The following is a 72,089-nucleotide window of genomic DNA, read 5'->3' as shown; positions in this document are numbered from 1 at the left end:
CATCAATTTTCCTCCTCAAGGCACCAACTTAATTCTCATGCAATTCCCTCATTTTTGCCATTTCAATATGCATAGTGTTCTTTTCGGTCTTCATACATTCCAACTGCTCCTACAAGGATTGCAGCACTTCTAACTTGACTGCACCACCTGCATGTAACCCAGTGATAAACCGATGCAAACTTGTAGCATAAGAGCAAGCCTCATCATGGTTTTGAGGAACACATCCATCATAAACCACTTTCCTATTAGAAGACATATCACCACTATGCTGCATAGAATCACTGATCTTGGGCATAGGCATAGTCTCCATTTTGATTTTGCAAAAACGAACCTTCTTCTTGACCCCTATAACCACTACATCCTTATGAACATCAAAATTCTTAACATAATCATTTAGCCATTCAAAAATATCTAACGGCATAGAAGCTCCCAAAGGACTAGCATGAGAGATGTCATGAGAAGAAAGTTGCATAAATAAAGGATCCACAAAATCCTTTCCTTTGTCATTATCCACATGAACCAAAGCATCAACATGATAAATCTTTGTCATAAATGTAAAAAGTATCCCATCCACCAATTTTTGCTTCTTAAAGGTAGTGACCTTATCCATCTTTGAAGAATCCCAAATAGACGGATGCAATGTCAGACATACACCCTGCAAATGTGCATATAACCCAGCAAGCATAGGATCAACCCTGCTTTTCTGCTGCTGCTTTCGAATAGTCGAAACATGAACTTCCTGCATCAATTTGTCATAAAGAGTCCCACGCCAATTTGGCATTCCAACATTTTTTGCATACCACAAAATACCAAAAGTGTCTTTGGTGATTACATCTGCCTTGATAAACAATAAAAACCATTGCATAAACCACTTGATAAAAATCCTTCTCTTCGGGTATGCATAACGAAGAACATACTGATTCCGAACAATTATAGGAGGCAAAAATTCTTGTTGCATAGCCTCATCAGTAGATCGCAAATGTTTAAGTCGATCATTCAAGTCAAGAGAGAAGACTTGAGCTATAAGAGAAGGAGTAAGCTCTAACTTACCACCAATCTTTCCACTTTCTCGAATCAATAACAATTGTTGTTGAGCATGAATATTATTTGTCCAAACATCCCACGACAACTCAACAAAACCAAGAAGACCAATTTGCTTTAACCAACCCCTGGCATTAGGCTCATGGGTATCCAAAACAATACCACAATCCAACATAGGCGTTAGCATTTCACATACATCCTCGCTTGACATAGTAGAGGATGCCTTAGTTGTAGAGTCCTTGACCTTCGATGGAGTCGACTCAAGTGGACTTTCACTCCAACTTTCGTCTTGCTCTTGGATAGCCTTCAGCTATTGTCACCCACACTTCATAGGAAGCTTTGCACTCTTCCTTTGCCTTGTCTTAACCATGGCAAAAATAGCCACGACCTGCTGATTCGGGATGAAGAGAGAAGAAGAATTTGATGAAGGATGATGGCATGAGATTGGGGGAAGGCACTATTGTATGGGTGCATGCAACAACACACGAACCTTCCTTCCCATACTTTGGCCTTTTTGCACTTGTCTTACTTGATGATGAGTTGAACTCCTTGAAAAAAGAGAGATGATACCACATTGATAACTAGTTGTACTCTTAGTGAATGTGACATAAGTCTCTTGTCTCCTCAAAAAGACCTCATGCAATAGAAATTTTGTGACTTCACACACTCGAAGTACCAAAGGAAGTGGAATTAAAGTCAGTTGACCCTCTAAATCATGATACACAATCTGAAATAAAAATATAAAAGTTGCTTCAAGATACACTCTCCCATAACCATGATATCACTTTGCCAAGGCATAATACCTTGAGAACTAGATATGAAAATAGAATCTCCACAAGGAAAACTGCATAAACCAAATTTGAATATCATATAGTGCCACCACTTCATGAAGTTGCTTTGTACTTCTATCATCACCAAAAACAAGTCCAAAAGACCCTCCACTTCATGAAGCACTATGGAAATTTACATATTTGTCTTTAGGAACCCCACAAGTCATGTATAAGATAACATCATCTCCCAATATATGGCAAGAAAATAATGGTTCTTTGTGTAAAGAATGAAACCAAGAAACCCTAAAAACAATCATGAGATTCAAAGAATCAAAAACTGCTCCATGGGGTAAAATCCCATTACTTGCTCCATAAGGTACCATTGCTGGAACTTGAATCAAATTCACTACAACTGTGGATATATTCTGATCTTCATGCAATGATTCATCATAAACTGGTTGGACTAATCTTCTTAACCAAAACCTATTCACTACCGTCTTAATTACTTCACCCTGTAAAGTAGCCAATAGAAAAGTACCTTGCCCAACATCTTTTATAACATCATAAGGTCCAGTGTACCTTAACTTGAGTTTCCTCGGATGCTTTCCAACCCATGAATTATACACCATAACCAAATCTCCTTCTTTAATTATCTTCTTTTTAATGTGCCTATTAATCCATGCATGTCTTCTTGAATGAGCCACTCCATGAATGTAATGTGCCATGATCCGATCTTCCTCCAACTGCATCAACTGCTGCAACCTATTATGAATGTAATGTGCCATGATCCGATCTTCCTCCAATTGCATCAACTACTACAACCTATTATGAACCAATTCCTCAGGGCACAACTTATAAGTAACTGCTATTCTCAAACTAGACACCAATAATTCCATAGGAGCAACTGCCTCAAGACCATAAACCAACTTAAAAGGAGTCAAACCTGTTGAAACTTTATATGATGTATGAAAGGACCATAATATGAAATCCAATTTTGTGTCCCAATCCTTATGGTTATCAGCAACAATTTTCTTAAGAATTCGAAGTAGAATTTTATTAGAACTTTCCGTTTGCCCATTTTCTTGAGGGTGGTAAGGTGTAGACTTCTTATGTAGAATCAGGTGCTTAGAAGTCAACTCCTTAATGATTTCATTAAGAAAATTTTTACCCCGGTCACTTACCAAATCTATGGGGAAACCAAAACGGGTCATTATGTCAAGGCACAAAAATTGAGCCACACTTGCTGCTTTGTTATCCCGCAAAGATTTGGCTTCAACCCACTTAGTACAATAGTCCATGAGAACCAAAATATATTGATTATTACTCTGATGAGCAATTGGCTTAATGGGGCCAAAAAAGTCAATCCCCCACTTTTGAAATGGTTCCAAAGGTAAAATTGGATGATCTTGCATTCTATCTATAGATTGAGGTTGACCCTCCCTAATACAAGTAATGCATTCCTTGGCATAATAATGAGCATCTTTAAGAATAGTTGGCCACAATAATCCTTCTTGAAGAACCTTCCTAGTTGTAATCTCACATGAGAAATGCCCCCCTAGCATGTGCCTCATACAGAACAATAGGCTGCTCTTGAATAGTCACACATCTTCTTAACACATTATCAATGCTTCTCCTATAGAGAACTCCCAAAATCACTTGATAATTCTTTCTTTGCAAAGCCAACCTCCTATAATGACCTCTAAACAAATCAGTAGGCATCACTCCATGAAGCAAAAAATGTAACATTTGATCATAGAAGGAATTGAATTGGCTTGCTTGAACATTGAAAAGCTCTCCATCAGGCAATTGATCATTTACGCCCAATGTAGGGTCCACTGTCTCAAGTCTACTAAGAAAATCAACTATTGCATGCTCTTTTCCCGATGTATGAACTACTTTGTAATCAGACTCTTGCAAAAGTAGCATCCACCTTGCCAATCTACCTGTAAGTTGTGGCTTATTAATAAGATACAATAAAGCATGATGATCTACAATAACTTGATTCCCTAACAAATAAAGTTTGAACTTCTGCAATGCAAATATCATTACGAGAGCTTCCCGTTTAGTGATAGTACAATTCTTCGCCATTGTTGTAAGCCTCTTGCTTGCATAGTCGGTCTCAACCAACCTGCAATTCTCTCCTGCATCAAAATTGCCCCCACTGCAATATCAGATGCATCAACAAATACATGAAATGGAAGATCCCATTGTGGTGGTTGCAAAATTGGTGCTACTACCAACATCTTCTTCAAGATAGCAAAAGCTTTATCCTAATCGTGCCTCTAGAAAAACTGAACTCCCTTCTTAGTAAGCAATGTAAGTGGAGCACAAATATGAGCTAGATACCTCAAATATCTAATGTGCCATTTAGCCTACCCCACAAAGCGCATCACTTTGGGGATTGTTTTAGGTAAAACGGCCTTTTGAACAACTTGAATTTTCCTTAAATCAATAGCCATACCTTCCTTTGAAATGATATGACTCAAAAGAACTCCTCTTTTGGCAGCAAAAACAGATTTGAAGGATTAAGGGACATTCCAAATTGACAGCATCTTTCAAAACAAAGTTTAAGATGCTGTAAATGATCCACTTTCTTGCCAAATACACAAAAATTATCTATGAAAACCCTCATAAAATATGTAAGATAGGGATCAAAAGTTTTATGAGCTGCTCCTTGAAACTCTAGAGGTCCATTCTTTAATCCAAAATTCATGACAGTACTTACACAAGCTTCCCATTCTGTTATGAATGTTGTCTTATCCATATCATCCGGATGCATGCAAATCTGATTATATTATCCTGAGAAACCATCCAAAAAACTGTAGATCTCATGACCTACCACATCATCCAATAAAGAATCTGTGAATGGAAGAGGAAATGGATCTGTGATTGTTGCCGCATTCAACTTTCTATAATCCACACAAACCCGTATCTTGCCATTCCTTTTAGGCATCACCACAATTGGTGACAACCAAGTCGCTTCATTGACAAGTTTGAACCAAATTACTTTCTTGATGTAGAAAATTACTATTTTGCTCCATGAAGTCAGTGTTTTGCTTCATAGAGCAGCAGTAGGATTATTGCTAGAAATAGCTTATACTAAGACAAAATCTTTTCAATATCCACTTCAAAAACAGGTACAACTGTAGGATTAGCTTGTAGAAAAAGATCCTCCTCATCATCTTCAATCTCAGGTGGAATATTAATTGTCTGAGCAACTAACAGATGGTACTTGGGCTTCAAAACCACTTGATTAATTGTAGACAGCTTGAATTCTTTACTTCCATGAGAAATAATTGTTGTATTTGAACCCCAATCCTGCTTCAACTTAGCAAGTCTAAACCAAGGTCTTCCCAATAGCATATTATAGGAATCTCCTAAACCTTCCATACGGAGAACAACAAAATTGACCTTGAACTTCAACCTGGCAACTCGAATAAGATGATTCTTTAATATTCCCAATGATGACACCCCCAATAGTAGTTCTTTTTGAGTTACCTGCAGAAGTCATGGAGAGCCAAGCAGTAAGCCATCAACTGAACTAGCGAGTTCAAGGAGCTTTACAGAAAGAGGTGCTAGGTAAGGGTGTCTCAAATGTATTTAAGCATGTTTTAGATCCTCTGGTGGGCTGTGATTGCTCAAATTGCATAGTTATGGAAGATTGTCCAGATGAGATAGCAGTTTTGGCTATTACCAGGGCAAAATCTAAGCAAAAGATTAATTGGGAAGATTAGGAAAAGACTAGGAAAGTAGTCTCCAAAGAAGTTTTGAAGTTATAGAAGAAGCAGCATATGAAGTAGCCTAAAGATGCTAAATTGCCTCATGAAGTTCAAGAGAGTTAATTGCTTCATGAGGAAAATCAGCAAGATATGCTCATGACAGGAATGTAGTCCATTATGTAGCCTCAAAGTTTGGATTCCTATGAGGCATTGCATGGTTCTCATGAGTTGTTTATTGCACTAACTAAGTTGGCATTACAGTTAACTTTGGAGCAAATCCTTGATTTAATTCCAAGATTCAAGGAAAAGCTTCTAACTAAGATTAAGTCAAATCATGATAAAGTGTTGAAACATTATGCTATGGATAGGGAACAGATATTAGAATGTCAAGCAGTAACTTTGGAGAAAATCCTTGATTTAATTCCAGGATTCAAAGAAAAGATTCTAACTAAGATTAAGTCAAATCATGATAAAGTGTTGAAACATTATGCTATGGATAGGGAACATATATTAGAATGTCAAGCAATGATTCCCGCACAGATGGAGGTGGTGGATTACAAGGTTTCGACTATTCAAGTTGAGTACTTGGGTAGTAAGTTTGATGATGTTCTTTTGGATGGAGGTTCAGGAGTTAACATTTTTCCTGAAGAGATGTAATTAGCACATAAATTGCAAGGACTTTTTGCAGCACCATTTCAGGTTAAAATGGCAGATCAAAGTACCCATAATTCACAGCTAGGTCCTAACATGTGTCCCTGCCTGCCACAATAATAACAAGGTCCTCTCTGCCTCTGCTAAACATTATTCCACTGTCGTAGCTGGTCATTACCCCATTGCTTAAGTGGTTGACCTTTTTTTCCAAAACCTCTAAATCCTCTCTAATGTACCATGCCTAGCACAATTTGATTTACTAATGCCACTGGGGGTGCTATATATTGCCTTGCATTCCTCACTACTGGGTTATACCAACATTCTCTAGCTTCATGGCTAACTTTTTGGCAGATTGAGCATAACTTCCCCTTTCTTGAAGAGGTCACTACTCCCATATCCAAGAGTTGTTTCTTTATCTTCTTTTCTTGTTGGGGTAAAAGGCCTCTAGGCCTGCCCGTGTACACAGTGACTTCCCATTCTTTATTCATATATAATATGATAGTGCAATAAGGTTGTCTGTTCACTTGGATAGCACCTACATTGTGTGTGCTCTTCTCTCCCGCATCTTGTTGAGATATTTGCAATCACACCTACTTTAGTCCCTTTGTGAGAAGCAGTGAGGGCTCAGGACCAGAATCCCATATGCACAGTAGGAGAAAGTACCACCACTCAATTCCTATAAAGCATTGTACTTGCACTCTTTGTCTATAGTACTCTTTTCTTTCCAGTAAAGTGTCATGTCACTGTCAATACACAAGATTGTGTTTATGAGTCCAAGTCTCAATCTTGGAACCTAATTCACTTGTGTAACAATTTGTCCTAGCCAGGGTCAATGTCTTCATGAGTTTCTTTTTCCTCTTTCAACCTCCATAGCTTCCGCATCTGCCATGCTCTAGGTCTCGTTTGAGTACAGGACCCTATCTCCAACTTCATTTGCATTCCTACCTTCAATGAAGCTTCCATGGCAGCAATAGATAGCAGCACCCTATCAGTTTGAAGCTTTTATATCTCTCTCCACAGGCCAAATCTTTCTAAACTTCCTTCTAGAGATCTACTTCCAAGGCTCCTTCTTGGCACCTCAATCATTGAGATTGGGCAACTATAGCTTCAGCATTGCCTCTTTTCAAAGTTACTGCCATAACTGTGTCTGTGGACAGCACCTACCTACCTCTGTTGGAGCAGCCATATCTCATCAACCAGGCCATATCTCTTCGAGCTTTCTTCTCAAGAGTTATTTTTCAGGTCAAGGCGCAACTTCTTGGCATAAAAATCAAGGAGATTGATGCATATCATGCCCGGCATTTGCATTTTACCAAATCTGGGTGCAGTTTTGACAGCGACCACTTTGAAGGCTTACATCTCTCAACTCGAGCATAATGAGTAAAAACCCTCTTAGGAGGAGTTAGAACCATTAGTGAGGGTCCTCGATCTCAAAGGGTTTGAGCAGATTCAACCTGTGGAGCGTGTGGGAGCTCATTTACCAGTTTGCTGGTCCCTGTTTTAACAGGACAGCCATAGCCACTTTCCTTTAAGCTCATTTTTCCTTCATTTTCTCTCTCCTGCCACTTAAACCAAGCCAAGGCCACTCTAATCTGAAGTTTTCAGCAAGTATTCAACCATCAAATTAGCAAGGAGGGAAAGTTATGAAGAGTTTTTGAAGATCATCAAGTTAAACTCAAGCAACAAACATTAAATTTCAAACTAGTATCTTTTGATACTTCACTGCCATTGCTTGTGTCTTTTGACACATACAAAGATCAACTCATTCCTGGTTATTCTCAGTCATTTGAAGCTAATTTGTTGCTGGTCTCTCAAGTCGAACATGGGCAAAGATTCTCCAACTGCCCATTTCAAAGGAGTCGGGTTTCATACATGGCAGACCCGCATCAAATTGATCCTGATGAAAGGGCCTCTGGGCCATTACCACTAGAAAAGAAAAGAAGCCTCGTGATGCGGATCTTGCTGTCACTTGGCAAAAGAACAATGATAAGGCTCAGGCCATTATCAAACTAGAGCTAGATGACAGCTATATCCACCATGTGGATAATTGTGAGACCTCACAGGATACATGGAAGAGACTTGACATCTTGTTCGATGCACAGTCTAAATCATCAAAGTATGGTCTCCTAATTGAGTTTTTCAGGCTTGAAATGAAGTCCAGCACATCACTTGCCACACATCTAAATTTGGAAGGACTTCTAGCCCAACTGGCAGGAATCAACATTAAAATGGAAGAAGACATTTGCATCGGTGTTCTACTTAAGAGTTTGCCTCCTGAATATAATAATGTGTCAACAAATTTAGTCAACATGCCAAATCCTGAACTTGTTGATATCCAGGCATCACTGTTAAAGGAGGAAAAGAAGCTAAAAACTAAGGAAGAACCAAGTACCTCTAGAGATGAGCATGCATTATATGTTGGCAACAGTACAAATGCAAGAAGGATTAGCTCTTCTGTCACTTCTGCAAAAGGATCGGACACGCCGAGAAGTTCTGCCATGCCAGAAAGAGGTCCCAAAAGGCCTATCTAGTTGCAGTCAAAGAAGAAGAAGAAAATGGAGCAAAGGAAGAAGAAGAAGAAGAAGAAGAAGACCACCAGGAGAAGGACAAACCTCATTAGTCCTTCTATTCAAATAGACTTTTTTAGTTTTGTATTTCCTAGCCCTAATGCCTCAAACATAAACTTGTAAACTCCTCAGTTATCCTTGTACTACAGCCTCTGTACACTTTGTGAGGTCCCTGCTATAGCCTCTAGATGTCCATCATGTTTGTGGTACCCACACTTAGCCTTTTTCTGCAACAGCCTCTGGTGTTTTGCCATGTTTATGGTGTGCCCACACTTTGTAGGTGTTGCTTTCACTAAAGCCTCTACACACTTTATACTTTTGGTTGTGTTTGAGGAGGGGTGTTGAGATATTTGCAATCACATCTACTTTAGTCCCTTTGTGAGAAGCAGTGAGGGCTCAGGACCAGAATCCCATATGCACAGTAGGAGAAAGTACCACCACTCAATTTCTATAAAGCATTGTACTTGCACTCTTTTTCTAATGCAATGATAGTACTCTTTTCTTTCCAGTAAAGTGTCATATCACTGTCAATACACAAGATTGCGCTTATAAGTCCAAGTCTCAATCTTGGAATCTAATTCACTTGTGTAACAATTTTTCCTAGTCAGGGTCAATGTCTTCATGAGTTTCTTTTTCCTCTTTCAACCTCCATAGCTTCCGCATCTGCCATGGGGAAGAAGGTCGTGACGATCTGGAAGGGAAAGGAAAGGGATAATGTAGTGAGGAGGATGACAATGACGACGAAGGTGGAAGGAGGAAGCTGAGGACATGGCGAAACTGCAAATGGAAACAATGAGCATTATCTCCTATATGACATAATCTATGAGCTCAATCTCGTAGATGACGTGAACAACGATGGGAGAGAGGGCACATGTGTGCCACCTCTCTCTCCCTCCCACTATCTCTTCAAGTTCCTCAGATGCATGGTGGAAGTCTAAATTGGCTGCCTAGTTATGTGGTAAGAGAAGGGGCCCCATGTCATGTCCCCCCAATAATAGCCCCCTGTAAAATATTACACGGCGTAGCGAACAGAATCTGAGAAAGAGATAGAGAGTACACAACAGATAAGAGGAGAATCAGTAAATTCTTTAACTCCAAACAACTGATACAAAGATGGCTCTGTCCACCCGTGTGCTTCCACTGTGTGAAGCTTAGATGGCGATCTAGACAGAAGATAGGTGAAGAGTTTAAGGCTAGCTGGAACAACAACTCTGACTGGGTGAAAGATGAGTGTAAGATGGCTGCGAAGGGGTTTAGCTTTTATAGCCCGCGAAGGTCATTAGGTCGGCCTGCTGACCGACCTACCATATGAGCCTCCACTAGTCGGCCAGGGAATATTCCAGGGAATATTCCCTTTACCATCGGGCCGGGGGCGCTGCCCCCGGACCCCCGCCAGGGGGGCCGTTGGCCCCCCTGGGACCCCCCAGCCAGGGGCCGCTTCCGCGGCCCCCGGACCCCACAATAGGGGCCCCTTTTAACTCCCTTACCACGCAACTCAATGCAATGTGCCTCGAGTTGCTACCAGCTTAACCACTCCGTCTAACCCAAAGATTAGACCCACAACAATCACCTTTTTGCCATCCGGTCACATAGACCTCATCTGATATACAAGTCAGGACTCAACCAATGTCCGGGCTCACATTTGGCTTCTCCTCATAATGGGGGCCTTACAACTTTGAGCACCATGGATCATTGGTAGCACCTAATGAGGGTGGGGCATTGATCATATCTAACACCCCCCTCCTATTATAAAGCCCCCCCATCATAAAGGGGTAGAGGGATACCACCTATTGCCCCCCTTTTTGCTGCTGAGTGCTCTAGATCCCGCGTATTTCACACATCTTCCTCTTCTCCTTCTCCACTACCATTGCATCCCCTTCAACTGGTATCAGAGCTTTGGATCAAAGCTTGATCGTGGAGCCTGGCTTGGCATTACTTCAGCCCGGATTGAAGACATAAAGCTTGGAGCTTCAATGCCAGGCATGGCTTCTTTCCCCCGAGGTAAGATTTCATCTCCCGCCTCTCCATGGCCCTCATAGGCTCTTTGCAGGTGTTCCTTTGCTTCATTGGGCACCTTGTATGCCCCCATTTTCCCCCTTATCCTCAGCATAACCAGCAGGCCCCACAGTAGCAGCTCACATTTTTTTGCACATGTTTCAAAAATCTGGCTCAAAAATCCTCCTATGTCACTTACAGATCTTGATGCTTGCCCTGATTGTACTCTTGGTCCTTGCATAACCCCCTTGGCTTATGGCAATCGTACGAGGCATGCTCCTCTAGATCTTGTCCATTGTGCAATATATGGACCTATGCCTTTCCAATCACTTGGTGGAGCATTGTACTTTGTAACCTTTGTTGATCATGCTACCCACCATGTTTGGGCTTTTCCCTTGGTGCAGATTGAGGATGCTACAGTTATGCTTGACAGGTTTATGGATTCTATTGGTAGCAGGCCTAGGTGCTTGCAAATGGATTATGAGAGTCATGCTCTCTCTCCCAGCTTTCGGACCTCTTGTTAGCAGTATGGCATTGATTTCTTGTGCCACGGTATTATGGGATTGCTCATGGCATGTGCTTGACCTTATAGGCAAAGGTTGCTTCTATGCTTACCATAGTTGGGTTGTCTTATGGATTTTGGACTGAGGCCCTTGACAGTCTATTTGGTTAACAAGAAGTTGTGCTTGACCTTGGATGGTATTACACCCCGTGAGGCATGGAGTGGCATGTAGCTCTCCTATGATTACTTGAGGATTTTGGCTACCAGGCATCTGTACATATGCCACATGAGCCTATGTCACGTAGATGTATCCTCCTTGGTTATGGAGATGGTGACTTTAAGGCCTATAGATTATGGGATTTGGATGCCCAGCAGGTCATACATAGCTGTCATGCTATCTTCTATGAGACGCAAACACCTCTCAGGCCTCTTGATGAGTGTTCAGTATGCTTTATGGTTGATTTTACAGCAACTATAGTGCCATTACAACTAGTTGTTTATGCTAAAAATGAGGCACTTATTGGCCCAAATGACATAGCTATGCATAGTAGTCAGGGTCAGGATGTTGATGGTCAGTTGCTAGACCTCTTGTAGGCTATGAGAGCCATTTTCTTATAGTTTTGCAGGCTGGACAGCCATCCATATGCCAGTCCTCCGCTTCGCTGAGGCCATATGTAGTCTTGAGACCCCGTTGGATGAGTGTTCGGGATGTTGGCTCTCTTTCAGTGATTAACTCTAGAGAGTTTGACTGCTCTCCACTGTCTTGTATGCGCCACGCTGATGCTATGCATGACTTTGATGCTTTATAGTTGTGCATTGATGAGTTGTGCTTGCTTCATGAGAAGCATTCTTGGATTGCTCCATTGTATGGAGCTACTGGATCTCTTATCTCTTGGATGTCATGGACTTGGGGATGCTTGACTCTTCTTCTGTAGAGGTTCCTGATACTTCTTGCACATATTGCTTTCCAATTGGGCGTTGGGTGAGATGTCATGATTCCTCACCTTGTCTTTTTTTTCACTCCCCAGCCAAATTGGCCTTTTAGCGGGAGGTTGTTGGGGTAAAAGGCCTCTAGGCCTTCCCGTGTACTTTGTGACCACCCATTCTTTATTCATATATAATATGATAGTGCAATAAGGCTGTCAGTTTAGTTGGATAGCACCTACATTATGTGTGCCCTTCTCTCCCGCATCTTCCTCTTCTCCTTCTCTGTTGCCATTGCATCCCCTTCATTTCCATCTTATTCTCCAAAGTTGTCTTATCTCCTTTGTCCTTCCCCTTCTTCTTATCTTTAGAAGAAATTTTATCCTTCTTAGATTTCTTTTTGTGGCGTCTTTGTCTCCTTTTTTTGTTTTCATCATCTAAATCACTTGATTCAGAATATGTCTCAGAGCTTGATGAGGTATCCTCATCATCCACACTATCATCCAAATCAAAATCATTAGTCTTAGAACCTGAAGAATCTCAATTACTCTTCTTCTTGGATCTGCTCATGCCAAGCCTTTTTTCAACTCTTTGTACCACTTCAGCCAATGCATCAATGGTATTATTGTTCCCCACCTTTGCATTAGCAATAGCACCTGTAATACCCTTATCCAACCCCTTAACAAAGTATAAATATTGTAAATCCAATGAAGGCCTATACTGTTGATTCAACCTATTCACTAGGTTTTTAAATTTTTGGGCATTATCCTGCACTAACATGTTCATCTGCTTGATTTTCTTTAACTTTTTAAGCACATCTTGAGCAGTCTTATATTTTCTAAACCTACTTAGAAAAGCAGTTTTAAGATTATCATATGTTGTAAAATGTCTAGCATCATAAGTATTGTACCAATCCATGGCTTTAACCTTAAAGGTTGCTGCAAACTGCTCTAATTTAACTTGGTCCCCAAACATATTGTTGAAGCCACTTGCCACCCACCTTGTCTCAAACTGTGCAACATGACAATCTGGATCCTCCTTCTTTTGCCCCGAAAACTTTGATGCCCCAACTTTAGGGTTGAGTGGTGGGTTGGGATTCATGGATTTAGGATTTCTCTTCTTTAGTGAAGGCAAGGGATTAAAAGTAAGAGACTTTTTTGCTGTGATAACCCTACTCCTCAATAGAACAGTACTCCCCAACACCAAATGCTGCAATCTCTTTGTTGCTCTATTAGGAGGAGTTGCAAAAACTCCAATTTAGGTATTCCATTATCATCTCCAATGGGACTTGGAGGAGATTCATTTGATGTAGCCGGAGAATGATATGCTATAATGGTACCCGCAGAGATACCAATATCCTGAACCTCATCCCTAAACAAGGAGAGCACCTCTTCATCGAGGATGTGATTTCTTCCTATAACTTCACTATCTTCATTTTGCCATGACCCCCATTGTTGTCCTGCCAATACTTCTCTGAATTCCTTGGATTTTCTTCGGGTTAAATTAACATTTGATGGACATGGGTAATTCTTTGACATAAATGCAAAGATACCAAAGTAAATCTTTAATCTACATCATGCTTCTTCAAGCAATTTGCTAATGCTCCAAGAAGCAACTAGATTATCCAATACATATCATCAGAGATAAGTATCATGCATGTGCTTTAACATCAGAAAACAACATAACAAGACTTTAATAAGATTGTCTCTAGGTTTTCACTGCTACTCCCAACCAAATTTTGCTTCATACAGAGAATTGTTTCATGCAAGCAACTGCCCCTTCATGCAACAAATTCGATTTTTTGGCCTCAAACTGAGTCATTTTCAATTGTACCTTCCACCACATGATCAGAGAAATGAATGACACAATCTATATGCAAAAAGCCCTTTGAATTGTATACAAAAAATTAGGCTTTCTTGCCAAGAACAATGTCATTTTTAAAAAAACTTTCCACCAGAGGTTTGGATCGACAATGGTAGGATCACCAAAGTGTTTGCTGCCCTTTCTATGCAGAATGCATAAAAGAACAAAGAATACTTCATGAAGTAAATACTTCATATTATGCCCAGAAATCACAGAATCTCAGAAATAATCATATGACAACATAGATCTACTCTACTTAGCACTACAAATGAGAGAATATGAACCATAATGCATAAAGCATGTCGCTGTAAATAGAACAGATACACTAGAAATGATGGTGCCAACTGCTAAATCCTTCATATTTTGAAGTAAATCCATCATACATCAGAAGTACGCATCAAAGATAATCAGATAGATAAGAAGGATACATGAAAATGCCTAGTCACGTTTTTGCAACTACCCAAAACTGCAGAGGCTAGGGGGTTAGGTACAAATCCGATCGATTGGGGCCAACGGACGCTCCTAACTTGAGAACCCCTAGATGTAGTGATTGTGATCGATGTGCAACTTGCGGTGGCTACGTGTGATATCTTTTTTTTTCTTTTCTTTTCTTTATTTCTTTCCTTTTCTTTATTTCTTTCTTCTTCTTCTTCTTCTTCTTCTTCTTCTTCTTTTTGAATAAACAATTTCTTGAATTTGGTGAAGTAGTACAATATAATGGGTTCATTTATTGGGTGTGTGGGCATGGGATGGGGAGGTTGGGGGCTTTAATGATTTACTAAGGAAGTGCCTACTTAGTATATATCCTTTTTGGCCTATTCTAATGTGGAGAGATGTGGTGGACAAGAATGGATGGCTACATTTGGTGAATTGGTTATCGTTCATGTCTTGAGGGGGAGGGCCATGCAAAAGGATGGGATAAAGCAGCACATAGCATTAGCCGATTCATGGTGCAGCCATCTATTCCCGCATTAATATAAAAAAAGAGGAGCAAAAGATGGTACTCTACTGGTGCAGGGGGTTGCTTGAGGAGAGTCCTAAATAATCTAATATAATTACATGTTGTTACGAAGGCAAGGTCTGGGGGCAAGAGGAGAATTCCATTAGGAAATGGGCCATGGAGTCCCATAGATCTTGTTCTGAGAAGGCGAGCACCTCCTCTGATTTTGTGGTGTTGACATTGTAGATCTTTGGAAAGTTGTATCGGCCATGGATGTCGGGATCAAAATCTACTCCCACCCTCCGAGGGTATAGTAGATAGGTCGGGTCATTCTATTCAAAGGGTAGGGAACCACAAAATGACATCCATGCGTCCATGTTGCCGTTCCAGACTCTTCTCCTCCCCTTAGGTTGGGATTCGTAGCCTTTCACCATGTGGGGTACCTCCTCAACCTTGTTTTCCCAGTAATTTGGGGATTTTGTCCCCCAAACCATTGGATTTTTCTCTCTTTCAGCAAGTCATCTTTCACCAAGCCTTCTTCCCATGGCAGCGATTTTCCCACTACTCCCACACCAATAGCTTTGTATTCCAATTCATGGATAAGCAGTCCCTTTCTAGTGGGATGGGTGGATGTGGAACTACAAGTGGTTGTGTTTGAGCTATTTTGTGTGCTTGATCTAGCATTCTGGCCCTCTTCTTTTTCACTTTTGCCTTCCTTTCTGCTATGGCATCTTGTTCTTGAGGGGGTTATGGTTGTGGTGAGGGGGGTTGTGGGATCCACTCCTCATCTTGTTGTATTCCTTCATGGCTTGACCCTACCCCTGCCTCCTAGGGTTGTCATTCTTGAAGTTCCAAGGTGTCAATCTCCTCTGGTGTCAATCCTGCTCCCAACCAATTCTCTTGTTAATCTTGATCGATCGAGTTGAGGATTGGGTCTTGGACATGGGAGCATAGTCCTTTTTTGATTGCCTTGTAGGATATTTCTAGCTTCCTTTTAACCACATCAACTGCCTCTTGCTCCTCCTCAGAGAGTGTGATGTCTAAGATCATTGAGGAAGGCACATTGTTGGACTTCAAGACTAGCTTGAGTGGCACCTGCTCTCCCTTCTGCTAATATTCGGCCTCCCTCTACAAGGGCCAAGCAGCTTGCAAGATCCTTCACTTGATTCTCGCTCTTGGTTTCCCATTCCCTTACCTTCTTTTTCATTTCTTCTAGGCCCTTGCTTTGCCTTTGTGATAGGGCCACTATCGTCGGCTCCTACCTTTTCCATTTTTGTATAAGGTCCTCTTTTTCTTCAGTTAGGCGCCTGATCTCCTTCTCTAGTGTTGCTCGTTCTTCCCTTTATCGTTGCATTCCATGTTCTAGTTCTTCTCTCTCTTTTTCCCATTCTTCCTGCTCTTGTGCTCTCTCTGCTTCCAGCGCGGCAAGCTCTTTCATGCCCTCTTAGAGTTTTCTCTCCTATGCTTCAAGCTCCGCCGCCTGCTGTAGAACCAAGAGTTTGTATTCCCTTTGCATTGCGACCAACTTCTGGTTCTCTTTCTCCAGTCTTTTTCACCACTATTCTTCATCGTCTTCCTTGGCCCTTAGCTTTGCTTTCAGCACATGGATTTCTTTTTGTTGTAAGGCCACTTGGTGGGTCTTTTCCAGCTAGGAGGCATTTGCCATTTCCCTTTCCGTTTTTAGATTTTCCACTGCCGCTCTCTTCTCCTCCTTTGTCCTTTCCAACTGAGCATAGAGCTCCCTTCTTTGTCCTTTCAGATTTTTCGTTTCCCTTTTCCTTTTCAGATTTTATACTGCCACTCTATTCTCCTCCTTTGTCCTTTTCAGATTTTCCACTGCCGCTCTCTTCTCCTCCTTTGTCATTTTCAGATTTTCCACTGCCATTTCCCTTTTCGTTTTCAGATTTTCCACTGCCACTCTCTTCTCCTCCTTTGTCCTTTCCAACTGAGCATAGAGCTCCCTTCTTTGTCCTTTCAGACTTTTCATTTCCCTTTTCATTTTCAGATTTTCTACTGCCGCTCTCTTCTCCTCCTTTGTCCTTTTCAGATTTTCCACTGCCGCTCTCTTCTCCTCCTTTGTCCTTTTCAGATTTTCCACTGCCATTTCCCTTTTCGTTTTCAGATTTTCCACTGCCGCTCTCTTCTCCTCTATCCTTTTCAAAATTTCCACTGCCGCTCTCTTCTCCTCCTTTGTCCTTTCCAACTAAGCATAGAGCTCCCTAACATGCTCATCCTAGTCAGTGTGCTGTGGCTCCAGAGTGGTAGTATCTATTCTTGGTCACTTGGGCCCCTGTTGAGATTCGGCGTTTGTAGCTACTGATCTTTTCACTCCTGTCATTAGGGTTCCCACACTGGAGGTGGGCATTGGGGTATGTGCCTTATCGACCAAGAACTACATCCATGCCATGAGGTTGTTGGTGTCCACTGTGGTTGGGGTGCTTGGCGTTGCTGTGGTGGTTGAGGTATTGGCCAAGAGGATAGATGGGGTCAGGTGGAGTGCGGCCTTGCCCTTTTCTTCTAGGACAAGTGGAGGTAAGTCTTTTGACTCTTGGGCACTGGTTCTTGTCCTTCCTAGGTGGGCTCATTGCTACTAATTCCTCTTGCCTGCACTGCTGTTCTATGGACATGTGCACAGCTTGTGCCAAGTCCTCCTCTTCTTTCCTTCTCAACTCCTCCTCCTATTCAGCGGCTTTTCTCATCCTCTCTTCCTTGACTCTTTTTGACTTAGCCTTGGCTTTTAGTAGGTCTGCTTCCTCTTTTTTCTTCCTCTCTTCCTCCTGTTTCTTCTTTGTCACCTTCTTTTTAGGCGTCTTCGCCTTCCTCTTTGCTGGATTGAGCTTCTTGCTCTCCATCTTCTTCACCAACCATCTTCTCACTTGATTGTTCTTTGTCATGATGAGGAGGTGATCTCTCAAGCATTTCATTTTATCCCTCTTCTCTGTCTTGTGCCTCTTTTATCGCCTCTTAAATAAGGGTGGTCAATACTACTCCATACCCTATGAATGAGGCCTTGGCTGAGGGCTTCTTCCTATCATTTCCCGTTGATATTGGGGATTCTCCACCCGTCGGGTCTACTTCCAAGGTCTAGTATCTTGGTTGATTGGTCTATGGTTTTCCTGACATAGCCATTCCAATCCACTTCATGCAACAAATGAGCCACCACGCTCTCCATCATGGGCATGCTGATCCTATGCATGAGGGAGTTGTATCTTAGGCTAGAGAAGAGGGCATGGATCACCTTGGCTTGCAACCTGACCTCTGCGTTGGGAATGTCTTGGATACTTATGCCATCATTCATTGAGACACTTTCCTTCTTCATTCTTAGCATGGCATAGACATCTCTTTTATGCCTCTTCTCCACCTTCAGTTTCAACCCCAATGCCTTCTACACTAAAGCCTTGCTAAGCCGGACCTGCACCTACTTGATTCCTTCTCCGCTTGGCAAGGACACTGTCCCACTCTCCTTATCGAGGTCATAAGTCCTCAGGAATTCCACACACCTAGTGAGGTCAAGGCTCTTGTCCGAAATTTTTGATATACATGGCAAGGTTGCATTGATCCACGATCCTCCTGACGGCTTCCTTGCTAGTCAGTACCCCTTCAGTGTTGTGGATGCTCCTAAACCTGAGCTAGTTGTATGCCCAATTTTCAACTCCTATCATAAGCCATCTTCAGCTCCTGTCATAAGCCATGGTTTGCCATTAGTGCTTTTCCAAATAGTTACTCACTGAAAGAAAAGACTTCATGCTTGGCAGATTAAATTATTTTTAGTACAGAATTAGACTTTTTCCTCCAAGCAGTCTAAGTCTATTGCTTTCAAATTTTATTGTCAATTCCTCAATCACAAGTCGTCCAACCATTGAGGTCCCTCATGTGTGATTTTCCTTTATGGTTTTTCTTATGTGTTTGGTTTGATTCACCTTACCTCCCCCCTCTTTGAACTGAGAAGAATCCTTCCTAAGATTAATGGTTAGAGGATGAAGGGCGTTCAACACATAATCTTAGTGCTTTACGTTTGCATGAGCCAGGTGCAAAAATTCAGATTATACTCGAAATTAGCATAGCTATCCATGTCGAAGGGGCGGATGCCTACGTGCACAATGTAAGTGAGGACGTCAAGCAAGAAGTCACTGGAGTCCACTCGACTAGTGACATGCAACTCCTCCTTAACGAGGATGCGATCCAAATAAGGATGTCCCTTAATGTGTTCTTCTAGGGGTCGGTTATGAATGGAAGTCAACACCCTGTAGGATGTTGGAACAACATAGGTTGGGTCATATTTAGATGCCTTGATTGTGTGCCATTGTTCAGTGTCATTGGTCATTATTTGGCATCCCTCTAGCTCCCATTGCAGGCGTAAAGCATACCATTTTTCCACAAGAAGGAGGAGTCATGGTTGGTAAGCTGTTTCAATGTCTCGATTTCTTGGTTTGTGGCCATGATTGTATTCTTGCTATACAACATAATGAGACTTGCTTGATTGCTTGCTCTTGGGATATCTCAATTGCAATTAACTCTTACGCTGCTACGAAAGCCTTAACGAATACAAATTCTAACTCCTCCCAAGAGCAAGGGAGTGTTTGTACTTCTGTTGCTATAGGTTCTTCCAAGAAGCCTAAGTCTAGTTGATCGTAGCTTTTAGCCAAGGTCATGAAAGTAGTGTTCAAGCATCGGAGGCAAGCAACCAAGTCGTCCCCCATATTTTCAGCTAAGTCCGCAACCAAGGATAGAATTGATTGTCGCTCATAAGAGGGTCGAAGGCCAGTGGGTGGTTGAGGCTTGACAGGACTAGAGAGTTCAACAACTAATGGTCGCAGCTTGGTTTTCTCTTTAGGTTGGAGCTTGGCCTCACATTCGATGGGTTTGGTGGTAGTTGCGGTTGTTGTGCTACTAAATGCATTTGAGATTTGAGGGGTATCATTAGCGCAAGAACTGGGCATTTTGTTAGTAGCAGGCTGTGATTTTGGATGATAGATTGGTTCAGGCCCTGTTGAGCTAGGCTTTGGAGGTTCTATGGACTTAGCGGCATGATTCTCTTGTGTTGTGAGTGTCTTTGGCATGATGTTTTGTATGGTCAAGCTTGAGGGTGGTGTTTGTGTAGGGTCTTTGGTTGTTTTGGTTTTAGGCAGCCAAATCCAGGTGTTGCTCGCATAATAGCCTTGCGCTTACAATAAGGCCTTGGGATCCATCATGGCTTTGACCGTACGTCAGTGTTTATAGTTTTGTCTTGGCATCCTAGGTTTCGTTTGCACATCATTAGCCTTGCGAGGTTGTGGGTTGCTATTCCTAGGCGGTGTTCTATAGTTAGGTACCCATTTGAGATGGGGTTCGTGGGCTTCAGCATTGGTTCCAGTGGGTTGCTGGCATCGAGGCTTGGTAGGTTGCGATGAGCCATGACCCCCCTCCTTAGTCTTGATGGTGGGTTCCTCTACCAATGGCTTCTTGGTCTTGTAAAGAGTCATGATGCCCTTGCTGAAAGTTGTAACAATGTGAAAGTTCCCCACGGCTAGGTGGATACGCTGCGAGACTGATAGTCGACATTGCAACAAGCTTGCTTCTTGAAAGTTCGTCATAACAAGGATTCCATGCCTACATTCTTAGTGTCAGGCAACACATAGAAGAATATCGGCACACTTTCAAGCTCGATAGAAACTACAACTTTGCACTTTCCTAACAGCGTGTAGGGTTGGCCTCCATAAGAGGTGAGAATAGCATTAGTGGGCTGCAATTGCGGTTTGCCAATTTGGGTCCAATGGTCATGAGTCAAGATGTTAATATCAGCTCCTTCTCATCGATCAATGTGTTGATGGTGCATGTGTGTTTAGCAGTGATTGTCATGTGTAGGTAAGCTGGTGGTACTGCTTTCTCATCCTCACCGTCCACCTCAGTGATAATGGCTACTTGTATGTGGACAGGGGGTGCTACTAGCATTGGGGGCTCATGCAATGGGTGCATGGGAGGGCAATACTTCTTTATGCAGCTGCCATTGAAGAAGCCTATGCCCTCACCCTCTATGGTTTCGAGTTCTACATTGCCATTTTGGCTAATGGTTTGAACCTTAAAAGGTCCTAGCCCCCAAAACTTCAGTTTTTGCTTGTGTCCTTTGATCAAGTATAGCAGTACTAAGTCACCCTATTCAAAGCTGCACCGCTTGACATGCTTGTCAAACCAGCTTTGTGTCTTGCCTTCTCGCTTATGAGAGCATGGGTGGCTAGAAGTTGGGTTTCCATTAAGCATTCGAGTTCAATCAAGCGTTCTATCCATGCCCCCTTCCCATCCCATCTTTCTTGAAGGGCTCTCCTGAGGCTTGGTACGAATAATTCCAAGGGAAGGATTTCCTCTATACCATATGCCAATCTAAAGGGGGTTTGTCTAGCCATCTTGTAAGCCATGCAATAGGCCCACAAGACTGCCATAAGCTTGTTATCCTAATCACTACTTGAAGTAGAGACAAATTTGGTCAGGATGTTTACTAGGATTTTATTTGTTGATTTGGCTTAACTGTTTGCCTATGGGTAATAAGGCGAGGATTTCTGATGGATTATTAGGAAGGAGGACAGAAGGTGAGCTATCACTTCATTGATGAAGTGTGTGCCTTGGTCACTAACTAGTTTGATGGGGTAGCCGAATCAGAAGATTACTTGCTCCCATAGGAACTTAGCACTGGTCCAAGCGTCATTTTTTCTCATAGCTCACACTTTTTCCCATTTTGCCAGATAATCAGCATAGCCACAATGATGTATTTGGCTTGTGATTACTGTGTTGTAGGACTAATGGGTCCGATGAAGCCAATCCCCCATTTCTCGAAGGGTTGTCATGCGATAATTGGGGTTAGCTCCATGTGATCCTCACAAATCGAAACTTTAGTCCTTTGGCACTCATCATAGTGCTTCACAAATCGTGCCGCATCTCGGAAGAGGGTGGGCCACCACAGCTGGGACTGCAACACCTTGCGAGATGTCGTGTCTCCACTGAAATGTCCTCCTGCAATTCTCTTGTGTGCCTCTGTCAGCACGTCATGCATCTCGTGCTCACACACACATCTACGCAGTAACCCATCTTGCCCCAGCTTGTAAATTTGGCCAACTATTAACTGATAGGGTTGGATTTTCATGATGAGCCACATGTGAAATGTGAGTGTCCAATCTGGGGCTTGTAGTATCAGTGCTGTGGTTAGAGCCTTTTTTAGTTCCTCATATGTGCGTTGGCATTTCTCCATCCATTCGAATATAATCAATAGCTTGTATAGGGGTCTAGCAACCAATGCATAGTTTAACACAAACCGTCGATAATACCCTATATGTCCTAAAAAGCACTGAACATCCTTGTAATCAGTTGGGGGTGGAAGATCAACAATAACCTTGATCTTTGACAAATCTCTGGCAATGCCATTCTTTGACACCATATGTCCTAGGATACATGCTTCACCCAGAATTGACACTTCAAGGGGTTCAATGAGAGGCGCTATAGCCGACATTATTCAAAGACATGTCTAAGTGTTCTCATTAAGTAGAGTGAATACACAAGTCGTCCACAAAGACCTCTAACTCCTTCCTCGGCATGTCTTTGAAGATTGTACACATCAGTTGTTGAAAAGTGACTGGTGCGTTAATCAATCCAAAAGGCATGACTATGTAGGCAAAGGCTTCCCATTCAATGGCGAATGCAGTCTTATGCCTATCATTAGGATGCACTTGCACCTGATTGTATCTAGAGAAACCATCCAGAAAACTATAGGCCTCTTTTCTAGCCACTCTCTCGAGCATGTGCTCGGTGTATGACAGTGGGTAATTATCTCTCTTTGTAGTTGCGTTTACCTTCTTGTAATTGACACATACTCTAATCTTTCAATTCTTCTTTAATATGATAACTATGGGGAAAACCCAATCTGTGTACTCAATTCTGTAGATAAATCCTACTCTCATTAGCTTATTGATTTCTTCCTTGACAGCATGGGCATGCTTTGAATTCATGGGATATGGTTGTTGTTCGACCAGTATTGCGTTAAGTGTCATGGGTATATTGTGAGTCACCACACTCGGGTCTACCCCTTTGAGCTCTTCTAGGGACCAAGCAAAGATGTCTACATACTCTCACAAGAGAGTAATGAGACTTGCTTCATCTTGCTCAGCCAAGTCATCGGCTATAAAGACAGGTCGTGGATATCCCCCTCCCTGGCTAAGTTGACCTCCTTGACCTTGGCGGGTCCCTCGATTGGTTCACTTGCTTTCCCCTGTCATTTGGCTCCCAGTAAAATTACCACCCTATCTCCCTTTATGAACTTCGTGAATTGTTTTGGCAAGTCTTGCAAGTTTCGTTGTTCTTCTATCCACATTACTTTGCTCCTCCCTTAATCATCGGCATCATAGGTGGACAGGTAGGTCCCCCTTAGTGCGTCTAGTCTTGGGAGACCGAGGTTTTTACTTTCGATTCGGAATCAAAATCTTCGTCTTCACTAGAAGAGGGGCTCTCTCCTGGTGGTCGTAGCTCAGAAGGTGAGTCCATTCACAGTAGTGGTGTATCATTCGATTGGGCTAGGCCTGCCTGCTCATAGTTGAGTGCACCCGTGTGCTCCAATCAAGTTCAATTGCAGTCCTTGCGTCTGACTCCTTTCTCTACTCTAAGTGCACTCTGCTTGCGTAGTCTGGGGTCTACTCATATTTTTTTGGTTATACGCCCCCTAGTGTCATACTCTAGAGTATCGATTTCCCTTTCGCTCTCATCACTGAAGGAACAACAATCCTCATATTCATCGTCAGAGCTATCTTTGTCCAGTTGCTCATCGTTTTCCAGGTTCTAACATATGTCTTCTTGCTGGTCGAGGATTAGAGCCCAATTGTATCTCAAGTTTAAATGTTGTATCTTAGAGTCTCTTAAGATTCATTGCCGAATTGCCAGCTGACTTGTCGGTCAAGTACCCTAGAATATCCAAGAGCTCTCGTCTATTGTTTGGGACTCAGAATGCAATAGGATTTGGTCTTCCACGTAGGCTCTCGGTCATCATGTAGATTGGCAGTGAAGGTGTATCCTTGAGCTTACTAGTTGCCTTGATGGCGTGTTCGTACTCCTTAGTGTCTGAGAATGGTAGATCGATGGTAGCAAGAACATACATCCAGTCTCGCTCATCCTCAGGGCATGGGATATACTTGGTAAGGGCCCCATAGGATCCCCTAGTCTCTTGTCTATCGCCCTTCAGCATGGTGGAGATGGCATCTAGGTCAACTGGCATAGTCTTCCAAGTGTCCATCTCTACTCTTACAGCCTCTATTTGATTTCCTAAGAAGATAAGACCATTGGCCCAGTCTTCTACGACTCTAGCATTGTGCATTTAGGGTCGGCCTAGCAGGATGTTTTAGTCCACTCCCTTCATGACTATGAAGTCAATCGAGAATTGGATTCCTGCAATCTTCACTGGCCAATTTTTCAACACTCCAAACGGTTTCACCCCAACGGAACCGATGGTTCATTTTTCAAACTAGAGGATGGTCTTTGCCTAGGGCAATCGACAAAGAGATAAGTGATTCCACACTCATCGCATCTCAGGTCAGTCTTATCTCTATTTGCCTGCTCTCTCTTGGGGCAGCACGAAGAAATGTGTCCTGGGTGACTACAACTCCATCACATAATTGGCTCTTGGGTTTGTGCTCCTAGGTCTCTGCCTCTCCCCCTCCCTAATGCCATCATAGGCACTGGTCGGTAGTCCATAAGAACTCCATTGCCTTCCTCATCATACGACACATATGGGTTTACATAAGGCTCGTCGCCGCTAGGCTCGTCCACATAGTGGACTGGAGTATCACTCGATGGGTGGGTCACATAGGGTCCAAGTGGTCTAGGGATACCTGTAGGATTTATTTCCATCCTAGGGATGGGCGGCTCAGCATCATTAGGAGCCAAGAGAGCCAAGGGGACTCCCCTTCCAAAGAAGTTTGGTGGCCTGTTCACAAGGTAGGGTTGACCGTAAGGCTGCAGGTATGGGAGTCTCCGAGGTAATCGACAATGCATGGTGTCATGACACAACCTACCACAATTAGCGCAAGGTTGTGACCTAGGGTCCTGACACTCACCAGCTAGCAATTGGTTTCTACCACAATGCATATATTGGACATGTGGGTGCGTTGGTCATCTCATCATCTCCTATAATTTGGTTATGTCCATCCTAATCTCTGCTAGCTCTTGTCTCGAGTCAGTGCCCTTCCCTTTGTTCTACATGCTTTGGGCCTACTCTCTCACTCAACATTGAGGCCCTCTCAGAACCCCTGGTACTGGACTCTTCTCGATTCAAGCCTCTAGAGCTTCTCTCCTTGAGTTGGTCGTCCACTCTAACAACTTTCTCAAAGACCCTTGCCAACGCGCCTCGCTACAGGCTAGAGTTACTGGCCAAGGCTTTGTAGAGCTCTTCACTTTACATACCACTGATGAATACTATGGATACCACTCTTTCGGTCTCTCGTCCATTGGGATTCTCTTGAAGAGGCTCCTCACATGGCTTACATAATCTCAAATGTCCTCTTTCTCTCTCTACTTAATGTTTATGAGTCGTATCAACAAGTTATCAAAGTACCCAGGTTTGGAAAATCTCTTAATGAAGAGATTTTTCAAGCCATTGAAATCGGCACACTCCACAGCATCTAGACTTGTATACCAGGTGTCTGACCCTTGTCGTCTAAGCATAGTCCGAAGGCTTATTTGTCCAACTGCTTTGCTACCACGGGGATTCTTGATTGGCTTTTAGAGCATTGGATAACCCCTAACCCTACTAGTAGTGATATTGCTAATGCTGCAATGCTTTGCTCTGCTGCTGTGTTATCTAGCAGTCGCTTTGTTAGGAGCTCACTTAGTGTGAGGTCTCCTTCTAGTGCCCTCTCACTCTTCGACCGGTTTCTGCCTACTATTAGGGCTAGCACTCTTTGAATCTCTCTCATTTCTAAGCTCTGGCACAAACTCCTAGTTTGCTGGTCCTAGTTGTACACGGCTAGGCATTGTAGAGCCCGTGCCAGCTTCCTCTCCTCCTTGAGATTTGCTATGATATCCTCTACAGGCCTACCGAGATACTCTAGCCGGGTTTGAGCATTATATTTGCTCACTAACTATTGGGACAGCCTCAAGAAAGTCTCCTAAGTTAAGCTCCTCGTTGCTTTTAAGGCCTGAGCTGTCATCTTCCATGTTTAGGACTTCCTGTTCTGCCAAGTTGCCAATCAAGTCAATAAGGCCGGGTAGATTCACTTCCGTGGTATTGTTTGTCCTTGTTGCATTTAGATTTTTGGCCATGTTCTCTGCTTGGTCCTAATTTTGGGGATTCGATATCCCTTCTATGTCTTTGGGTCTTCTCTTACCGGTGGGTTCCTTCAAGTTCTTAAGTCTGAGTGTGTTCCTTGTTAATTACAACCAGTCCTAAACTTACCCTCACTCTGTGCGTGTGTGTGCTCTTTTTTGTGCACGGTGCGAAATCAGGATTTTAGCTTTTCTCAATTGTGCTTTGAGGGCTAGAATCCAGAGTGAGTGAGAAGACAAGTGCCTAGACGGCTCTAGCACTCTCGTTGTGGGTTTAGCCTGATAGGCTTGTATGCTCGATTTTTTGCCATTCCCGCTGGTTTATAGGGTTCTCTATTATTCCCTCTGCTCAGTCATGATTTGTTAGTGCTTTAAGACTCCAATAGATGTTGTTGCTGGGCTGGATCGCTAGATGGTCAACTAGTGTCATCTCTATACCCAAGTCTTGCTAATTCCTTTGTTCCTTGTGCTAGAAAGGCTTCTCGAGCGTTTGTATGGTCAATGGCTAGTGTCTATGTGGTCTAGTCCAATTTTTAAAAAATTATGGGAAAATCAGACCCATCCCAACAGGTCCGAACAGCAAGGGCCGAGTGACTGATTCAGACGAGGCTGAGTACAAGTTGTGGACCAAGTGACTGATTTGGATGGGGGACCGAGTACAAGTTGGTCTAAGTGTTTGATTCGGACGGGATGAGTGATGGGCATCTGAGTTGAGAGAGCCGAGGGCCGAATACAAGAATAGACCGAGGAATGAATTTCCACGAGTTTGAGTCAATTTGGCTAAATGGCCGAATGGGAGTGCACTGAGTGTCAATTTTTCGAGTATTCAAGTCGAGTGGGCCAAGGGTCGATTCTGGGACTCGGCCCAGAATCGACGTAATTTGGATGGACCAAATGAGACACGTTTTTTTTAGTCGATAACAAATTCACCACTTTGAGCCATTGTGGCCTCCACACTAGCCGAGCACCTCCAGATCCTACCTATGCATGAAGGAGAAGGTGCGAGTATACATGTAGTGGGCAACAAACTCGTCGGTGATGCGATTGAAGTGGATCCATGCAATGGAGCTCACTCACTCTCTCTCTCTTTCAAACAACCAGGGTTTCAAATGAGCTCCCTCTTGGTCTCCTGGCTATTAAACCCCTGTTTCACAAGGTTCTTGCCATTCCTACCCCTTCGCTTGTCGACCTCAACCCCCTTTACCATTTCTTCTTCCCGTTTTTTCCAAATGCATGTTTTATAGTAGCAAACCCTACACTTTTCCAACCAATTTCCTAATCTTAACCTACTCTAAATGCAACAAGAATCGAAGGCAAAACATTGAACAGATTTCTCCTACTCAACAAATCATCCAAAATAAAAAATACTTACTTGTAGCATAGATTAAAGACCCAAAACCTCCTATCTACTTCAAGCTTTGGTTCGGGAATGAAACCCTTACTTCGATGCTCTATTTGAAGCACACAAGTGCTCAAGCTTGAATCTGTAGGTCCCAACAATAGAACCAAAATGTAGAGGCGAGCACAAGCTCAACCGCCAAGACCCATGGACCGCTTATTGCTCAAGCATTTCAAAAGAGCACTAATGGCTACCTCTCACATAGTCGATGCACTATCCCTCTCTACAAGTGTAATGAGCTTGCATTGATGCCCGATTGAGTTGCTTCCTCTATCAAGCACTCAAATAGCTCAACGATTCATTATGCAAGCTCAAGCATCCTAAAGCCTCTTCCTCCAAGCTCCATCCTCCATAGCGACGTGCGAGACGAGAGAAGAGACGAGAAGAAGAAGAGAGGAGATGGTGGAGAGCTTCGCCTCCAAGATCTCTCACTCTCACACATTCACTCCCTCACTCACTCACACTCCCTCCCTCAAGCACTCACAAGCAAGCAAGAGAAGAGAGGAAGAGAAGAAAAAGAAGAGTCCACTTTGCCACACACCAAAAAATGAGCTCTCATTCACTTTTTGAACTTTATATACAAAACCCTCTTTCCCTTGGGCGGTCATCCCCTTTTTACATGGCTGGTCATAGCCTAGGCCCTTTTTCCATTGTTCTCATGTCTTCCTAGCTTCCTTCGTACTGCCCATCTATCTTTACAATTTGCATGGGTTAGAGCCCGTCTGCGCTCTTAAAATAAATCATGGTGCGCCTTGTGCTCTTTTACAAAAGTATTGGCTTGCACTTTTTCTTGTGTGTCTCTCCTTGATTTAGGACTTTTTCACACTTCTTGTGTTTCTCGACTTTTCTTGGCATGCCTTCGTCCTCCATTCTGCTTTTACCTTGGCCTTGTCTTCTGCTTTAGATTTTTTGGATTTTCCACCTTGTTCGTCTGAGGGTGAATAGTGCCCATCACTATCACTTCATACTTTATTCTTTTAGTGACATTTGAATAAGGGAAGGCCAATCACACATTGTGACTGTTGGAGTTCCCATATATGGTGTCTCTCTCTCTAACTTGCTCCATCTGCTATAGCTCTTGCATTTCTCTTGCTTCTACTTCTAAGCTTCCACTTGAGCTCTATCTTTTACATGAGACTTCAAATACAAATCTATTTCTCATAGAGTGAATTTTTCGAAGCTTTTAGATAATATAGAGTGGAAGGGTAAAATAGACTTTACTTTTTTGGGAAGGCATGACATGGATAAGACTAAATTGAAATTTGATTTTTCGAAATTGCTAAAAATGCAAGGCAATTCTTGGAATCATGAGTTTTTCTCTCCCTTTCCTCTTCCTTATATAAGTATACTTTATGAGGCAAGTTTCTCAATACTACCATTCAGCCCATGCTTTCATCTGTAAGATTTCTTAGAGGTGAAGTAGAAGCTGATTCGTTACTTCAACTCCAATGTGGAGGCCATTAGTCTACTCTCCTCTAATTCTCAAATGGCATTTTGTTTTCTTCTCTAAAATCTCTCTAACTCCTCTTATTACGTTAGACTTGAAGTCTCTTCATATTCTCTAAGCTCTCTACACACTATTTTGCATGGGATCTTTGAGAGGCCATAGAGATAAGTAAATGAGTTAGTTTTGACATTTAAAAATCTAATATATCATCTAAAGACCTATTCAAGCCATGACAACATTAGAAAAATGTTCAAATTTTGAAATACGTGGGATCTAGAGCATGGTAGATGCGGAAGCTATGGAGGTTGAAAGAGGAAAAAGAAACTCATGAAGACATTGACCCTGACTAGGACAAATTGTTACACAAGTGAATTAGGTTCCAAGATTGAGACTTGGACTCATAAACACAATCTTGTGTATTGACAGTGACATGACACTTTACTGGAAAGAAAAGAGTACTATCATTGCATTAGAAAAAGAGTGCAAGTACAATGATTTATAGGATTTGAGTGGTGGTACTTTCTCCTATTGTGCATATGGGATTTTGGTCCTGAGCCCTCACTGCTCCTCACAAAGGGACTGGAGTAGATGTGATTGCAAATATCTCAACACCCCTCCTCAATCACAACCAAAAGTACAAAGTGTGTAGAGGCTTTAGTGAAAGCAACACCTGCAAAGTGTGGGCACACCATAAACATGGCAAAACACCAGAGGCTATCGCAGAAAAGGCTAAGTATGGGTACCACAAACATGATGGACATCCAGAGCCTGTAGCAAGGGCCTCAGAAAGTGTATAGAGGCTGTAGTACAAGGATAACTAAGGAGTTTACAAGTTTATGTTTGAGGCATTAGGGCTAGGAAATACATAGCTAAAAAAGTCTATCTGAAGAATAGAAGGACTGATGAGGTTTGTCCTTCTCCTGGTGGTCTTCTTCTTCTTCTTCCTTTTCTTTGTTTTCTTCTTCTTCTTTGTTTATAACTAGATAGGCCTTTTGGGACCTCTTTCTGGAGTGGCAAAACTTCTCGGTGTGTTCGGTCCTTCTGGAGAAATCACAGAAGAGTTGATCCTTCTTGCCTTTGTACCTGTTGCCAACATATAATGCATGCTCATTTCTATAGGTACTTGGTTCTTCCTTAGTTTTTAGCTTCTTTTCCTCCTCTAACAGTGATGCCTGGATATCAACAAGTTCAGGGTTTGGCATATTAACTAGAGTTGTTGATACATTATTATATTCAGGAGGCAAACTCTTAAGTAGAACACCGATGCAAAAACCTTCTTCCATTTTAATGTTGATTCCTACAGGTTGGGTTAGAAGTCCTTCCATGTAATTTAGATGTGTGGCAAGTGATGTGTTGGACTTCATTTCAAGCGTGAAAAACTCAATCAGGAGACCATACTTTGATGATTTAGACTGTGCACCGAACAAAGTGTCAAGTCTCTTCCATGTATCCTGTGAAGTCTCACAGTTATCCAGATGGTGGATATAACTGTCGTCTAGCTCCAGTTTGATAATGACTTGAGCCTTATCATCATTCTTTTGCCAAGTGATAGCAAGATCCGCATCACAAGGCTTCTTCTTTTTTCCAGTGGTAATGGCCTAGAAGCCCTTCTTCATCACGATCAGTTTGATGCGGGTCTGCTAGGTATGAAACCTGACTCCTTTGAAATGGGCAGTTGGAGAATCTTTGCCCATGCTCAACTTGAGAGACCAACATCAAATCAGCTTCAGACTTATCAAATTTAAGCAGCAAAAGAGTTGGTTGAGATGTGTCAAGAGACACAAGTGTTTAGATCACTAAAAATGAGTGTCAATAGACACTATGTTTCTTCCCTGAGTCTTTCAAACCTGCAAAAATCCTTCAAGTTCTTTCAAATTCAGATCTTCCCCTTCTTGATTTGATGCTAGGATCTTCAGGTCTGAGTGGCAGTGGGTTGTTCCAGGCAGAAGAGAGAAAATGATGAGATTTTTAAGCTTGGTGAAGTTTGGTTATGGCTATCCTATCAAAACAGGGACAAGTGACTAGTAAATGAGTTCCCATGAGCTCCACAGGTCGAATCTGCTCAAATCCTTTGAGATGGAGGACCATCACTATTGGCTCTAACTCTTCCTAAGAGGGTTTGTACTCATTTTTCTTGAGTTGAGAGATCTAAGCCTTCAAAGTGGTCGCTATCAAAACTACGCACAAATTTGGGAAAATGCAAATGTCGGGCATGATGTGCATCAATCTCCTTGATTTTTGTGCCAAAAAGTTGCGCCTTGACCTGAAGAACAAATCTTGAGAAGAAAGCTTGAAGAGATATGGCCTGGTTGATGAGATATGGCTGCTCCAATAGAGGTAGGTAGGTGCTATCCACAAACACAGTTATGGCATCAACTCTGAAAAGAGGCAATGTTGAAGCTATAGTTGCCCAATCTCAATGATTGAGGTGCCAAGGAGGAGCTCTAGAAGTAGAGAAACACTTCTCTGGAGGAAGTTCAAAGAGATTTGGCCTATGGAGAGAGATATGAATGCTTCAAGTTGATAGGGTGATGCTGGCTATGGCTGCCATGGAAGCTTCATTGAAGGTAGGAATGCAAATGAAGTTGGAGATAGGGTCCAGTACTCAAACTGAGCTGAGCAGAGAAAGAAGTTGAGAGGAGTGAAAGGAGAGTTGGGCCATGCTCAACTGAGCTCTGATACCATGTGAAATACATGGGATCTAGAGCATGGCAGATGCGGAAGCTATGGAGGTTGAAAGAGGAAAAAGAAACTCATGAAGGCATTGACCCTGACTAGGACAAATTGTTACACAAGTGAATTAGGTTCCAAGATTGAGACTTGGACTCATAAACACAATCTTGTATATTGACAGTGACATGAAACTTTACTGGAAAGAAAAGAGTACTATCATTGCATTAGAAAAAGAGTGCAAGTACAATGCTTTATAGGATTTGAGTGGTGGTACTTTCTCCTACTGTGCATATGGGATTCTGGTCCTGAGCCCTCACTGCCTCTCACAAAGGGACTGAAGTAGGTGTGATTGCAAATATCTCAACACAAATGTGGTACTCTTGCACATGTGTAAAAGATATACCCAAAAGCTAGTATCCATGGCCCCAAAGCATTGTAGAGATAATGTGAAAGAAGCCGTCAATAACAAATCCACGGTCGATGCTCTAGTGCAACCTCAAGTGGAAGCATAACCCAAGGAGGCTGGCAAAAGCACCATCACCTCAAGTTGTAGTGGTTTTATGTCAACTAAGGTAGCAATAATTCTACATAATGATTCAATCATTAGGTTGTGGTAAATTTACAATTTGATGTCTCATGCTCATGGGGCAAGGTATTTGAACTTCCCGAACTCTCCTCACGAGAAGTATCCAAGAAGAGAATCCCAATCCTTTTGCCATCTTTTACTACAACATATAAGGGGAAGGTAAAGTCTTAGGCTGGATAAATAAAAACCTTTAGCATTTTGAGCTTCACATATAGTGGCCAAGTAGTCGATTTTCAGTTGTTTACATTCTTCCTAATATTCTCTTGAACTCAACTAGAATTCAATGATTTGTTGACTTGGGGTCCCATAGGAAAACCTAGATATCTAAAAATTATTCCCCATATTTTCTACTTTTCCTTTGCATCCAAGCTCTTGGTAAAGATTCTTTTTTCATATGATGAAATAGGACTTTTGCAAGTCAATCCTAAAGCTAACAGCTTTTTCATAGATGTCTAGGATCTTCATAGCATTATTCAAAGTGGATTGTCTAGGATCTTCATAACATTATCTAGGTTGAATTGACTTGCCTTGAGCATCATAAGGAGCTCATATGCAAACCCTTGATGCACAAGTGTTTTCCTCTATAGTTGATTCCTTCTAGCTTTGCCTTCACCGACCATCTTCTCCATTAAGCAAAAGATTGGATTAATGGTGACAATGGATAGCAGGGGACTCAAGGGGTAACCCTACCTCGCACACTTGAGTACTTTGAAGGGATCCACTAGAGACCCATTTATTGAAATGAAGCCCCAATAATCCAACTTTATTGCAGGCTCTTTCCACATGTAGGTGCATCATCATGATCCTTTGGTATAATCCTAAAGGAGTCCTTTAGGAGTCATACAAAACCCTAATATCCATGTGCATCACCATCTAGGTTGCATTAATACAAACAGGGGATTCATGTAATTCAAAATGGGATGTCATACAAAAACATGTTAGCAAATACAAAGATTACCATATTAGATTAAGGACATGATTAGTGGAAAATTTATTTATGTGACAAATAGTTTCGTACAAAATTATGTGTGACAATATTATGCCCCTACAAAATGGGGTTTGTACTATTTGTTCATGTCCAACTAGACCAATCTTTACAAGCAAGGGATTGTGAGGGCAAGGGGTTAAGAAATAAGAAAGAGCAATTTTGGGCTATTTAGTTATAAAATTTAGCTTAATAGTCTCTTATGAGGTTAATAATATTTTTTTTCTTGACAAGTTTGATAAGCTTACAAATTTTGGATAATAGAAAAAATTACAAGGGTTAAACTATTACATTTTTAATGATTAATTAAAATTAATTATTAGCTAAAAAAACTTTAATGACTAAATTAAAATTTTATTTTGAATAATTTTATATTTATTTCCAAATAAATAAATTTAAAAACCCTAAGTTAATTAAATTTAACTTAAATATTAACTTAAAGTAAATGAAAATTTAAGGAAGAAGATATTTTTCATTTTAATCAAAGAATTTTGAAATTAAGGAGAATTTAAAAATTTTAAACAAGCATCATCTTTATATATATCTCAATTTATTTTTTATAGAAAGAATCTTCTTTCTATGAAATACTTATTTCATATGAATAACTTATTGTATGAAAGAATAATTTGTACAAAATATTTGTTTCATATGAAAGATTATGGGTTCCTTGTCAAATATGGTCTCTTAGCACAATAAAAAACCCGAAAAAAAGTAAATTAAAAAATTTTCATGACAAAACCATCACTCCAACAAGAGTGGCCATAATGGCCCTTCTAGGCAAGGCTGTATGTGATCGCACACAACTTCCACAATCATAGGAGATTTATGATCCCAAAGCCACACTAAGCTCTCCTATGTCTCTAGAGCTGTCTTATGTCATAAGGGCATTGCCACCTGATCATTCACATAATAGATAGTTGAGTAATCTAAAAAAGCAAACACTCATCATGCTACAAGGTGTGGGACCCTTATTCCGCAAGATGAGTTTTTTTGGGCACATAAGTTGCACATGACTCTTCAATGTTGGGATCCTAGTAGTCCATATCAAAATGTCCTCTTCTTCATCATATTGTCATGAGTATGAATTGGTTATAGTTAACCATTTTCACAACCAAAAGTAGTCATTCAGATTTTTATTAAACAAATCATACAATGGATGAATCTATCCTTGCATTTCTCATTTTATGATTTTAAAAAAGCAAAGCACTTCTAAATTTAGCTTCTTTCTTTTTTTGGGTCTTTATCAATCTATTCTCAAATGAAAATTATTACTATAGACTACATTCTAATTTTGGTGAAATTTCATAGTACTTCTCAAGTTAATCTTTATGCCCATTTAACGTATATGTGGCCAACATTTTTACTTTAAGTGGAGAATTCAAGAAAGTAAAAGTGCATTTTAGTAGAAAACTATTGGGAAGAGTCTATTGGAATGTGCCCTCAAGTGCTCCCTCATTCAAGTTTAGCAATGGAATCATCCTAGTTGGCCTACACACACTAACAATCAAGAAGATGCTTAGCAACAAGTGCATTGTTGTAGCAAGAATTAGTGAAGCTTGAAAAGTGGACATCCCATAGGTTAGGCTATTGATTATCTTCAAGGGGGTATGGGCTGTGTGCTCCAACTTAAGGACAAAGGTTTTTGTATGGAGAGTCATCATAGGAGCTCTCACAACAGCTAGTAAGATTGGACAAAGAGGTCTTATGGATGGGAAATGTCTGTGGGGATGATGAAGAGACTATGACTCACTTATTTTAGAATGGTTGTACTAAAAGGAGTGCTTGGCTGGCACTATGGATTATTGCATTTTTGGTGACAAGTTTAGAGGAAGTAAATTATGCTGCTAGGTTTGTATTCATTGAGGATCTTGATGCTCTAGGAGATTTGGGAGGTTAGCTCTAAGCTTATTTTTTATGCAACAAGGCAATAAGTTAGGTGGAAAAATCACAACAAAAGGCATGGTGGTTTTCGTGTACTACTTGTTTAATGGGCAAACTAGATAGGGAAGATCTTACTAGGTTGCAAACCCTAAACTTTTGGGCATGAGTAAATTCTTAATACATTATAGTCTTTTCATGATTCATATTTTTGTTTAAATGTCAATATATGTTATGAATCTTGCTACTATATTATTTTCACTATAGATTCAAAAAGCTTTGAACCTCCAGAGGGCTTCCTGAACCTGTTCCCTTTTCCAAACCTCCTTTTTTCAATCAAAAACCCCTCCCCTCCCCTCTTTCTCACATGTAATCTCTCATTTTCTCTTCCCCCTCCCTTTTTTCATTAAAGCCTCTCCCCCCCCCTCCCTTTTTTAAAATTAAAACCCCCTCCCCTCTCTCTCACTTATAATCTCTCTCTTTCTTTCCTCTCTCTCTCTCTCTCTCTCTCTCTCTCTCTCTCTCTCTCTCATTAAACTTTTTAATTTAAACTTTTCTTTTAATTAAGCTTTTTTTAATTTAAAGTTTTTAAAAGTAGTTTTTCACACACTTTGAGAGGGAGATAGAAGAAGAAGAAAGAGAGAGAGAGAGAGAGAGAGAGAGAGAGAGAGAGAGAGAGAGAGAGAGAGAGAGAGAGAGAGAGGAGGAGGAGGAGGAGGATAAAAAGAAGAAAACAGGGAGAGAGGAGGGGGGAAAGAGGAAAGAGAATAGTCTTTTTTAAATTTACATTTTTCTTCTCCCCCTCTCCCCTCTCTCTCTCATGTGTAGGGCCTAGGTTTTTTCTCTCTCACTCTCTTATTTTAATTTTAAAAAATTAAATTAAAAAAATTAATCTAAAATTAAAAATTTCAATGAGAGAGAGAGAGAAAAATATACAAAGAGCAAAAAAGAAAGAAGAGGAGATAGAGGGAGAGAGAGAGGAAACAGAGAGAAAGAGAATTATAGAGAGAAAATATACAATTTGATAGAGAGAGAGAGAGAGAGAGAGAGAGAGGAAAAGAAAAAAGGAAAAGAGAGGAGAGACGAGAGAGGGGGAGAGACAAAGAGAAGAAAAGGAGAGAGAAAATACAAAGAAGAAGATAGAGAATTTAAACACAGAGAGAGAATTATAGAAAGAGGAAATAAAAAAATTTAAAGAGAGAAGAAGAAAAAAAGGAAAAAATAGGAGAGAGAAGGAAAAGAGAGGAGAGAGAGAGAGAGAAAGAAAGAAACAGAGAAAAAGAATAAGAAAAAGAAAGAGGAAAAAAGGAAAAGAGGAAGAGAGATGGGAAAAAAGAGAAAAGAGAAAAGTCTTTTTTAAATTTAAAAAAAATTGAGAGAGAAAGGAAGGGAGAGAGAGAGAAGATAAAATTTAAAAGAGAGAGGGAGAGAATAAAAAAATAAAATTTAAAAGAGAGAGAGGGAGAGAAAAGAAAAAGGAAATTTATGAGAAAGGGGAGGAGAAGAAAAGGGAAGAGAGAGAGAGAGAGAGAGAGAGGAGAAGAAGAGAGAGAATATAAACATAAAGAGAGAATTATATATAGAGAAAAGATAAAATTTACATACTTTAAGAGAGACGAGGGGGAGGGAGAAAGTGAAAGAAGAAGAAGATGATGATGATGATGATGAAGAAGAAAAGAGAGAGAGAGAGAGCGCAAAGAGAAATTTTAAGAAGAGAATGAAGAGAGAGAGAGAAAAAGAAGAAAAAAAAGGGGGAGAGGGAGAAAGAAGGAAAAGAGATGAGAGATGGGGGAGAAAAAAAGGAGAGAGAGAGAGAGAGAGAAAACTAGGAGAGGAGAAAAAAAAACTAAAATAGAAGGCAAAGAGAGAGAGAGAGAAAGAGAGAGAGAGAGAGAGAGAGAGAGAGAGAGAGAGAGAGAACTATATTTTTTTCACTATAAGTTCGGAAAACCTCGAACCTTTAGAAAACTTCCTGAACCTGCTTCCTTCTCCAAACCTCCTTTTTTCAATCAAAACCCCCTCCCCTCCCCTCTTTCTCACGCGTAACCTCTCATTTTCTCTTCCCCCTCCCTTTTTTCATGAAAGCCTCCCCCCTTCCCCTCCATTTTTTAAAATTAAAACCCCCTCCCCCCTCTCTCTCACTTATAATTTCTCTCTTTCTTTTCCCCCTCTCCCCTCTCTCTCTCATGTAGAGCCTAGGTTTTCATTTTTCTTCTCCCCCTCCCCCCCTCTCTCTCATGTGTAGGGCCTAGGTTCTCTCTCTCTCTCTCTCTCTCTCTCTCTCTCTCTCTCTCTCTGTGTTAGATTAAACTTTTTAATTTCATTTTTAATTAAAATAAGGAGAGAGAGAGAGAGAGAGAAATATATATATACAAAGAGCACAAAAGAAAGTAAAGGAGATGGAGGGAGAGATAGAGGGAACAAACTGAAAGAGAATTATAGAGAGAGAAAATATACAATTTAAGAGAGAGAGAGAGGAAAAGAAAAAAGAAAAGAGAGGAGAGAGGGGGAAAAAGAAAAGGGGAGAGAGACATAGAGAAGAAAAGAAGAGAGAGAATTTGAACACAGAGAGAGAATTATTGAGAGAGGAAAGAAAAACATCTAAAGAGAGAAGAAAAAAAAAGGAAAAAAGATGAGAAAGAAGGAAAAGAGAGAGAGAAAGAGAGAGAGAGAGAGAGAGAGAGAGAGAGAGAGAAAGACAAAAGAAGAATAAGAATAAGAAAGAGGGAAAAAGGAAAAGAGGAAGAGAGACGTGAAAAAAGAGAAAAGAGAAAAGTCTTTTTTAAATTTAAATATTTTTTGAGTGAGAGAGGAAGGGAGAGATAAGAAGGAGAGAGAGAGAGAGAGAGAGAGAGAGAAGATAAAATTTAAAAGAGAGAGAAGGAGAGAAGAAAAAAAGAAAAAATAGGAGAAAGAGGAGAAGAAAAGGGGGCGGAGAGAGAGAGAGAGGAAAAGAGAGAGAATATAAACATAAAGAGAGAATTATATATAGAAAAAATATAAAATTTACATACTTTAAGAAAGACTAAGGGGGGCAGGAAGAAAGTGAAAGAAGAAGAAGAAGAAGAAGAAGAAGAAGAAGAAGAGAGAGAGTAGAGTAGAGTAGTTCATTATCGTCTAAGGAATGCCAAATTATGACCCATGGGACCTTTTCAGATATATAATGATTCTCCTCTCCCATGGTAGGAAATAGTAGTTACGGTGAAAGAGCGATCTATGCAGCGTGGTTCTCCCGAAAGTGTAACATGCGGGTAATGAGAGCCCCTAACTTCGATATAGGAGTAGTGGTCAAAAATTGGTGAAGTGGCCCCTGTAAAGTGATATCAAAGTCAGCCCGTATGTGTGCATATGCTGGGCATGTCATAATCATGTGCTCCTCTGATTCTACACTCTGTAGTCCACACAGCTTGCATAACCTCATCTCTCTTGCCTGTCCACTCCATGCACATGTCTTAATCAATAAAGTGTGTGATCGAGTTCGGTCATGCAATACTCCGTCTGAATACCATTGAGTGCGGGTTGGCTATGTATGGCTGCGTGTGTGTCTCTGCCTGCATGTAGGATTCTCAACATGAAGGATAGATATGCATACTATAATAAGCAAGTTTGCCATTTGTTCCCTTGCTTTGATGTTTTGCTTGATACGCTCATAAGAGGTCTAATTGAAATGTGTCCATGCATATATCTTCGGATGCCATATCTAGATATCTATCCACTCCCCACCCTTTAAACCATTTTCCCATATCCAGCACCCATCCTGTTGAAAACACTTTACTTTTCCATGTTTTCTATAGGCGTGTGCTAGCATCCCATGCCTGTTTGGGGAGCCTTTTGTCATCCATTTAACGTACTCAGGTGGCATATCTCAGTACTCGAATCATAGCATGTACCTCAATTGGCCGATGGCCAGTTTCCAAAAGCATAAGTATATATGGTGTGGTGCTTTTGATGCCCAAATGTCTACGAATAAAAGCTTTTTGTAACTTCTCAATATCGTTCCATGTAGATGAGGAGATGCTCCTCCCCACACTTCCACTCCATATAATACCGTCTGTAGAACATATGCATAAAAGATTATACAACGTATTTTCCAACATTTAGTATTTGTACTGTTGTAGTCGCTTTCAAAGTGATAATACTTGCTTTTCCCTGTCGCTAATCGTTGCTCCACATATGTATGCCATATGTGGTCTGTAGGTATCTCAATCCCCAAGTATTTGAAAGTAGATACTACCTCTATACACTGTCTCGTATAATGTACTTTTGATGGGGTCTTTAATTGCTTGGTACGCACAACCATTAGCTTTGTTTTTTATACATTCACCATCAAACCACTATCTTGACAAAATCGTTCAAGAATCCCCATGAACTACTACATATGTTCCCTAGTATATATAAAGAAGACCACATCATCTGTATAAAGCAAGAGCATGATGGCAAACATACCAATATGCGGGCTTTTGGCTTCCTCTTCATTCATAGCCATGAGAAGTATTTCCTCTAGCTTACCAATGCACAAACTAAAAAATGTGGGGGAGAGCGGGCAACCTTGTTTGACTCCCATATTACTCTCAAATACTTGTGACATCCCATTATGACCTCTGAGGTGGCACACCACTCATATTGATATATCCTGTAAATTCCCATGCATAGATCATTTGGGACCCCTAATTCTTGCATTCATTGCCATAAGCCAACCCTTGGTACAGTGTCGAAAGCCTTCTTAAAATCCATAAAACAGTGATACAAGGTTGCTCCCTCAAGCCGACTCTCATCCATAAGCATACATAAAGTAACCAAATGGTCTATGGTGTTATGACCAGGGCGAAAACCTGCTTGTCCATAAGCTCTTTTGTTATTACTTTCTATCCATTTACTCAATTGCATTTCCAAGATAGTGTTGAATAGCTTTGCCATGGCTGAACTGACCATAATCGTGTGGTAGTTTGTGAGAAAATTGCAATCTCCTCCCTTATACAACAGTTGTATTCAATTCTCCTACCATTCTTGGGGAAAACCATATGCAAAAGCATGATGTATCACATGCAACATAAACAACCTTGTCTCCTTTCTTGTCCATTTCAACATCTTCGCATTCAACTACAAAGTATCACATGCTTTTTCATTAGCTCCAATGTTTCTAAAGTGAACAGAGTACTAAATGGCTGCGCATGTACATCACATTTGATGGGTTGTACCCCTTTATGCATGTAAAGTTCTGTAACATACAATAGCATGTCAGCATCTGTAAGATCCCCCATAACATTTGACCATTTGGTTTGCAATTTTCTCCATGCTTGCCTTGGACATTTCTCAAACTCCCTATCATCTTCACTTTCTTTGCCCACTACATATCGTTGTCGCTTTTTACTCGTGAGAGCATTATATCATTTTTCCGCCTCACTTCGTTCTTGTCCCTTAGGAAGGATTTTCAGCTTTCTACGTGTAGCCTTACATTCATCATCAAACTATTTGTTGCATGGCAATCCTTTGACATTTTTGTGACTGCTCTTTGGTTTCTCAAAAACCTTTATAGATGTATTTAACATTGCATCTCTCGGATCAGCTTACAAAAAAACTCTGTGACTTCCGTAGTAAGAGACAGTGCAGTCTCATCATCTATTTCGGGCAATCCCCAAATAACCAAGTTTTGGGCCAGCTTTTCTCTTTCTTTACGTTCACGTGCATCCACATCATCTACCACTGCATCACCACCCTCTGCATGAAGTATAGGCATGTCTCCATTTGGAGGGGTATGTGCTACCACTTTGGCCCATGTTTTTGGTGTTTCCATGAATGTGCATGTCGTCATACTCGTTTCCAAGTCTGTGATTCTCTTGGCATGTTCCTCCATAGTCTGTTCCAACTGTGTATTCTTGCTTTCCAATGCTTGACACTGGAGAGCCAAGCATGTGATTTCTTGATTCTCTGTATTGACTGATGCTTAAAGTGCTGCCAAAAAATTCCATATCTCATCCTGTGAGATTTCTCCAACACATGGTTGCTCCAACATGCTAGTAGAGAGAGGTAAACATGTGGTTGTCGAGTTGGCTTTGCTGCGTGCAACAGATCATCCACTCCGGGAAAGGTGCTCATTAGTATCTCCAATCGTAGTCATGTCCACTCCTTAGTAGTTAAGCCATGCCAATGCTACCACACAGTCCAGCTCTTCAGGCACAACCGTAGACTTGTAGAGATGAATTGCAGAAGGCAAGGCAGTGTGCTTTGAACTGCAAAGGCTGGGGTTACAACTTTAAGTACTAGCACAGTCCAGGGCACCCCTCTTATCATATATTTGAGGGCGGCTTGGAGCTACCGTCAGTGTCACAGACCCTCTCTGCTTACACGTTCCTTATACACGCTATCCAGGTCCCTTCCAGGAGCCAAGGGGAGAGAGAGAGAGAGAGAGAGAGAGAGAGAGAGAGAGAGAGAGAGAGAGAGAGAGAGAGAGAGAGAGATGGTTGTGTTCTTAGTCCCAGCACATTCTCCACAACAGTCTCAGTTATGCATTCTCCTGAGCACTGTTGGTGGTGACGATAGTCTCAGTCACGCACTCTCCACAACTATCTTAGTCACAATAAGTCAGAGCTGCATCAGAGTGCTAGACTAGTGGCAATCCTGCACAAGCTCACGTCCTTTATACTGCTCTGCTATTGGCATGCAGGCGCAAGCCTGTGGTTGGCAAGTGGGGGTAGGCAAAGAAAAGGGGGGAGAGAGAGAGAGAGAGAGAGAGAGAGAGAGAGAGAGAGAGAGAGAGAGAGAGAAGAAGAAGAAGAAGAAGAAATTTAAAAAGAGAATGAAGAGAGAGAGAGAGAGAAAGAAAAAAAAGAGCAAAGGGAGAGAGAAGGAAAAGAGAGGAGAGAGAGGGAGAATAAAAGGAGAGAGAGAGATGAAAAGTGGGGAGAGAAAAGAGAGGGAGAGAGAGAGAGAGAACCAGGAGAGGAGAAAAAATAAACTAAAATAGAAGGCAGAGAAAGAGAACTATATTATTTTCATTATACATTCGGAAAGCCTCAAACATCTAGAGGGCTTTCCGAACTTGCTCCCTTTTCCAAACCTCCTTTTTTCAATCAAAACCCCCTTCCCTCCCCTCTTTCTCACGTGTAATCCCTCATTTTCTCTTCCCCCTCCCTTTTTTCATAAAAGTCTCCTTTCCCCCTCCCCCTCTCCCCCCCTTCCCCTCCCCTCACCTCCATTTTTAAAATTAAAACTCTCTCCCCTCTCTCTCACTTATAATCTCTCGCTTTATTTTCCCCCTCCCTCTCTTTCTCTCATGTGTAGGGCCTAGGTTCTCTCTCTCTCTCTCTCTCTCTCTCTCTCTTAGATTAAAATTTTTCAATTAAATATTATTAATTTTTTAAAATTTTAAATTTTTTGAATATAGTTTTTCACACACTTTCAAAGGGAGAGAGAGAGAGAGAGAGAGAGAGAGAGAGAGAGAGAGAGAGAGAGAGAGAGAGAGAGAGAGAGAGAGAGAGAGAGAGAGAGAGAGAAAGAGAGAGAAGCAGAATGATAAAAAGAAGATGAAGAGAGGAAGGAGGGAAAGAGGAAAGTGAATAGTCTTTTTAAATTAACATTTTTCTTAATTAAAATAAGGAGAGAGAGAGAGAAATATACAAAGAGCAAAAAAGAAAGAAGAGGAGACGAAGGGAGAGAGAGGGAATAGAGAGAAAGAGAATTATAGAGAGAGAAAATATACAATTTAAGAGAGAGAGGAAAAGAAAAGGGAAAAGAGAGGAGAGAGGGGGAGAAGAAAAGGGAAGAGAGAGACAGCGTGAAGAAAATGAGAGAGAGAAAATAAGAAGAAGAGAGAGAATTTGAACACAAAGAGATCATTATAGAGAGAGAAAAGATAAAAAATTTTAAAAAAAGAGAAAATAAAAAAATTGAAAGAGAGAAGAATAAAAAAAGGAAAAAAGAGGAGAGAGAGTGAAAAGAAATGAGGGGAGAGAGAGAGAGAAAGAAAGAAAGATAGAAGAAGAATTTAAAAAAAGAGATAAAAAGGAAAAGAGGAGAAAAGATGGGGAAAAAGAGAAAAGAGAAAAGTATTTTTTAAACGTTGTCAAAGAGTTTACTGTCCATGATATAAATCATGGGATTCTTATGAACTCAGAAGAGTTTCACTGGGAATTATATGAGATATTTTCAGGCATTGCTATCCAATATCTACCTTAGTTATATAAGTTCTTTTGTATTTAGCATATAATTTGCAGATATATCATGTACATTTATGAAAAATAAGTCTATGGGAACCTAAAACTTGGACATCTGGAAGTAATTGACAGTCTTTTGGATAAATCACATTAATTCAGGTACAAAAATATGGACAAAACCCAAAAATGTTGCCAAAAACTGTCAAAAGTCCACTAGGTCCACACAGGACCAAAAGTAATTACTTAGGTGACCCGCAAGTGACCTAGGCTGGTCAAAAAATGACCAGGGTTGGAGCAAAGAGCAGCCTGCGTTTTTCGGTGCAAAATGCGGGCTGCTCTGCCTGAGGGAAACTGGGAGAAAGCTGGAGCTGAGATGCATGGAATGGAGCATGCAAACTGAAGATTAACATGCCAACAACTGAAGATGTTAACTTGGTGAGAGCTCCACTTCTCTGCCTCTTTGGTCTGATGAAAATGCATGCTGAAACTGTCTATAAAAGAAGGGAAATCTGAGAGAAGAGTATTCAGCCTGCTCTTATGCATGACTTCTCTCATCTTCTCTACCTTATTCTTGGTCCAATGAAGCCTGACTTGTGCCCAAGTACTTGAATGACTTTGGGGCAAGCAAAGGGTGAGGATAATGAAGACTTATGGACTGTTATAGGCTGGTATAACCAGTCATAAACAGGGCAGCCCACTATTTTGATCTATTTTTATGAGCAAACATGGGTTTTTTATGATTGTAATAGAGGAAAATGACCTCTTTTCTTCAGGACATTGTTCATAAATGATCAAGAGTGCTTCTTCTTGAGTTTATGTACTCATTTTGAATTTGTTTATGGGCTGGAATTTTCTATTTTAAAACAGGGCTGAAGCTAAAATTATTCCTTTTCAATCCATTTCATGTATCTTTGGTCCAAATCTTGGATGTATTTGATTCTAGCATCAATATACTTGACCCAAAGGATTGAAATCCATCTTTGTACATGAAATAAATGCCATTAGAGCTTGCATTTGACATTCATAAATGAATTGGAAATCTGAAAATATCCTTTATGAAATGATGTATGCATCCTGAAGCATTTGATGTAATCAAGTTAGTCTTATTCCTTCTGTTCATGTATGCTAAGTACAAAGTGAGAAAGCTTGAATTCCTCTTCCGTACCTAAATTATTTCTAATTCCCAAATCTTATCAAAACCCAATCCATTTATCCTTTCTGAATCTTGAATCCCAACCCTTCTTTTGCACTAAAAGCCCCGGTGGTAGACCTTCAACTCTTAACGCGACGACAGTGGTGAACCCGACGCGAAGAGCCTGCAGAAGAAGAAGTCCAATGGGAGAATCATCAAGCTCGGGAGGAGATGCTTTGCAACAGTTGGTTCGTCTAATGCAAGAGAGCCAACAACAACAGCTGCAATTTCAGCAGCAGTTGTAATTGCAACAACAACGGAGACAAGAAGAAGAACGGATTGATGCTGATGCCATTAAGGCCTTAGAAGCAGTTGGGCATGAACTCAAGCAATTTAATGGGCAAAATGTGTCCTCTTTTATCCGTCTCTACACTGTCAAGATGGTCTTCTTTGGAGTTCCTCAACATGCCTGGAGCCGTTACTTTGCTCGCCTGGTTGTGCATGGCCTCCAGGACCGAATTCATGGTCTTTCCCAAAAAGACGCTGGATGGACTGTGTTCAAAAAGGCTCTTCGAGAAGAATTTTTCCTTGAAGATTCTGGCCTTATGACAAAGAAAATCTTCACCGAATGGGTCGAGAGGCCCAATAAGGGTCTAACTGCTACTGCTCTTCATCGAGAGTTTGAAAGAAAATTTGCCCAACTAGATCCTGATGACCAACAAGGTATGGAAAGTCAAAAGATTGAGTTATTTTTAAAAGCTGCAGATTCCTCTCTTCAGGAGAAATTGACTGACCGACTTGAAGACCCTGACTCTGAGTCGGGATTAAAGACTGCTTGGAGTGATGTCACTGAAGCAGTTAATATGATTGCTCGAAGAGAACGATTGGGCCTAAGATGGGGATCAATCCCTGTAACAACTAATTCTATGAAGGAGCCTGTTCCAGCTTCTCGACCTCTTGTCTCTATGGCCGAGCAACCAAGAAATTCTGTTGTTCCTTCTCCAAAGAAGGATGTCATGGATGAGTTAATTAAAAGCATGCGGGATCTCCATCTTAATTTAACAGAAATTAATTCTAAAGTAGAAAGGCTTGATGTTAAAGTAGAAGAAAGGGGTCGGTCAACCGCCCAAAGACCTGCACAAGAAGGCTTTAAAAGACGTTGCATTTGGTGTGATAGCCTTCAGCATGACAAGAGGGAGTGCGGAGCATTCCGTGAAGCTGAAGCACAAAAATTAGTATTTTGGAAGGATGGCAAAATTCATGCAATCGAAACCGGGCTTCCTCTTGAGCCAAACTTCGGTAACGGCGGCATAAAGAAAAGATTGGAGGATTTGGCAACAAGAACAGCCTATGCAGCCGTTGATGCTGCAACTTATGGATTGCAAATTGAGCCGACTAATGAAATTGTTAAAGCATGTAAAACTAATGCAAAATCTAAAGTGTGGACGCAGGCCTTGGAACGCATGGAGCAAGGCAAGGCAACTAAGGATGATTTAACCACTGCCAATCAATGTATTCGAGGAAGAACCGGATGGTCCGAGCCTGTGGATTCATTTTCAGCTTTTGCCCGGCTAGCTGAAATTAATAATCAAGAAGCCATGATAGAAGAAAAGAGAAGAAGATGTTGCCGGTCCATCTTCTTCAGGACCGACTAAACGCATAACAAGAAGCAAACCAGACCAACAAATGGCTGCTGAAAATCCGCCACCACCAGAAGTTGACATGGGAGATGCCCCTCAAGCAAAGAAGACAAAAGGAAAAAGAAAAAGCAAACATCCCAGTTACAAGTTGCAGTCAGACATAGAGACCGCAACGGATCTTAAACGAATCCTAGAAGAAAGAATTCTTGGTAGTAGAATTGAATTTACATTAGGTGAAATTCTTGATATTGCAAAACGAGGATTTCATGATGTAATAATTGATGTAATTAAACGAAAAAGACAATATGTTGGTGAGGAAACTGAAGAATCTGTACATGCTTTTTTGCAAGTACTTCATATGTATTTGCAGGATGAAGAAAAGCTGAAAACTCAAGGGATTCGATTGGAGGCAATCAAAGAATTGATTGCAGCCATAGAAGCCAAAGAAGAAGACATTTATGAAGCAAAAGCTGAAGAAGCCATAATGGTGGAAACTTCTCAATCTAAAGTACAGCCCATGCAAAAGAAAGAGACTTTTCTTCACAACATGCAGGAAGAAAGTGAAACTCACTTTATTCCAAGTAGTCACTATTCCCGTACCCATTGGGCAAGAGTGACTACTGAAATTGTTGTTAAAATCGGTGAGAAAGAAACTCCATGCATTGCCCTTATAGACCATGGTTCAGAAATTAATGTTATGTCAAGAAGTCTCTATGAGAATGGTGGATAGCCCATTGACGTGGACCCAAGGTGGCGCATGAAGGCAACCAATAACTCTTCTGGAGATCTTTATGCAGCATGTCCTTATGTACAAGTTACTATTGGTAATGTAAAAGAGGAATTTCATTTCTTTGTTCAAGATTCTTGCAGTTATCCAATCATTCTTGGATAACCATTTATTTCCGAGTCTCGTTTAGAGACAAAGGCTCTTGATGATGGTTCATCATACGCTCGGATAAGAAGCAAGGATAATGATAAGGTTGTTCAATTCCTAACTGTTTGTCTTAATCACCATCGGAATAGGGATCGATTGAGAGATCGTCCCGTTCCTCCTAATGCTCGAGAATTTAAGGGTTTTCAGGTAGCACTGCTATAAGTGGAGGCTATGGCAGTGCATCATGTCATAAAAATTTGCCTCCACATATGAAGGAGGCAAGGTCTAAAGCTGATTTGTAGGTTTTTTCAGTCAATGGAGTGGGTTGTTATAAACAATTTTCAGCCATAAATAGGGCTGAAAGAAAGTGCTTGAGTCATATGGAGTAAGGACTGAAGCAAATTGATGGTTTACTTAAAGATGAAGAAATTTCAGGTCTATTTTATGGGCTGAATTATAATGATACAATGGCTGAAATTTATACAGCCGTTCATGCAGAAAATCAAGCTGAAAATCAGTCCATACAGGTATGTACATTGGATATGTATGACATAATTCAAGAATTTGCAGATTATGAAGCCTTTGGACAGTCAAACAAGGATGAAGCAAGAGTAGAAACAAAATATAAAATAGTTGATAAGAAGGTCAAGCCGGTAGCTACTCCTCTACCACCTGAAAGCGAAGGATTAGTAGAAAGGGTATCCAAACAACCAAGCCTTCATGATCCTAAAGATATTGGCCATCAATTTACAGCTGAAAGTCTACAAAAGCTGAAAATTGGTGAAGACTCTTTCCTCTTGCCGGCTGAAAAACAAATTTTCATGCAGATGTTAAAGAACCATGGTAAAGCCTTTTTATTTCAGCCGCATGAAATCGGCTGTGTGGATCCAAGCATTGTGGCTCCAATGGTAATTTTTACGGTCCCACATGTACCTTGGAATCTTAAACCATTTCTGGTTCCAAGGGCTCATTTGCCTAAGTTATTGCTTTTAAATGAAAAGATAAAAATGCGAATATTGGAGCCATCTTTAGCTCCATATTCCAACCGATGGTTTACCGTACCTAAGAAGAATGGATCTTTACAATTCATTCAAGATTTGCAACCCGTTAATAAAGTCACTATAAGAAATGTTGGATCAGGATCAATTGTGGATGAGTTTGCTGAAGCTTTTGCAGGCAGGGCAATCTATTCCGTGGGAGACTTATATTCAGGCTACGACCAATTTCAGCTTGCTTTGGAAAGCCGTGACATTACTACAATGAAGACGCCTCTTGGCCTAGTCCGCATGTGTACTCTACCTCAAGGGGCTACGAATTCAGTAGCTCACATGATGAATGCCATGCATAAAGTATTGAGGGATTATATTCCTCAATTGACTCTTCCTTTTCTTGATGATGTTCCAATTAAAGGATGTGAAGTTCATGAGAAAAATGAAGAACTCAATGAACTTGGATGTCGAAAGTTTGTTTTTAATCATATTAATGATTGTGCTCAAATCCTGTCTAAATTAGAAGAAGTCCATCTTACTCTTTCAGGAGCTAAATCTGTTTTTGGAGTTGAAGAAGTTCTTATAGTCGGTCATATGTGTGGTCCATATGGCCGAAAGCCTTCTCCATCTAAAATAAATGCAATCAGCAAGATGCAAGAAGAATGTACAAATGTTTCAAAAGTGAGAAGATTTCTTGGTGCATGTGTCTTCTACCTTATTTGGATACCACATTTTGCTCATGTTGCTGAAAGTCTTTATCAGCTTCTAAGAAAGGGCCAAAGGTTTCTATGGTCAAAAGAATACACTCAAGCTATTCAGAAACTCAAGAAAATGCTGACCTCAGCTCCCACTTTAAAGAGGGCTAACTACTCTAATGGACAGCCCATTTTTCTCACAATGGACACAAGTCCTATTGGAATAGGATGGGCAGTTGGTCAAGACGACCTTGAAGGCAACAGATATGTGATCCGCTTTGGAGCAAAGGTTCTTAATGAACAAGAAAGAAGGTATGCTCAAATTAAAAGAGAGCTTTGGGGAGTAGTAACTGCATTAAAATGTGACAGGGAGTACTTCATGGGCGCACATGTTATAGTTGAGACAGATTTCCTACCACTCTTGGGCATGATAGCCAATTGTTCCACACCTGACATAGCCATGCTAAGATGGATAGCCTATATTAAATCCTTAAATCCTGATTTGAAACATATTGCAGGTAAAGATAATCCAGTTGCTGACATGCTTTCACGTGCCAGATATATGGATGAAGAAGAAATGAAGGATGAAGAAGAATCAGAGTTTATAAATGAAGCTGTTAATGTAGGTACAATAAAAATTACAACAAGAACAATAGGTTCAGCTAAAAATACAACTTTTACATTAGCAAGGATGGATGAATCAACTAAAAAAGAACAATGGACAGCTAGCTAGTAAACAGCATATTCCATGTTTTGTTATGGTTTGTTCACACTTTAAAGAAGAATATTATGCAGATGATTGGTTAAAAATTGGCCAATTTTTTAGCACTATGTCAAAGAAGGAAGAATGGACTCATGAAGAGTTCAAGAAAATTAAGAGAAAAGCCTATGGTTTTTTTCTTAAAGATGGCTACCTTTGGAGGCATGCAAAAAAGAAAGGAAGAGCGCCTGTTCGTATCCTAGGTGACAAAAAGACACAGAGACAGGTCATGCAAGAATTCCATGAAAGCCTATTGGCTGGTCGTAGAGGCATATGGGATACTTTTGCCAAAATAAAAGAAAAATTTTGGTGGCAAAACATGTATAAAGACATTGAGCATTTTGTTGAGTCTTGTCATGCTTGTCAAATGTATTCCATGGTAAAACATAGAGATGGGCTTCAGCCTACCTATCCTTTATCTATTCACTATAGATGGATTATTGATTTAGTAACCATGCCTACAGGAACTTGGAACATGAGGTATCTAGTACTTGCTAGAGAAGATCTCACAAATCAAGTCGAAGGAAAGGCCTTGACAACAAAGTCCACTCATGCTGTTTGTAGATTTTTACTTGAAGAAGTATTTTGTAGGTATGGATGTGTTGCTAAAGTAACTGCTGATAGAGGAGAATTGGATGCCGATGAAGCTCACCATTTCTTTGCTCAATTGGGGATTAAGCTATCTCTTACTTCAGCCTACAACCCTGAAGGCAATGGTAAGAGTGAAAGAGGTCATCAACCAATTCTTAAAGCTTTAGCAAAATCATGCAAAGGAAAGTTGAGGGAATGGCTTAAAATGCTACCATTCGCATTATGGACCGATAGAATAACCCATAGTGCAGTGACAGGATATATGCCAGTCGAACTCATGTATGGACAGCCACCTATTATGCCTAATGAGGAATCCATTGTCACATGGAGTATCTTGCCTTGGGATGAAGGCATGAACAGGGAAGAATTGCTATCTTTACGCATAAAGCAACTTGAAAGAAGGCCAGAGGATGTTAAAATAGCCATTGAAAGGCTAAAAATAGCAAGATTAAAGAATAAAAAGAGGTTTGATAAGCACCATCGACTCCGTCCAAGAGCTATTCAAGAGAATGAGTGGGTTCTTGTTTATGATAGCAGCCTGGATAATCAATATAGTGCTCATAGGAAGTTAGCCAAGCGATGGTTTGGACCATATATTGTAAAAGTAGTACATAATAATGCTACTTACTCTTTGGCTGAAATGGATGGGACTATGATCAAGATTCCAATAGCTGGGAAACAAATCAAACTCTTCAAACGAAGAGAATCTTCAAGTTATGAACTTGATGACTTAGAAATAAGTCCTCTACTTGAAGACATACAGGAAGAAAAAGACTTAGAGAATGAAGATGAAGAAGAAGAAGACCCTCCTTGACCTGTGACCTTATGAAATGGCACATGCTGGAGGATGTGCAGGTTAGGAGGGGGTGAATGTCAAAGAGTTTACTGTCCATGATATAAATCATGGGATTCTTATGAACTCAGAAGAGTTTCACTGGGAATTATATGAGATATTTTCAGGCATTGTTATCCAATATCTACCTTAGTTATATAAGTTCTTTTGTATTTAGCATATAATTTGCAGATATATCATGTACATTTATGAAAAATAAGTCTATGGGAACCTAAAACTTGGACATCTGGAAGTAATTGACAGTCTTCTGGATAAATCACATTAATTCAGGTACAAAAATATGGACAAAACCCAAAAATGTTGCCAAAAACTGTCAAAAGTCCACTAGGTCCACACAGGACCAAAAGTAATTACTTAGGTGACCCGCAAGTGACCTAGGCTGGTCAAAAAATGACCAGGGTTGGAGCAAAGAGCAGCCCGCGTTTTTCAGTGCAAAATGCGGGCTGCTCTGCCTGAGGGAAACTGGGAGAAAGCTGGAGCTGAGATGCATGGAATGGAGCATGCAAACTGAAGATTAACATGCAAACAACTGAAGATGTTAACTTGGTGAGAGCTCCACTTCTCTGCCTCTTTGGTCTGATGAAAATGCATGCTGAAACTGTCTATAAAAGAAGGGAAATCTAAGAGAAGAGTATTCAGCCTGCTCTTATGCATGACTTCTCTCATCTTCTCTACCTTATTCTTGGTCCAATGAAGCCTGACTTGTGCCCAAGTACTTGAATGACTTTGGGGCAAGCAAAGGGTGAGGATAATGAAGACTTATGGACTGTTATAGGCTGGTATAACCAGTCATAAACAGGGCAGCCCACTATTTTGATCTATTTTTATGAGCAAACATGGGTTTTTTATGATTGTAATAGAGGAAAATGACCTCTTTTCTTCAGGACATTGTTCATAAATGATCAAGAGTGCTTCTTCTTGAGTTTATGTACTCATTTTGAATTTGTTTATGGGCTGGAATTTTCTATTTTAAAACAGGGATGAAGCTAAAATTATTCCTTTTCAATCCATTTCATGTATCTTTGGTCCAAATCTTGGATGTATTTGATTCTAGCATCAATATACTTGACCCAAAGGACTAAAATCCATCTTTGTACATGAAATAAATGCCATTAGAGCTTGCATTTGACATTCATAAATGAATTGAAAATCTGAAAATATCCTTTATGAAATGATGTATGCATCCTGAAGCATTTGATGTAATCAAGTTAGTCTTATTCCTTCTGTTCATGTATGCTAAGTACAAAGTGAGAAGGCTTGAATTCCTCTTCCGTACCTAAATTATTTCTAATTCCCAAATCTTATCAAAACCCAATCCATTTATCCTTTCTGAATCTTGAATCCCAAACCCTTCTTCTGCACTAAAAGCCCCGGTGGTAGACCTTCAACTCTTAACGCGATGACAACGTAAATATTTTTAGAGAAAGAGAGAAGAAAAAAGAAAAATTAGGAGAAAGGGAAGGAGAAGAAAAAGAGGTGGAGAGAGAGAGAGAGAGAGAGAGAGAGAGAGAGAGAGAGAGAGAGAGAGAGAGAATATAAACATAAAGAGAGAATTACATATAATAGAAAAAAGATAAAACTTACATACTTTAAGAGAGATTGGGGGGGAAGAAAGTGAAAGAAGAAGAAGAATGAGAGAGAGAGAAGAAAAGCGTAGAGAGAAAAAAAGGAAAGAGAGAGAGAGAGAGATAAAATAAAAATTTTAAAAAGAGAATGAAGAGAGAGAAGAAAAAGAGAGTAAAGAGGGGGGAGAATTAAAGGGGAGAGAGAGAGAGAGAGAAAAGCGGGGAGAGAAAAGAGAGAGAGAGAGAAAAACTAAGACAAAAAATAAATTAAATAAAAAGCAAAGAGAGAGAGAATTAGACATAGGGAATTTGGGGAGAGAGATAGAGAGAGAGAGAGAGAGAATATAAATTAAAAATTTGAAAACGGAGAGAAAAAAGAGGAGAGAAAAAGATGAGAAATGGATTGTTGAGCAAAGCTGCCGTGAAACTGCCGAAGCATGTGCGGAACGCTAGTATAGATAATTTGTTGGATTGAAATTATTTATGCCAAGTCAAACTTTAAACTTCATAGTTTTGATACCCTACTAACCTATCCAAGCTTTGGGCAGAGCCAAACAAACCATCATGGAAATTTTGTTGAAATCTAACATAGCAACCAAACTGCAATGGGATTTTTGTGAAAGCCCATTGCTTTGGTGAGTGTGATTTTATTCACCTTTTGGCAAGAGTTTTTTGGATGGGATTATCCCGCCTTTCACCCCGAGGTAAGCCCAATGTTAGGCTTCAAATTTAAAGCCCCATGAGTAATGACACACACTCGTAACAAATGCCCGAACATCAACATGTTTGATGTCAAAATCAACATTTCCCAACAAATCTAAAAGACTTAGACATCAACATTTTTAACAGCAAAGCTTAAAAAAGACTGGCAGTTAACTGAGCTGATGGTATTATGTATACCCTAAAGGCTAAAAGAGAGGGTACAGAAACCGATGAAACACGTTGGCTGCCACGTCTGTACACAGACAGAGAGAGAGAGAGAGAGAGGTGCTTCTTGGTCCGCGAGGATCTTCCTATCTCAAGAAAACCAGAAAACAGAAAAAAAGAGGAAATTGAAATTCCGCTGTTCTTTTTCTTCCTGGTGATTTTTCAAGGTTCCGCGCAAAAACCAGAGTCCAGCCAATAGAGAGAGGAAATGGAGAGGCTCTTAAATACCACTCTTGCTACTGTCTGCGTATTACGGTAAACTGAAGAAGAAATTTCGGTCTTTGATCAGACCCAAAACTCGATTTGAGAGAGACACATAAATTCCAATTTTCGCATTTCGATTAATCGAAATTTCGGGGTATTATGAATCCAAAGTGACTGAAACTTGCCCCAATTGGATTTTCAAAAATGCCCCAAATTGCCCATTTTCCCTCCTGTTGAGTCTCTCTAGGCCACCTAGCTCTGTGAGAGAGAGAGAGAGAGAGAGAGAGAGAGAGAGAGAGATTGTTGTGTGTGTGTGTCTCTCAGAATTCCTGTCGACCCAACGCACAACCCAAGGTCAAGGATTCTGGGGTTATGATTCATGAAACCAGAAAGCTCAAAGAAAAGAACATAACTCTCTCTCTCTCTTTCTCAAGACTCGGAACATGTTTGTTCACTCATATATAGTAATGGAAGGTGAAGCAGCCAAGATAGGAGACTGGAGTTGACTACAAAGGTCTTTGTGATGATGGAAATGGGAGAGGAAAGGTGGTTATGGCTATGTCTATGGTTATGGCACTTCTGTTTAGCATCTGCTGCTGCTGCTCTGTTCTCACCTCCATCTTTGCCTGCCTCCTCTGTAGAAGCAGAACTTGCAGTCCAGCACACGCATGCTCCTGCCACAGCTCCATTGCCTTTCCTGCCTAATCATCACCACCACAATCCTCATTCCCGTCATCAACATAGGCCATCCATCATAGCCAGGGCTCCCGCAGACCTCCCCACCGTCGCACCCGCACCAGCGCCTGCTGGGGACTCTGTAACTCCTCCATCATCATCATCACCTGCTTTCCCCCACAATGCCAGCAGCCTGGACCCCACCCAGCTCTCTGCATTGCTCTCCCTTGGCATCCACCTCCCATCCAACAAGGACGCCTGCTCCACCTTGCACGACATCCTCCTGTGCAATGACGACCGCCCTGTCCGCTATCTCCTCGCCTTGCAGCTCCAGCTATGCAGCCAGGATGCAACCCTCACCACAGAAGCCCTGTCAGCCCTCCAAACCCTAAAGGCCCTCTCCTTCTTGGACTGCCCTATGCTCCCTGTTCATGTCCCCTCAGAGCTCCTGACATCCCTTACATCCTTCTCCTGTGTGGCAAGCTTGGGCAGATCCACGGACGCTCCTGACTCACCTCCCCTGCCTGGAACTTGGCTCGGCAAGTTCCATAACCTCACTGACATCATAGTCTCTGATGTGTACATCAATGCCAGTGGGCTTAGCATAATAGTGTCCCAAATGAAACATCTTAGCCACATCACAATCTCTAATACAAACATATCCGGGCTTCTGCCTCTCAACTCATGGCCCCCCAACCTCACAACCCTGCATCTACCAGCAAATTCCATACATGGAAGCATCCCCAAAACCATGGCCAAACTATCCCTCCTCAGAGAACTTGACCTGAGTGGCAATAACCTTACAGGCCATCTTCCTAACATGTTTTCCAAAATGAAGAAACTGGAGAAGCTTGTGCTAGCATCAAATAACTTGTATGGGTCCATTCCGGCATCACTCACAAGCCTGACATCTCTGATATATCTTGATCTCAGCAACAACAGCTTCAACGGCTCGCTACCGGACACATTCAACAGTATGAAGGCGCTGCGGTACGTCGACCTCAGCCACAACAAGCTCAAGGGGCCCCTGCCCTTCAACAGCAGTTTCTTGGGCAAGCTCAACAATCTGAAGATGGAGGGGAATGAAGGGGTGTGCTATGCAGGGGAAGATGGCAAGAGGCCTCTGTTTCTGGAGAAGGTGCCAAAGTGTGATGCTGCTGGATTGCCCATTGTGCCACCTACTTCTTCTGCCTCATCACCAGCACTATCTCCTGATCAGGCACTTGCCCCTTCAGATGATTTTGGGCAGCCCTCTGAACCCCATCAAAAGGGCCCCAGAACCATAGTGGCAGCTGTGGCCATAACCCTAGTTGTGCTGGTAATCATAATTGCTGCTGTGGTGCTTATCTCAAGATGCAGAGATCGGAAGTATTAGGCATCTCTCTCTCTCTCTCTCTCTCACAGTTTTTGTCACAAATTGCCCCAGCTGCCTCCTTCACATTGTGGGTCTTCACAAAACACAGGTCTTACTAACACCTTACAATTGACATTCTTCTCAACGTTACAAAGTGACAAGTAGCTAAGGATGTAGATCTCCATGCTAAATGATATATGCTCTCTTTCTGATTACAATGTTGGTAAATCATGTCATAGTAAGAGATTTCGGTTGCCTTAGATAATTATACAATACGTTCTCTTACGAGGGAATTTAATCTCAACTCTGTCAACTTGGTACATCATGGTGCTTTAGGACTTTGTAAGGTTAATGATGGCAATCAGAATTGCAAGGTGAGTCATTAGGAACAACATCATGAATCTCTCAAAAAGGTTATCAAGTGAGAAGCAAATGATCAAAAGGGTGGATGATGCCCCTAATTGTGGACTCGTAGTGAGACACTAGTAATTGAAGCATTTGACATATGAGACATGAAGAGAAGAGCATGTTCATGTGGTCACATTATCTTATATCAAAGTATATTCCAAACTGAAGTATTCCACATAGATGAAAGTCATAAATGGCTTCTTTAAATTGATAGGGAAATTTTGATGCACCCAAACCTTTGCAAGATATTGACATTTTGGTTACTTATATTACACACTAGCTTTATGTTTTTAAAAGCGTTTTCTTGTATATGTGTGATTCAATAAGAAAGTCCAATCACATAACCTTGTGGTTTGAGCATGTAGTTCTCATGAATGCCCCATTCATATATCTTTTTCACTCTATATCTCTACCTTTGATCTAGTAGTCTAGGCTATAGGATGGGGACTTATAATAAAAAAGTTTTAAATTAAAGTGTCTCCACCACCATGGGGCAATCATGTTTTCCATTCTTGTTATTTAGGGTACAGGGGATTGATGAGTTGACAGCCCCCAAAAAGAAATCTTATGCGGGCCTAAAGATTGACATTAAAGAATCGAAAGTTTCTCTCATCTTTCGTGACATGTCAAATGTTGGTATACCATATGTCCATTCGAATTTGGCAATCTAATGGTCCACTATCACAACAAAAGTTTCGATTTGTGAATGTACTTCTGTACCTTTTGCTAGTTGCTAGTTTGATGACATGCCAATTCACAATGAAACTTTTGTTGCATAATGATATAGCATTTGCACAATTATACATCTTATCAGGAGCTTCAGTGACGCTTTCGTTGCTTGGGACATCAAGGGTCACTATTTTTGGTGACACTATTGGCCTTGTTACCCTAGTTCCAGGACTTGGTCTTATGGCCTTGAAGCCTCAAGGCTCAAGATTCAAGGCCACTCAACACCATGGTAAAGTTATAGCTGGTAGTGTTTGCAATGTATGACTTACCCATTCTAAAAGGATTCCATTAGTTTACTCGCCTCGCTTTTTACCTTGTGCTTTGTTCTCTACATTGTAGGTCATTTGCTAATCCGACGTGGCTCTAATTTGAGTATAAGATTGAGTGAACCCAAGCGAGAATGTGCATGCATGCAATTGTCAAGAAGAATTTGTGATCTATGGAAAGAAGTAAGTATTCATATCAACCCAAGCTAGACTACGATGTGCTTGAGCTTAAGAGATAGAGGTTGAAATTTGTTTTTTGGCTTAGGTGTGTGTACAATTGAAAGTAGATAGGTTGAACTTCACCAACTATAGTATATTAGTCAATCACATTTGTTGGCTGAAGTACCATTCATAATGATGCCCAATAACCATGCCTTACCTTCCAAAGCATCATTTACTTCATGCATAGTCCCACATCTTGTGTTCTCTAAGTGGTTTGTTGAGCCTTGAGGCTCCTTTACATCAAGGTCCAATTTAAGATGTCACCAATCTAATCTTTTATGTTAGCACACATTTTTAAATGACCTTGCTCACAATAATGCTAGTGCACTCCTATGTTGTCTTGTTTGAAAGTGTGGGCTTGTGCTAACTATGTTATACTCTTGTCATAATAGTCCATCCATCCACTTGCTCACTTAAATCCTAATTGAGGGTAAGGAAAGCAAACCGTAGAGCCAATCCTCAAGGGTGTGTAACTAATACTTAAATCAAAAGGGGCTTACAATTCCTAAACTTGTGAAAAGTTCAAGCACTTTGAATGTGGAAGCTGGCATGAATTTTTGAGTGGTGCTTTACATCCTTTTGAGCTTTGATAACTATGCTAAGTTGTACATCTAAATGCGATTTGCACAAAAATTGATGGAAAAGTTTGAATGAGCATACCTGGTATGAAAACTGCATTGCATTCATTTAGCTTAAGAGACAATTGAAAGCGTGGTTGTGCACCATTCATTATTAACTACATTGGGAAAGAAAACAAATGTCTATTGTTATAAGAAGTGAGTGTACTTGTCAATCATTCAAAAAGGGAGAGAGAACTCAACCAATCATAAAAGACTAGAAGAGGAAATGAAACTCAAAAAACCACTTAAAATTAAACCACAACAATACTGACACAAAGGGGAAAAGACTACAAAATAGACCTATGGATTGCACAAGTCAAAGTGAACCCTAGTGTGACAAGCACCTAGACAAAGTGTCTTTCATAAGGGATCCCACTTCTCTACCGGATCTCATTAGCATCAGATTCCAAACTTTAGTTGCACAAGAACAAAAAATGACCATGTTAGCATCAAGATTAGTCGATGACCTAGGAATTGACCCATGAGAGTTTCTAGTCGAAATCCAATGGCTCCTAGCTCAATATAACCAAAAAGCATAAATAGTGCATGCGTGTAGACTAATATATGAGATTATAACCCAAATAGAAGAAGAAATAACAATAGGGAATGACCTACTATAGCAGGTTACAAGATTTACACAAGTGCAAAGGTTTGATAGGCAAAGAAAAGAGGTCAAGCTTAACCAAATGCAACACATCTTGGCATTGTTGGGGTGCACTGGACCAAGAGTTAGTGCTGACATAGAAAGAGCACTCAAATTTGATCTAACCCTAGCTAAACTCCTAACCAAGTGATTATTGGACAATTCAACCACCGCCAATGAGCAAAGTAGCACCGCACTAGCTGCCTCAATCCTAACTGGATTAGGAATTGTGCCCAACATCAGAAACCAAACTAAAATCCCAATAGTCAAAAAATAAATTGAGAAATACAAGGTAGGATATGACCTATACATTTTTTGTGGAACAATTCGAGCAACTCTGTGAGACCAACAACCTTCAAGATGCCACCCAATGCACAAAAGCCTTTAGGTTGTGCCTATAAGAAAAAGGATGCACCTAGTTCACTAGACTTGATAATGTAGAAGGCCATAATTTTGAGACCTTGAAGGACCTCTTTATTAAGAGATTCTCCGAAGTAGGATATGTGGATAATCTAATTGTCAAGTTGATGAATGTCAATCAAAAGGACAAAGAGGAAATTTGTGATTGTATCAATACATTGGAACATTATATATTATATTTACATTAATGGGATAAAGAATGAGGAACACTGCAAAGTGCTAGAAAGAAATTCAAGTTGCAAAGAGACATGGTAGGTAGGGTTTTTGAAGAAGCAATCTATGTGGACGACTTGCTAATGGTGAGGAACACAAAAGCTGTACAACTAGATGTCTGCCTTACCATCTATAGTGAGAGAGCCACAATCCGTAGTGAGAAACCTCTCATAGACATCTAGGATAAAGGAAAGATTGTAGATATCTCATACGAAGTGGTAGGACTTAAGTTGGAGCTAGCAAAGATTCAGGATGGATTGCCACAATCCATAAGTCTACTCCACATCCAATGCATCCACTGTGGCAACAATCGTCTTCCACCAAAAGGTTTAGATCCTTGACCACGGACCTGTGCAAATTGCAGGAGACGATACTATCCAATGAATGTGAAATTTAACCATGGAAGAGGACTTGCTCTCCATGAACCTAATGACAAACGGCCCATAGCTCCTAGGGCCGATGTACCAAGTCTGCTTAAACCTATAGTCACACATCCACCGAGTGACACTCGAGTACACTTTGTGGAAGAACCAATCAAATATGCACCATATGTAAATCCGTATGTCACCTATGACAAAGATGACTATCCTATCCTAATGAATTTTTTATCGATTCTAGTTATTACTCTATGTAGGGGATGGGGTCAAGGTATGGGAGGAAGCCCATCGCAAGAACCACTGACCTATTAGACATGTGGCCACCTTGGACATATGTCATCTAGATGTTGGAAAGGGAACAAGAGAATAAAGACAAGGTGGATTTGAGGTGTCCAAAATGTGGTATCACACACATGTACATTTATTGTCCTTGGCAAAAACCCTCCAATAGCTTGGTAATCATACCATTAGTGCCACTCAAGCTCTTTAGTATCAAAACACTCAATGAGGAGGCCACACCAATCCCTCTAGATGTCATGACTAGAGCTCAAGCAAAACATGCCAACATCGCAAGACCTAGACTCAATAACTTGATGCCTCGTCCCATAGTTAAAATAATTGAAAGAAAAGAAAAAAAGAATTGAAGCAAAACTGACACATATGATGAACAACGCAACAACCTTGAGAAAAGGGAAACAAGTTTTTGATGCAGAAGAAGAGACTTTGACTCACAAAATAAATGAGAAAGTGATAGTTGGACATAATCAACAAAGTGAGGAGTTGGGTAAAAGAGGCCTAGATACACCTCCAACATGTTGAATCCATAGTGGAAGAGAGGCTGCACGACCTATCAAAGATGAGCCCACCTGTGTCTCCTACCTACATGGGACTAGAGGAAAACCGCATGTCTAACGCATCTCCTCTATAGGTAATCACAGCCATAGCTCAACATCAGCCATTGTAGCATGACTAATGGAAACAAGACATTGATGGATATGCACATGAGAAATAAAATGGTAGCTTGCTAGCTACTTTGACCTCAACATCATGTTCCTGCCATTAAAGTTGTTATTGAAGCAAAGCCCTTCACTCTCGAATGCATTGAAAAAGTTGATCAAAGGACCAAGGTAGCTGAAAACAACAATCCCCCAAGACCACATTATTGACACACACATACCTTGTCTAACTCTAAATCCCATGACTAGGAGCTTGCAACAAGTAAATGCCTTTTAAGAAGGAACGAAAATGCATGTAGTATTTCCTATTGGCACATTGGGAGACCACCAAAAAAGGAATTGTAGACATAGGGGTAGGTGTTAGCATCCTTGCAATATTGCAAGCTTGGGTCAATCCACATGTAGAGACTATGCAATTTAACATCACATTGGGCAATGGCAATGGAACAAAGGTCAAACCATTAGGCATGTTGAATGACTAACCTATTGCATAAGCTATTAGAATTGAGATGGATTCTTGGAAGACCTCACTTGCCAACCTAGATGCCATCTCTACCTTGTTGAAGGGCAACACCAAATCCACACCAAACTATGGTTTGCTCATGAAATACATCCCTTGTCTTCATGAATGAGTGAGATTGGATATGCATCCTTGCTACCATTGACTTGCCTTTCTCAAATGACAAGGATGATTATAAGCAAGTAGTCACTACAATCAAGGAGTAAGAAATAACAATGAATGCCACAAACCAATACATGCATCTAGTCGTGATATGCACAATGACAAGAAGAAGTGCCGAAATGACTACCACAATGTCTTATCAAATACTTGCAAGCAAGTTGGAGTTGATTAAGATCCTATATTTTTGAAAAAGTGATTGTATGTAAATCCTAATGCTAACCTAAGACTGCTCAAAGAGCTTTTAGAAGCTCAATGATGGAAGTGGACCAAGGTGCATGATATAAACCTCCTCTACAATTGGGCCCTTCTAGAGAAGAAGGCCGAGTTGGTAGAAGAGGTGATGAGGAATTATGAGTTTTCTAATGGAGTCATGATTGAAAAGTACCTACACTGATTGTGAATCGGGGGACAAAGCCTTAGCCATGGAACTCAAGACAATTGACTATGACATTGATGGGTGGGCATGCAATTGAATAGATCATTGTCGACTCAAAACCTAAAGAAACACATGCACTACTTGTAGGTGGAGTAGTTATATTGGATTGTGATAGAATTTGGCTAGAGTACCTGGAAGTACTAGATTATCAACAAGCATGTCTCAATCAAGTGAATCCAATGACCATATACAAATTTGGGACTACTTCCAAGCTATGACTACCAAGAAAAACACCCTCATCTAGAAAAGACTGCAACTTTAACTCCAATCAGAAGTTAGCTCAAACAGTGACACAAAAATCCCTTCACTATTGTACACTCGACACACTAAGGGGGGGTCTTCCACTCCACCTACAATGCAAAAGATTGAAGGATGAGTAGAGAAAGATTGCAAGAAGTACCGATGCTGAGAAATAGAAGAAACCTCAAGATCTTCCAAAACACTTTCACAAATTCAAAAAGGACTATCGATTAGTGGTGCTACTTGGGGCTAAAAGATAAAAACAAACTAGTGAGCTTATTGAGGGCCTGGTCAAAGTTAAAGAGATCGACTTAGGTACTAAGAACGACAAGTCTAGACTTGTATTTTATGCTAACGACCATCCTAAGGACAAGGAGACTAAGCATGTCCTCTTATGAGATTTCAAAGTTGTGTTTGCCTCATCACTTAAGGAGCTTAAGGGAATAGACCTAGGCATTGTAACCCATAACAATGTATTCTATGCTAACGACCATACTAAGGACAAGGAGACTAAGCTTGTCCTCTTATGACAGTTCAAAGTTGTGTTTGCCTCATCACTTAAGGAGCTTAAGGGAATAGACCTAGGCATTGTAACCTATAACATTCCCATGGTTCCTGATGCAGTGCTAGTTAAGCAACGTCCTTATACGATGAATCCAAAACACACCAATGTAGTTAAGGAGGAAATCACAAGCTCCTAGACACTAGATCCATCTATGAAATTGAGCACATAGATTGGGTTTTCCCCATTGTCGTTGTGTTAAAGAAAAATAAAAATAGAGTGTGTATAAATTACCAAAAGATCAATGCAACCACAAAAAGAGACAACTATCCATTGCCTTGTATTGAGCACATGTTGGAAAGAGTCACAAGAAAGGAAGTGTATAGCTTTCTTGATAGATTTTGGGGATATAATGAGTGCAAGTTCATCCGAATGTCAGGCACAAAATAGTCGTTGCTATGGAATGGGGCATGTTTATATATATTGTAATGCCTTTTGCCTAATCAACATGCTTGCCACTTTCCAACAAGTAATGTGTATGATTTTCATAGGCGCGTCCATAAATGGTTAGAAGTGTTTGTAGATGACCTATGCATGCACACCAATTGGGAAAACCATCTAGAGAAACTACGAGCAATCTTCAAATGGTGTAGGCAATACAACCTTTCCTTAAGTCCCTTCAAGTTCCAATTCTTGGTAAAACACGAATGCATTCTAGGGCACATGGTATCAAATAATAGAATTGCAATAAACTTCTCAAAATCAGAGATTGTTAAATTGTTTCCACCAATGAACTACAAGGGAGTTCAATGCTTCCTTAGCTACACAAGATATTACCGATGGTTTGTACTAAACTACACACTAATCTCTTGATCCCTATACAAGTTATTAATAATCTTTGAATGGATTGAAGAATGCAAACATGCCTATGAAACATTGAAAAATGATCTAACCATAGAACCAATTTTATCAACCCCCCTGAATTGGAACATAACCTTCCATGTGCATACATTAATGCCTCAAAGTTTGTCATGGGAGCAGTGTTGTGGCAACCTAGAGAATATAAACTAGACTATTTAGTGAGCTTTTCCAATCACATGAACTATTCCACCATTGAGAGAGAAGGATTGGTGATCGTTTTTGCCATAAAGAAGTTTTAGTATTATTTAATAGTAACAACTTTAATTTCTTTGTGGACCACCAAGCTCTACTGTATCTTGTTAAGCCATGTACTACTAGTCACATAGCCTGATGGTTATTGCTTCTTCTTGAATTCGACTTCTGGATTGTAGTACGAAAAGAAAAGCAACATTACATGGCTAACCATTTGTCTTGAATACCCAATGGCGAACCAGCAAAAAAATGCATCACAAATGACCTATCGGGTGCACATTTTTTCAAAATGTCTAAAGTAGAAGATCTCTTTAAAGTCAACCTCACACCCCACTAGGTTGATGACATTGTTGAGGTGTTGGAAAATGGAATACTTGATCGACCAATAAAGAAAAGTCTCAACTTTTCCAACTCATAATCAAAGCGCAATCCTATCAAAACTGATCACTGGATATTTGTATCGGTTAGGCCAAGATGGACTCTTGAGGTGTTGTGTCTACGAGCATGAGATACATGAAGTTCTGGTTGAAGTGCATGCAGGAATCACAAGGGAAATCTTGCAATCTTAACTATGGTGACTGACTCTATTCCACAATGCTACATGGTTCATCAAGCATTGTAATTAATGCCAATGCATGAAAGTTCTAGTCAGGAAGGACAAGATGGAGCTAACACTAATGATTGCATGACAACCATTTGAAAAGTGGAGAATAGATTTTGGAAGGCCTATGAGTTTGTAGGTCAATATTCTCAATATAGGTATATTATCATTGTTGTTGAGTATCTGACCAAATGGGATGAGACTAGAACCATAAGAAATAACGATGCAAGAAGAATAGTACAATTTTTATGGGAACAAGATCTCACAATTCATCTCTCCCATTGAGATTATGGGCAATCAAAGCATGCACTTCATTAATGAGGTGATCTCACACTTTCTATCCACATTCATGATTATACATTGAGAATCCTCCTCATACTATCCACAAGCAAATGGTCAAGCTAAAGCTACAAACAAAATCCCAATTAACATCTTGACCAAAATCGTCTCCACCTCTTAGAGTGACTGGGACAAGAAGAAAATAGTAATACTGTGGGGTTATTGCATAGCCTACAAGATCTTGACTAGTTCAACCCCCTTCAAATTTCCTTATGGTACTTATACAATTATGCCGATCGAATTCTTTGTCCCTACCTTCAGAATGGTTGTGGAGCTCACGCTCACCGCCAAGACCCACGGACCGCTTATTGTTTCAAGCGTTCCAAGAGAGCTCTAATGGCTATCTCTCACCTAGCCGACGCGCCGTCGATCCTACGAGTGTAGTGAGCTTACCTTGATGCTTGATCGAGTACCCTCCTCTCTCTTGCACTCGGTAGCTCCACGATTCTTGATGCTAGCTCAAGCATCCTCAAGCCTCCTCCATCTCCAAGCTCCACCCTCCATAGCCGCGCGCGGAAGAGAAGAGAAGAGAAGAGAAGAGGAGATGGTGAAGAGCTTCACCCTCTTGATCCCTCACTCCCACACACACTCACTCCCTCACACTCTCACACTCCCTCTCTCAAGAGCACTCACAAGCAAGAAGGAGAGAAGAAGAGAGGAAGAAGAAGACTCTTTTTGCCACACACCAAAGAATGAGCTTCTCATTCACTTTTCAACTTTATATACAAAGCCCTAAATCCTTTTTGGGCGGTCATCCCCTTTTACCTTTTTTTACATGGCCAGCCGTAGCCTCGGTTATTTTTCCCCTTTCCCACCATTCTAATTTATCAAGTTTCCAACTAATGCATACACTTTGCACAGGAGCGAGCCTGGCGCTCTTTTACAAGGATTTGGGAGCGCTTTCGTATTTAATGGTGTGCCTTTTACTCTTTTGTCACCTCGGGCGACACTGAGACTTTCTGAGGGTTGTGCCCGAACCTTTAAATTTTTCAGGGTTTGGTTACCAGTCAAGGCGCCTTTTTTGCTATTTCCCTTTTATCCATTTTCCTCTCCTCTGTGCTGCGGGAAACACGGTAACATTACCCCCCTCCTAGGCAAGTGCCAGTCCCATGGCACTGCGAGGGGAAGTAGTGGCTAGTTAGGGTTGCTACGAGGCGAAACTGTTGGGTGGATGACACCTCTTCCAAGGTGGTTGTGTGAATGAGAGTTGATGGAGTTTAGTGACGATGACCAGGAGAGGTTCCGGCGTGCTTTAGGCTCCATGAAGATGCTCGGCATCAGAAACGCTTGAAGCAATAAGCAATCCCTTAGGAGGATGGTATTGGAGGGATTTATCCTGGAGAAGCCCCCCCCCCCGAACTCTGTTTTGACAAAGATATAGTTTGTCTTTGTATTGAAAATCTATGTTGTTGATTTGAAGGTCTTTGTCTTTGAGTTGAAGGTCTTTGTTTTTGAGTTGAAGGTCTTTGTTTTTGAGTTGAAGATCTTCAACATGGCATTGAAGATCTTCAACTCTACATTGAAATTCTTCAGGCTGATGGAATCAATAAGCGATTCGTAGATCTTGAGGCGTTGGGCATGCATCTTTGGAAGTTGAGGTTCCAAGATCTATGCCAATGGCAGATCTATCTTGACTTGGAACCTCTACAGTGGTTAAAGGAAGTCGTGGGTGATCCTCTTCCGCTAAGTAGCCAGTTCTTGAAACTCGAACATAACCTGCAAGAAAAGTTGTGCACTCCCTAAGGGGTGTATCTGTTTCGCCGTGTAGTGTGTGGTGCCCGTGGCAGTGGAACTGGGAGATGGGTCTAACCTTGGGCAAGCCCTTGGTAACGTCCCACACTTGAGGACCCAGTTCATGTGTCGTTGGAGGTGCGGTGCAAGTCTTAGGGTGACAGGTCTGAAAGTCCTGCCCTTGATGTGCCCTAAGTGTGAAGTGGGGAGGGGGCTAGGAAGAACCCTAGGTGCAGTGATTGTGGTTTTTTTTTTTGTGGAAATGATAAATAGGCCTAATTGTCTTCATCGGAATGAGGAGGAGAAGGGGGTCAGATAGATTTTCTAAAAAATTGGCGACTTTGCATGTAATCTTTCAGATTCATGCGGACATGAAGAGAAGTGGTGGAAAGGAAGGGGTGATTGCACCTAGTGAATTGGCTATCGTTCATATCTTCTAGGAGGGCTAGGCAAAAAGAGGGAAGGAGACTAGCCCTCATCATGAGACGAGCCATGGCGCAGTTGTCTATAGCATTAGGATCAAAGAATAGGGGAGGTAGGCCGCGCTCTTGTGGAGTCGGGTCCTGCTTAAGAAGTAGCCTAAGTAACCTAAGATAATTACAAGTTGTTACAAAAGCGGGGTCAGGACATGAGGAGAAATCCGCAAGAAAGCGCATCATAGACTCATCTAGGCTTTCGACGGTAAAAAGAAGGGCATGCTCAAAGGATACTACAGTGGAGTTATAAATAATGGGAAAGTCATACCGCCCGTGGAGGGTGGCATCAAAATCTACCCCTACCCTTCGAGGGTATGCCATGTAGGTAGGGTTGTTCCGCTCGAATGGCAGGGTGTTACAAAACGCCATCCACACGAGCATGCTGATGTCGCATACTCGCCTTCTCCACAGGGGTTGGCTTTTGTAGCCTTGTACAGTGTGTGGGACTTCAAAAACTTTATTTTGCTAGTAGTCGGTCGCTTCTGTGTCCCAAGAGGTCAGGGTCTTTTCCCGCTCTTCCAGCCATTTTTTCCCCAACCGGCCATCGACCGCGATTACCTCGTCCATCACCTTGAGCGGCAGGACCCTCCGCAGACTGTTGGGTAGGAGAAAACTAAAGGGGAATGGATCCTTTCCTAGTTCCTATATCTCCCACAACACCAGTTCTGCGGAGAATCCTGCGGGAAGATCATCAGGGCACGGTGGGAGAGGTGCGGACGATAGCACGGCTGGCTTGGCTCTCAGTTTTTTTCTGGCTTCCTCCACCAGCTTTTTGCGTCTTTCACTAGAGGCAGTTTTTCTTTTCGCAGATGGGTCCTCTTGTGGCGGCTCTTGAGACTGCGGCGAGGGGGGTTGTGGGACTACATCCTCCCTGAATTGATTTATATCGATCTCCAGTTCTGCTTCTTCCCCCTGCCGTTCTGTGTGTGCTACTTCTTCCTCAAATCCGAGGGTGTCGATCTCCTGGGGGGTTAGGCCGGCCAGCATTAGGTATTTTTGTTGCTCATCCAAGCTCAGCCTAACCTCCGCAGGTAATGGTGGCATCTGCAATCCAGCGTGTAGGGCTCTTCGTGCCATGCCGAGCTTTCTTTGCATCACCTCCAATAGCTCTCCTTGCGCTGCGTGGGTGGCGTCTAGGATGGTGTCGAGGAACCACTTGGGCTACCTCTGCCTTGCTCTCTGCGATGATTTTCTCCTTTTCCGCCCGGGCAAGGCGCCGCGCCAGTGTCCTCACCCTCTTTTCGTTGTGCGCAGCCCACTCCTCTGTTCTTTTGTTTATCACTTCCAAGCCCTCTCCCTGTTTTAGGGTTAGCATCATAAGGTTTTGCTCATAGTCTTCCAATTCCCTGACTAGCCTCTCTTGTTCTTATCTTTCAAAGGTCAGCTGGTCTGTCAGGCGCTCGAGTTCCTCCTGCTGTTCCTCCATGCCTCATTTTCTTTCTTCGTCCCTGACATTTAGCTCAGCCACAAGTGCATCAATTTGAGCAGATTTCGTAGTAAGCTCCTGGTATTGCACTATTAGGAGCTTGTGCTCTCTTTGCATTTTTACTAGCTCCTGTGTCTCGTTTTCGAGCAACTACCTCCAGTGCTCCTCCCTCTCATCCCTCGCCTTCATTTCTTGTCTGAGATCTGCAATCTCCCTCTGCTGCAAGGCTATCATTCTTGTTTTATCCAGCTGGAAGGCGGCCACTGATTCCTTCTCGGCTGCCAACTCAGCCACGGCTATCTTGCATTCCTCCTTAGCTTTCTCCAATTGGGAGAGCAGCTCGGCGACGTATTCGTTGTAATTAGCCGATGGCGTCATTGTTGTGGGGATGGGCGAGGTTGAGGCTTCGACTTTTTGCTTTTTGGGCTCTTGCCTGGACTCCACATCCGTAGCGGGCCTCTTCAGTCCTGTGGCCGTGGTCTCTGTGCTCTGTCTCCCTGGCCCATCTCTTTGTTAATGAAATATTGCATCCATGCCACAAAGTTTGACATGTCTGCACTGGTCGGGATGCTGGGGGTGATGGTGGTGAGTTCAGCGGAAGGCACTAGGAGGGTAGGGATCGGATGGAGCAGGACCTTGCCCTTGCCCATAGGGACTGGAGGTGGCACAAACTCTGGCACTTGCGTGCTAGACCCTGCCCCTCTTCTCTACGCGGGCTTAGGCTCCTCAGTTCATCTGCTCGGCTCTGTTGTTCGATGGACCAGTGGGTGGCTTTCGCTAGGTCCTCTTCCTCCTTCCTTCGTAGCTCTTCCTCTTCCTCATCCGCTTTTCTCTGCCTTTCCTCCTCCGCTTTTCTCTACTCTTCCTTCTTTTTTTCTTTTTGTTCTTTTTCCCTCCTTTTCTTCTCTTCTGCTTCTTGTTTTGACGCCTCCTTTGCTTTCTGTAACTCCTCTTTTTCCTTCTCCTCCTCCTGTCTCTTTGTCCTCTCTCTCTCCTTTGCTTCTTTTAGAGATTCTTTCTTCGCCCTTTCCAAGTCTTCTCTCTCCTTCTTTCTGCCTTCATCATCCTTCTTCTTCCTCTCCGTCGTCTTCTTCTTGGTTTTCCTGATTGTCTTTTTGCTAGTCTGTCCCTCCCCTTCTTCTTCTGTTTCAGTTCTATCGATGGACCTATCTTTGTCCTGGTGAGGAGGCAACCTCTTTGGTGTTTCTCCTTCTCCCTCCTCCGCCTCCTGTGCTTCCTTTACTGCCTCCTGGATGAGTGCAGTCAAGACTCCTCCATACCGCTTTGGAGGAGGCTTTCTTCCTTTCCGTAACTTTAGAAGCCGGAGATTCTCCTCCTGTTGGTGCACTTCCTAGGGCCAGCACCTTGGCTGCTTGATCAATCGTTTTCCGCACATACCCATTCCAATCTACTTCGTCTAGGGTATGGGCTGCTACATTCTCCAGCACAGGTACACTAATTCGATGCATCAAGGAATTGTAACGCTGGCTGGAGAAGAGCACATGTACCAACTTGGCCTGCAACCTGGCTTCTGCGTCAGGGATGTCCTGGATACTTATGCCATCATTTGTGAGCACCTCTTCCTTCCTCATTTTCAGCATGGCATAAACATCCCTTTTTTGTTTCCTTCTGTCTTTGGTACCAATCCCAAAGCCTTCTCCACCAAGGCTGGGTCCAACCGGACTTGTACCTGCTTTGCACCCTCTCCTTTGCCCACTGTTACAATACCACTTTCTTGGTCTGGGTTGTATGTTCTAAGGAATTCCACGTACTTTAGGTGGTCCAGCTCCTGCGAGAATTTTTCAATATACTTTGTGAGGTTTCATTGTTCCACCACCCTCCTGGCTGCTTCCTCCTTGGCCACCACAACTTCTATGTTGTGGATGGTTTGGAACTTGAGCTAGCCGAAGGTGTGGTTCTCTAGATGGATGCGATACTGCTCCCTTTCCTCGTCTGTGAATGGGAGTCGATGGGCGTGGTCTTGCTGCGACATTTTATGCTCCTGCCATAATTCGTAACTTTCATTAGTATTTTCCACATATCACTTCGCTGGTTGCGTGAGAATAAAAACTCTTGAATGAATTTCTTAGGAAGCCATTTTTTCATACTATATGCTTATGCTTTTCACTACCTTTACTTTAATGTATCCCTTTTGATTCATTTCCCATTTGATTCCTTTCACCTTCACCATACCCCCTCCCCTTCCATCTTGAAAAGAATCCTTCCTAGGATTGGGGGTCAAAAGGTTAGGGGCTTTCGGCTTGTTGGGGTAGGAGTTACTTGTGAAGGAGCCAAGTGTAGAAATTTGGATTGTATTCCAGTTGAGCGGCGCGGTCCAGATCAAAGGGTCGAATTCTTACGTGTGTGACGTATGTGAGGACATCTGTGAGGAAGTCACCAAAGTCGACCCGACTCGCGATGTGGAGCTCTTCCTCTGTTAAGAGGTGGTCAAGATAGGGATGCCCCTTGATATGCTCGTCCATGGGTCGGCCACGAAGAGTGGTTAACACTCTATATGAGGTAGGCGCGACGTAAGTGGGATCATACTCTGTCGTTTTGATGGCTCGGCATTGGTCATTATGCGGCATCCGTCAACCTCCCATTGCAACCTAAGAGCGTACCAGTGCCTCAAGAAAGGTGATCTAGTGTCAACAAGGTGGGATAACCTTGCGATCTCTTGGTTAGTGATAGCAGAAGTGGTCCGTGGATCGTATGACGTGAGGAGACGTTGCTTAATGGCTTGCTCTTTGGAGACTTCGCTACCGAGCAACTCAGCAGCAGCAGAGCGAGAAGCCTTTGCAAAGGCGAATTCAAAAGTCTCCCAAGAGCAAGGCATATTGCGCACTTCCGTTGCAAAGGGTTCTGCTAATAGACCCAAGTCCAAGCGGTCATAGCTGAGGGTGAGCGACACGAAGGTGGCATCGAGTTGTTTGATGCAGTCCACCACATCATCGCCGGTGTCCTCGATAAGGTTAGCGGCTAGTGCTAGAAATGATTTTCGTTCATAGGAGGGCATAAGGCCAACGGGCAGTCGAGGTTTGCTAGAACTAGAGGCCTTGACAATACATAGTTGTGGTTGGGAGATTGCTTGCGGTTGGGCTGTTTGGGACATGGGTGGATTAGGGTCAGCCTTGATGGATGGACTACTACATTTAGCTTTGCTTTGGGGAGTGGAACTGACTTGGTTGGGTGATGCCTCCTATGACAGTGGCTGTTGCTTGGCCCGATAGGTTTGTGTGACTCCCTTGGGCCGAAGCGTAAATGAGTCAGATGGTTGGGGGTCTGGAGAGCGCTGCGGCCTATGGTTTCACGGTGTTGAGGGACGTGGGCTGATCAGGCCTGAGGGTGGCGTACAACTAGTGCCTTTGGCCGTGGGGGCCTTGGGGATCCACAGTGAGGTATTTCCCTCATAGTAGCCTTACGCATGCAAGAGGGCTTTAGGGACCCATCTTTGCTTAATTACGCGGCTCTTCCTGTGATTGCATCTTGGCCTTTTAGGTTTAGAGTACTGGGTCTTATGAGGATAGGCGCGTCTAGTCCTAGGCGGTTCTCATGGCTGTTTAGGCACCCACTGGAGGCGAGGCTGTTGGGCCCTTGCTTTGGTCATTGCGGATTGCGGTTTATGGAAGTCGGGGAGTGGCAGCGGCGTACTACCCCCCTCCTTAGTCTTGCCTACGGATGTTTCGATGGGTGGCTTTGCGGGCGGTGATAGTGTCGCTCAGCCCTTGCTGAAAGCTGTGACAATGCACACATTGCCTATTGCCAGGTGGATGTGCTGTGACTCATAATCAATATTGCAGTGAGTCTGCTTTTTGAAGGTTCGCCCAGCAGTGACTTCATGCCTGCGTCTGTAGCACTTGGCAACACGTAAAAAAGTATTGGGATAGTCTCAGACTCGATAGAAACGACGACTCTGCACTTGCCGAGAAGTGAGTACGATTGAGCTCCATATGGGTTTAACTTGGCAGTTGTGGGTTGAAGCAGTGGTTTGCCAAGTTGGCTCCAATGATTGTGGGTTAAGACATTGAAGTTTGCTCCCTCTTCGATCAAGGCGTTGAAAGTG

The 72,089-nt window shown here is 41.6% G+C and overlaps 1 protein-coding gene across 1 annotated transcript; it reads left to right on the top strand.

Annotated features, from left to right (window-relative positions):
* The first annotated feature begins 53,834 nt into the window (after positions 1 to 53,834).
* LOC148017562 (uncharacterized) lies at positions 53,835 to 56,221 on the top strand. The gene has a single exon (XM_087663399.1). It carries the CDS (start codon positions 54,121 to 54,123, stop codon positions 55,645 to 55,647), a length of 1,527 nt encoding a protein of 508 aa, XP_087519525.1. The 5' UTR covers positions 53,835 to 54,120; the 3' UTR covers positions 55,648 to 56,221.
* Positions 56,222 to 72,089: the final 15,868 nt, after the last annotated feature.

Source organism: Lygodium microphyllum, chromosome 22, assembly GCF_053477565.2.
Source record: "Lygodium microphyllum isolate KBCC chromosome 22, Lygodium_microphyllum_v1.1.10, whole genome shotgun sequence".
Lineage (NCBI taxonomy): Eukaryota > Viridiplantae > Streptophyta > Polypodiopsida > Schizaeales > Lygodiaceae > Lygodium > Lygodium microphyllum.
Note: the sequence above shows the minus strand (reverse complement) of the source record. Positions and strands in the feature narration are given on the sequence as shown.

Excerpts from the sequence above, each read along its gene's own strand:
- LOC148017562 (XM_087663399.1), top strand. The coding sequence starts at position 54,121 with ATGATGGAAATGGGAGAGGAAAGGTGGTTATGGCTATGTCTATGGTTA.